This window comes from Ictalurus punctatus, chromosome 3 (assembly GCF_001660625.3).
Source record: "Ictalurus punctatus breed USDA103 chromosome 3, Coco_2.0, whole genome shotgun sequence".
In the NCBI taxonomy this organism is placed as follows: domain Eukaryota; kingdom Metazoa; phylum Chordata; class Actinopteri; order Siluriformes; family Ictaluridae; genus Ictalurus; species Ictalurus punctatus.
Genome location: NC_030418.2, coordinates 37,276,206 through 37,340,362, shown reverse-complemented (window position 1 = coordinate 37,340,362; position 64,157 = coordinate 37,276,206). Strand labels below are relative to the sequence as shown.

General features: G+C 39.8%; 3 protein-coding genes and 2 long non-coding RNA genes across 9 annotated transcripts; all 5 read right to left on the bottom strand.

Moving 5' to 3' along the window:
- Positions 1–1,516: 1,516 nt before the first annotated feature.
- LOC128632771 (uncharacterized) lies at positions 1,517–3,160 on the bottom strand. Its single transcript, XR_008396373.1, has 2 exons — positions 2,027–3,160; positions 1,517–1,899 (listed from the first exon to the last, which is right to left on the bottom strand). It is a non-coding gene; the product is annotated as an uncharacterized LOC128632771 (long non-coding RNA).
- A 12,509-nt stretch (positions 3,161–15,669) lies between these two features.
- LOC128632764 (uncharacterized) lies at positions 15,670–36,301 on the bottom strand. Of its 5 annotated transcripts, XM_053679970.1 has the most exons (12): positions 36,201–36,301; positions 34,861–35,962; positions 34,659–34,774; positions 34,276–34,353; positions 27,728–27,882; positions 27,507–27,628; positions 27,014–27,075; positions 26,813–26,908; positions 16,620–16,716; positions 16,393–16,514; positions 15,903–15,964; positions 15,670–15,797 (listed from the first exon to the last, which is right to left on the bottom strand). In XM_053679970.1, exons 4-10 carry the CDS (start codon positions 34,305–34,307, stop codon positions 16,476–16,478), a joined length of 603 nt encoding a protein of 200 aa, XP_053535945.1. In that variant the 5' UTR covers positions 34,308–34,353; positions 34,659–34,774; positions 34,861–35,962; positions 36,201–36,301; the 3' UTR covers positions 15,670–15,797; positions 15,903–15,964; positions 16,393–16,475. The 5 variants fall into 5 exon arrangements, 3 of the variants coding, with proteins under 3 accessions (XP_053535945.1, XP_053535946.1, XP_053535947.1); XM_053679971.1 differs by lacking the exons at positions 15,670–15,797; positions 15,903–15,964; positions 16,393–16,514; positions 16,620–16,716 and adding an exon at positions 20,624–22,245; XM_053679972.1 differs by lacking the exons at positions 15,670–15,797; positions 15,903–15,964; positions 16,393–16,514; positions 16,620–16,716 and adding an exon at positions 20,624–21,589.
- Positions 36,302–36,398: 97 nt separating this feature from the next.
- On the bottom strand, positions 36,399–41,554 carry LOC108263779 (uncharacterized). Its single transcript, XM_053679987.1, has 11 exons — positions 41,487–41,554; positions 41,122–41,276; positions 40,901–41,022; positions 40,407–40,468; positions 40,206–40,301; positions 39,788–39,966; positions 39,579–39,700; positions 39,412–39,473; positions 37,091–37,413; positions 36,870–36,991; positions 36,399–36,464 (listed from the first exon to the last, which is right to left on the bottom strand). Exons 1-11 carry the CDS (start codon positions 41,552–41,554, stop codon positions 36,399–36,401), a joined length of 1,377 nt encoding a protein of 458 aa, XP_053535962.1.
- Positions 41,555–44,284: 2,730 nt separating this feature from the next.
- LOC108261757 (uncharacterized) lies at positions 44,285–45,484 on the bottom strand. Its single transcript, XM_053679974.1, has 4 exons — positions 45,410–45,484; positions 45,020–45,174; positions 44,799–44,920; positions 44,285–44,366 (listed from the first exon to the last, which is right to left on the bottom strand). The coding sequence occupies exons 1-4, from the start codon at positions 45,475–45,477 to the stop codon at positions 44,301–44,303; spliced, it is 411 nt and encodes a 136-aa protein (XP_053535949.1). The 5' UTR covers positions 45,478–45,484; the 3' UTR covers positions 44,285–44,300.
- An 836-nt stretch (positions 45,485–46,320) lies between these two features.
- On the bottom strand, positions 46,321–49,287 carry LOC128632770 (uncharacterized). Its single transcript, XR_008396372.1, has 3 exons — positions 46,948–49,287; positions 46,700–46,854; positions 46,321–46,611 (listed from the first exon to the last, which is right to left on the bottom strand). It is a non-coding gene; the product is annotated as an uncharacterized LOC128632770 (long non-coding RNA).
- Positions 49,288–64,157: the final 14,870 nt, after the last annotated feature.

The following is a 64,157-nucleotide window of genomic DNA, read 5'->3' as shown; positions in this document are numbered from 1 at the left end:
TTTGGATCATAAACAAACGTGTGCGTCTGTGTAAGGAAGTTTATCACATCATGTTGTTGGATGCTAGTAAATGAATATAGGAGGGCGCACAGTGGCTTAATGGTTAGCATGTTTGCCTCTCACCTCCAGGGTTGGGGGTTTGATTCCCACCGTGGCCCTGTGTGTGCGGAGCTTGTGTGTTCTCCCCGTGCTGCGGGGTTTCCTCTGGGTACTCCGGCTTCCTCCCCCCAGTCCAAAGACATGCATGGTAGATTGATTGGCATGTCCAAAGTGTCCGTAATGTATGAATGGGTGTGTAAATGTGTATGTGAGTGTGCCCTGTGATGGATTGGCACCCTGTTCAGGGTCTACCCTGCCTTGTGCCTGATGCTCCCTGGGATAGGCTCCAGGTTTCTCCGTGACCCTGAAGAGGATAAGCTGTATAGAAGATGGATGGATGTTTCATTAGGTACTTTATTATATTTCTGTTTAAAAACACTACTCAGAGGTAAACTTCAGCTGAATCTTTTCTTAACATCAACAGTTTTATTGATCAATATTACAATTATTTTTGAGGAAGGACTGACTCAAATACACTTCCAGGAATTATTTGCTGCTATGTGAAATAATGTTGTCATATCACCGCAAATCAGCGACTCCATTTCCCAGAATACACCATCAACTACAAACATGGCTGTAGAGGACTACACAATCACACCACACATAAAAGATACTGTTTGAACACAATGTCTTTGAGAAGTATACGCTCAGTTGATATTGTCACTTTAACCAAGTGTTTTAAGTGTTGATATTCTGGTTTTGTACTTTTGTTTACTGGTTTTGTTTACTCTGTTGACTTTGATTCTCTACCTTGCCTAGTTTATACCTGTTTGCCTGATCATATGACCCTTGCCAGTTTAATGTTGTGGAGTTTGGAATTACCCTTTGGACTTGTTTTTGGATTAAACCTCATAACCTGCACTTGCTTCTGTCTTTGCCTCCTTTACATGAGAAATGTGTAATGTACATCTGCATAAATATGACTAAAACATCATCAGATTTTCACACAAGTCCTAAAAGTAGATAAAGAGAACCCAATTCAACAAACGAGATAAATATATAATACTTGGTCATTTATTTATTGAGGAAAATGATCAATATTACATATCTGTGCTGTCAGTATGTGGTGTGAGCCCCTTGTGCAGCAATAACTACAGATAAACGTTTGGGGTAACTGACGATCAGTCCTGCACATTGGCTTGGAGGAATTTTAGTCCATTCCTCAGTACAGAACAGCTTCAACTCTGGGATGTTGGTGGGTTTCCTCATATGAACTGCTTGCTTCAGGTCCTTCCACAACATTTCAACTGAATTAAGGTCAGGACTTTGACTTGGCCATTCCAAAACATTAACTTTATTCTTCTTAAACCCTTCTTTGGTAGAGCGACTCGTGTCTTTAGGATCGTTGTCTTGCTGCATGACCCACTTTCTCTTGAGATTCACTTCATGGACAGATGTCCTGACATCTTTCTTTTAGAGTTTGCTGGTATAATTCAGAGTTCATTGTTCCATCAATGATGGAAAGTCGTCCTGGTCCAGATGCAGCAAAACAGGCCCAAACCCCACACACCTATGTTTCACAGATGGGATAAGGTTCTTATGCTGGAATGCAGTGTTTTCCTTTCTCGAAAGATAACACACACTGGCCGATATTGGACTTCCTCCATTTCCCTGTATCTGTGTTGAGTGAGACTGCCTTCTTTATCAGGTCTTCCCCTGCAAACCATGTGACCTAGTCCAGAATGCAGCCAGATGAATTGTGTACATCTTCCCCAAGTTCTGCCTCATCACCCCTTTTGCTGTATTCCATCCACAGGTTTTGTGTAGCTGCTGAATCAGATATAAAGCACCGGCAAACACCTAAAAACTCACCGACAAAGCAAAAAAAAAATGACGATGTTAGAATGGCCCAGTCAATCACCTGACGTGAATCTAATTGAACAAGATTTAAAGACAATATGTTTAGAAGAATGGACCAAAATCACACCTGAATATTGCGGCCCATTAATTTCTTCATACAGCGTCTTGAAGCGTCATTACAAACAAAGGCTTCTCCACTAAGTATTAAATACATTCCAGTTAGTGTGTTCAATACTTTTTTCCCCGTGTCATTCATCTTTATTACAGAAAACTTCATTTATGGACTTTAATGTTGTCAATTCTTTATATTTGCGGATTTCCCGAGTTAATGCTGATATCTGGTGAAAATTTCATTACTTACTTCCTGCACTATATATATATTGCAGAAGTCCTTAGCGTCACTGCATGCCTTTACTATAGGCCTACTGACTCATTCACCCATTCTCACACACATACCAATAGCTGCAGAGCTGCCATGCAACTTGGGCATAATTGGGGAGTGTCTTGCCCAAGGACACTACAGCATGTGGAGGCATGTGGGCTGGGAATCAAACTGCCAACCCTACTATTAGTGGACAACTCGCTCTACCACCTGAGCCACAGCCGCAACAAGACAGAAGTACTTCTACTGGGACCACATGCAGCTAGAAGTAATCTTTCTGATCACACAGTAACTCTGGATGGGCTTTGTGCTTCATCATGTGTAGCAGTAAAAGACCTTGGAGTGATTACTGACTCCAGTCTTTCATTTGAAGCTCATGTAGATGTAGGTAAAAATACAAACAAGGGACTCATGAACAACTATCACAAATCATACAGTCGTTGTTTATCCAGGTAAAAACACACAGTATTAAGAATCAATGGTATGTAAACTTTTGAACTCTTTTATTTGTGTAAATTCAGTTATTATTTTGTCTGGTGGACTATATGTAAACATCTTTTATGTATAATAGCATCACATAAGCTAGCAGTACTTCATAAAAACCAAAATGCAATTCTTATGATCTCTATTTTTTTCATTATTAATAAGGGTCTAATAAGAAAGACCAGGTGTGTGTAGACCAGGTGTGTGTATAACTGATGACATAAAAAAAAGGGAAATTGCATGTAAAATGTTGGGGAAAACAACACCAACTTCTAAAAATATTTGCATCATGTTGATGTTGTTGTACTGAGTCACTGTTTAAACAAGATGTTTTCAAAACAAATTGAAAATGATTCACCCAGTGCAGGAATGCTGTTAATGTATTTCTTGACATAATGTATGTCAACATTGTTGATTCGTAGCTAAAGGTGTGTCTGAACGTCTCCATAGATCAGATACGTACAACTTTGTCAGATGTCCAAATTATATGTGTCAGTTTGGATCATAAACAAACGTGTGCGTCTGTGTAAGGAAGTTTATCACATCATGTTGTTGGATGCTAGTAAATGAATATAGGAGGGCGCACAGTGGCTTAATGGTTAGCATGTTTGCCTCTCACCTCCAGGGTTGGGGGTTTGATTCCCACCGTGGCCCTGTGTGTGCGGAGCTTGTGTGTTCTCCCCGTGCTGCGGGGTTTCCTCTGGGTACTCCGGCTTCCTCCCCCCAGTCCAAAGACATGCATGGTAGATTGATTGGCATGTCCAAAGTGTCCGTAATGTATGAATGGGTGTGTAAATGTGTATGTGAGTGTGCCCTGTGATGGATTGGCACCCTGTTCAGGGTCTACCCTGCCTTGTGCCTGATGCTCCCTGGGATAGGCTCCAGGTTTCTCCGTGACCCTGAAGAGGATAAGCTGTATAGAAGATGGATGGATGTTTCATTAGGTACTTTATTATATTTCTGTTTAAAAACACTACTCAGAGGTAAACTTCAGCTGAATCTTTTCTTAACATCAACAGTTTTATTGATCAATATTACAATTATTTTTGAGGAAGGACTGACTCAAATACACTTCCAGGAATTATTTGCTGCTATGTGAAATAATGTTGTCATATCACCGCAAATCAGCGACTCCATTTCCCAGAATACACCATCAACTACAAACATGGCTGTAGAGGACTACACAATCACACCACACATAAAAGATACTGTTTGAACACAATGTCTTTGAGAAGTATACGCTCAGTTGATATTGTCACTTTAACCAAGTGTTTTAAGTGTTGATATTCTGGTTTTGTACTTTTGTTTACTGGTTTTGTTTACTCTGTTGACTTTGATTCTCTACCTTGCCTAGTTTATACCTGTTTGCCTGATCATATGACCCTTGCCAGTTTAATGTTGTGGAGTTTGGAATTACCCTTTGGACTTGTTTTTGGATTAAACCTCATAACCTGCACTTGCTTCTGTCTTTGCCTCCTTTACATGAGAAATGTGTAATGTACATCTGCATAAATATGACTAAAACATCATCAGATTTTCACACAAGTCCTAAAAGTAGATAAAGAGAACCCAATTCAACAAACGAGATAAATATATAATACTTGGTCATTTATTTATTGAGGAAAATGATCAATATTACATATCTGTGCTGTCAGTATGTGGTGTGAGCCCCTTGTGCAGCAATAACTACAGATAAACGTTTGGGGTAACTGACGATCAGTCCTGCACATTGGCTTGGAGGAATTTTAGTCCATTCCTCAGTACAGAACAGCTTCAACTCTGGGATGTTGGTGGGTTTCCTCATATGAACTGCTTGCTTCAGGTCCTTCCACAACATTTCAACTGAATTAAGGTCAGGACTTTGACTTGGCCATTCCAAAACATTAACTTTATTCTTCTTAAACCCTTCTTTGGTAGAGCGACTCGTGTCTTTAGGATCGTTGTCTTGCTGCATGACCCACTTTCTCTTGAGATTCACTTCATGGACAGATGTCCTGACATCTTTCTTTTAGAGTTTGCTGGTATAATTCAGAGTTCATTGTTCCATCAATGATGGAAAGTCGTCCTGGTCCAGATGCAGCAAAACAGGCCCAAACCCCACACACCTATGTTTCACAGATGGGATAAGGTTCTTATGCTGGAATGCAGTGTTTTCCTTTCTCGAAAGATAACACACACTGGCCGATATTGGACTTCCTCCATTTCCCTGTATCTGTGTTGAGTGAGACTGCCTTCTTTATCAGGTCTTCCCCTGCAAACCATGTGACCTAGTCCAGAATGCAGCCAGATGAATTGTGTACATCTTCCCCAAGTTCTGCCTCATCACCCCTTTTGCTGTATTCCATCCACAGGTTTTGTGTAGCTGCTGAATCAGATATAAAGCACCGGCAAACACCTAAAAACTCACCGACAAAGCAAAAAAAAATGACGATGTTAGAATGGCCCAGTCAATCACCTGACGTGAATCTAATTGAACAAGATTTAAAGACAATATGTTTAGAAGAATGGACCAAAATCACACCTGAATATTGCGGCCCATTAATTTCTTCATACAGCGTCTTGAAGCGTCATTACAAACAAAGGCTTCTCCACTAAGTATTAAATACATTCCAGTTAGTGTGTTCAATACTTTTTTCCCCGTGTCATTCATCTTTATTACAGAAAACTTCATTTATGGACTTTAATGTTGTCAATTCTTTATATTTGCGGATTTCCCGAGTTAATGCTGATATCTGGTGAAAATTTCATTACTTACTTCCTGCACTATATATATATTGCAGAAGTCCTTAGCGTCACTGCATGCCTTTACTATAGGCCTACTGACTCATTCACCCATTCTCACACACATACCAATAGCTGCAGAGCTGCCATGCAACTTGGGCATAATTGGGGAGTGTCTTGCCCAAGGACACTACAGCATGTGGAGGCATGTGGGCTGGGAATCAAACTGCCAACCCTACTATTAGTGGACAACTCGCTCTACCACCTGAGCCACAGCCGCAACAAGACAGAAGTACTTCTACTGGGACCACATGCAGCTAGAAGTAATCTTTCTGATCACACAGTAACTCTGGATGGGCTTTGTGCTTCATCATGTGTAGCAGTAAAAGACCTTGGAGTGATTACTGACTCCAGTCTTTCATTTGAAGCTCATGTAGATGTAGGTAAAAATACCTGTTTAAATTCATTCATTGAATTCTCCACCATTGTATTTAAAGAAAATCCTTAAAGTAAACTTTAGTTACCTATATTTTCCACCAATACATATAGGACAGCCTTAGCTCCCTAGGAATCTTAATTTGATTTACGGAAATATTGCCAGACTCAAACAACAACAGCTAACCAATTTATTCGTCCAGTGAAACTTTTAGTTAGACTGGGTACGGATTCTGAAGGTTATTACTCTTGTGGCCTTTGATAATCCCTTCTTGTGATGACGCAATATTCCTGAGCAGGGTAACAAAATCGGCTCATGAGCAAATGAATCACAGGAAACTTCACTTTAATATAGACAAGACTTTATTACACTATTCTACTACATGTACACTAATCTAACTACTACACAAAGACTATTCTAACACAAATACACACACGCGCACACATGGACAAGACAGAAAGGAAGGAGCTTGTAACAGAGGTAAAGCAGAATGCTAGTTTTTTGGCAAATTTTTGTTTCAAAATAGACCTGAGCGAACCATCAATCCATTAAGAGTGACCCAAAACTAATTGTAAATGTTAGGGTTAGGGTTCTGCACCAACTTATTAAACATGGGAAAGACATGTACTTGCTTGCCATAGTTAGTGAGAGATGAGGCATGCGACGTTGTTGGAGGTCAGGAGGCGTGGTGGAGATGATGATCAGTGATTGGATGGAGTCGATCACGGTCACAGGTTTTCCGCTTAAAAGTTTCTTAGGTGAACATTATCAGTAAGGCTTAAGAAAGGAAAGAAGTGGAGGTCTAGAAAACAAATTATGAAATGTACGAGACTAACAAAATGAATCTTCCTCGCTGCCAACCAGCAGGTTCACCCTGGCATGATGTTTTAAACCTACCTAACTGTCTCAGCCCTCTAGGGGTCTTAACCAATTAGAAGTGGCCTTTTGGGCAGCAGGTGGAGAGTTTGGTCTTTCCTTCCAACTAATATGCATAATCTCTGTTGGGGTCCATGCTCATTCAACTTTATTGTTAATTTGTCTTTTACATTTAAAAGGGATTTTCGTCAGTTGTTGTTATAATTTGCCGTTCACTAGCATTCCAGAAATGTTATGACCGACATACAGATACCAAATACGAAGCATTTAGCTATACGGAATACTGTGCCAGGTATATTGGCAAAATACCCGACAATAAAAGCCTAATAGCTACTTTTAGGTTACATACAGGGTTACTATAGTTCACAATACTCGACAGTTAGTTCACTAGGGATACCAATAAGTATATCCATCCATCCATCCATCTTCTATACTGCTTATCCTTTCTTCAGGGTCACAGGGAAACCTGGAGCCTATCCCATTAAGCATCAGGCACAATGTGCAGTACACCCTGGACAGGGTGCCAATCCATCGCAGGGCACCAGTATGTATATATATGTTAACAAAACACAAGGATTGGAATTTTGGATTCTGGACATGGATACATGAGTGTATACGAAATGATAATAATCAATCAATTCTGAGATATTTTGTGTAATGTATTAAGGCAAGACAGTATGGCGATGACGAAGTCTACATTATACTTTGTAAGGAATCATAATATATTAAGTGAGTTCGATGAAGGAATTTATGTCTCGGTTCTCCTGTGCGAGTTAAAAGAAGACAAAGGAAGGTCTTTTGGATTTCACAGTCTCCATTTTATGACCTGAGGGTTAATCCAGGTCAGGATGAGCAGACCTCCCTTTTGTTTTTGCTTATCTGAGTGGAGCCAGCATTAAAGAAGTCTGGGCTGTTGATCTGAAGAGAGGACGGCATATATTCTAGTAGATGATCAGAGAAATGTTGCTTGTGTCAGTGTGTAAATTATACTGTTCCTTTCTTTTTCATTCATAATTTTGTGCTATCATTCTAATTTGTTGCAGTTTCACTTTCGCTTCTACCTTATTTGAAGAACGCTTTTGTTTTTTGACTAAAGACAGCAAGCGGGGTCTGTCAATGTCGGATCCATCTAAAAAATAATATCAGCTAATCTATGACTGAGGTGCGTTAAACACTCAATATGACAGACGTTCAGCTTGTTGAGTGTGTTGAGTGCAGGATGTTTAGTCATTCTTCCTCCATTGTTAGTAATAGCTTTATTTGTGCTAAGTGTATATTAGTTATATCTTTGATGGAGAAGATTGCAGCATTAGGTGTGAATCCAGACTCTAGAGAGGGTTAGTGAGAGTGAGAGCAGTGTAGTTTCTGTAGGGGAAAGTCAAGATGCCTCAGGAGGAGATAGTAATCACCCAACCCCGGCATTAGAGCCCTTACAGCAGGGCAAATGGGTGACGACTCGGCGGCATAATCGCAAAGCTAAATCTAAGCTTGCCCATGGGAGCACCACTCCTCTTCACATCACATGTCCAACCGGTTTGCTCTCCTCAGTGAAGCACCCATTGAGAAAAGTGAAAGAGCTGTGGTTATAGGAGACTATCTTAAGACATGTGAATTTAGCTAGGCCTTTAAGGGCTCCAGCAGATTTAGTTAGGTGCATCCCAAGAGCCATGGCACCAGACATAGCAGGTAATCTTAGGGTTTTAGGCAAGCACAATTTTTCGATGATAGTTATTCATGATCAGATAGTATTTTTGCATGCTTTTGTCTGCTGTCACATAATCCTTGTAATGGAGGTTAGGACGGATTCAAGTGTAATTAAAGACTTTTATTTGAGAGAGACATGCAAACAAATCCAAATCATGAGACAAGAGCCTGGTCAAATCAGGCACGGGGTCAAGCGATCTACAAACAGGCATAAACTGGGCAAGGCTAGAATCCAGAACGGCAAACGAGAAACAAAGTCAATAAACAGGAATCAAAAATAAGAAACAAGGAGCAACCGCTTGGTAAGGACAATACACGCAATACTACGCGATGTGCAATGATACACGAGGGCTTTAAATGACAAACATAATCGGGGTGAAACAGAGGACATTCATAGACATTTCAATTAAATTTTATTTGTATAGCGCTTTTTACAACGGTCTGTCTCAGCAGCTTTTCAGAAAAATATAAACACAGGATACAGATTTTAATTGTGTAGATTAATCTAATTTGAAATAATTAAATAGGTAAACAAATAAAAAATAAACTACATAATGAAAAAGATAAAAAAAAACAAAACTATTTGATAAAATAGAGTCAAATGGAGTTAGAGATTATTTTACACTAACTATTTTTAAAAGAGTCCATTTCGTGTTGTGTATTGGACATTGTAGGACCGTCTTCTGTTGTAGCGTCTCCTTAAACCAGCACAGCAACCACACAGCAGACACTGAATGAGACGGAGAGAAACAAGAGACACAAGGGGGAATAGAGGAGAGATTCTGATTAACTATTCAGTTGTTGCTGTAATTAAATAAATAAATAAAAATAACTCATTCAGTGCATGTAACTGATCATGGGATATACTCTGAATACAGAGTATATTTCATGCCAAATATTACCCTAAATTTAGGGTTTAGAAGAGATTTTGGTGACACTTACACAGAGTAGAATCCAGCAAGGTATTAGAATAATGACTATACTGCAGGGGATAATGATTCCCCGGATCCATGCAGAATTTCCTCCAGTGGTGGTGGTGTTGCTGTGTGCTTGCAATGTGGGCCTCAGGACTACATGGACAGGGGGATCGGTTTGAGCAGCAGAATGTGAGCAGCTGTGATTTCTGTCCAAATCACAGCTGTTTGTGGTTTTAAAGGCATGTGGTTTTTAAAAGGGATTGGCACCCTGTTCAGGGTGTACCCCTCCTTGTGCCCGATGCTCCGTGGGATAGGCTCCAGGATCCCTATGACCCTGAAAAGGATAAGTGGTATAGAAGATGGATGGATGGATCGATGGTTTTTAAATGGTTCCCCAGTTTTACTATTGGTTTCATTCCTGGCTTTGTTTTAGTATTAGATGCACCATTGCTTCCTAGCTTTATAGATTTAAATCCAATTCGTGCTGATTTGTGGAGGATCAGACTCTGATTCTTTAACAAAATGTGTGGTTGTACAATTGCATAGTTGAAAATCAAATCAAAGGGACACTAATCGTCAAATCACATCAAAGCAAGTTGAAAATATAGTCACTACAGTCATTATGTACAGTATCTCACAAAAGTGAGTACACCCCTCACATTTTTGTAAATATTTGATTAAATATTTTAATGTGACAATACTGAAGAAATGACACTGTGCTACAGTGTAAAGTAGTGAGTGTACAGCTTGTGTAACAGTGTAAATTTGCTGTCCCCTCAAAATAACTCAACACACAGCCATTAATGTCTAAACCACTGGCAACAAAAGTGAGTACACCCCTAAGTGAAAATGTCCAAATTGGGCCCAATTAGCCATTTTCCCTCCCCGGTGTCATGTGACTTGTTAGTGTTACAAGGTCTCAGGTGTGAATGGGGAGTAGGTGTGTTAAATTTGGTGTCATCACTCTCACACTCCCTCATACTGGTCACTGGAAGTTCAACATGGCACCTCATGAAGAAAGAACTCTCTGAGGATCTGAAAAAAAGAATTGTTGCTCTACATAAAGATGGCCTAGGCTATAAGAAGATTGCCAAGACCCTGACACTGAGATGCAGCACGGCGGCCAAGACCATACAGCGGCTTAACAGGACAGGTTCCACTCAGAACAGGCCTCGCCATGGTCGACCAAAGTTGAGTGTATGTGCTCAGCATCATATCCAAAGGTTGTGTTTGGGAAATAGACGCATGAGTGCTGCCAGCATTGCTGCAGAGGTTGAAGGGGTGGGGGGTCAGCCTGTCTGTGCTCAGACCATACGTCGTACACTGCATCAAATTGGTCTGCATGGCTGTCATCCCAGAAGGAAGCCTCTTCTAAAGATGATGCACAAGAAAGCCTGCAGTATGCTGAAGACAAGCAGACTAAGGACATGGATTACTGGAACCATGTCCTGTGGTCTGATGAACCCAAGATAAACTTATTTGGTTCAGATGGTGTCAACGTGTGGCGGCAACCAGGTGAGGAGTACAAAGACAAGTGTGTCTTGCCTACTGTCAAGCATGGTGGTGGGAGGGTCATGGTCTGGGGCTGCATGAGTGCTGCCAGCACTGGGGAGCTACAGTTCATTGAGGGAACCATGAATGCCAACATGTACTGTGACATACTGAATCAGAGCATGATCCCCTCACTTCAGAGACTGGGTTGCAGGGCAGTATTCCAGCATGATAACGACCCCAAGCACACCTCCAAGACGACCACTGCCTTGCTAAAGAAGCTGAGGGTAAAGGTAATGGACTGGCCAAGCATGTCTCCAGACCTAAACCCTATTGAGCATCTGTGGGGCATCCTCAAACAGAAGGTGGAGGAGAAAAAGATATCTAACATCCACCAGCTCCGTGATGTCGTCACGTCACGAAGAGGATTCCAGTGACAACCTGTGAAGCTCTGGTGAACTCCATGCAGAAGATGGTTAAGGCAGTGCTGGAAAATAATGGTGGCCACACAAAATATTGACACTTTGGGGCCAATTTGGACATTTTCACTTAGGGGTGTACTCACTTTTGTTGCCAGTGGTTTAGACAGTAATGGCTGTGTGCTGAGTTATTTTGAGGGGGACAGCAAATTTACACTGTTCACCAATCAGAAACATGTTCTGGTGCCACCCCTGCATGGTGTGGTGACAAAATGTAATGCAGGAGAAGGTTGCTGAGGTGAAGGTTGTTTAAGTGCTGTCCAGCAAATAGGGTCAGGTTCCTTAGAGCATTTTTTATTTTAAATCTGGCTAACATTGTTAGTGTATGCATCTTGCCAAGACGAAGGTAAACATGCTAAAGCAACCATGCATTAATTTCTACCCGAGAGATGCAGTTGAGTCTAAAGTTAAGGAACATGTTCTGATCAGTAAACCACAGCCTTAACCACTGAGTCATCACTGCACCTGGGTAGGTGGTATTATAAGTGGTGTACCTGTCGTAGTCAGGTACAAGTTTAAATGTCTGTGAAGGGGGATGTGATATATTGAGGTGATTTCAATATGCAGAAAGGTGCAATGATATTTAGTGGATGTCAGTAAAAATAAGGTGTATTCAGAGAAACTTGTGAAAAGAAGACACTTACGTGTAGTTTGCTTGTGGAAAGAAACAGGAGCACCTTTCACATTCAGAATAGTGTTCAGCTAATAAAAGGTTGTAAAAATAAGGTTTAAATGAACATGGTCAAGATAAATCTTATTTTAATGTGTAAAGTAATTTTGGGAAAGAGAACAATGGCTTACACTTACCAGGCTGTTGATGGTGTCTTGGATTAAATAATATGTTCCGTTCCTCAGCTGAAGGTCCTTGGAGATGGTCACATTGCTGATTTGAAATGCAAAGCTTATAATGTAGGAGTTGTTGCCAATTTCTGAAAGGAATATAACAAAATTATAAATGAGACCTTCAGAGAAAATACATTATATTTAAAACATTTTTCATTACAATTTCAAGTCTCACTTTCATAGATGACATTCTGTATGCTCACAGGATCACTCAGTGTTTGTGTATAGAGCATTAGCAGCATTGAGAACATGAGCCTCACTAGGTACTCTGGTCAAGTTCTTAAAAACTAGACAAACTTTTAACAATGAAGCTGCTTTTTGTCCCAAAGCAGCTTCACAGAAATATATAAATTCAGGATATAGATTTTAAATGTATGAATTTATGCCTAGATGTCTGCCATTGCAACATCTTGCCACTATTTATGTTCTGCAGTACTGACCCATTTTAATACCTCCATTGCAGGTCCATGGATTACTGATTTATGATTCTGCCCTCCATCTGCCTTCTAGGGTTTTGGATCTTTACCTGATTCCTCTTTATGAGAGTATCGTGTCACAGAGAGCCCTGTGTTCACTGTGAATTTCTGGAGTAAGTCATAACTCTGGAATTGAATCCAACCATCTCTATAGATATTTGTTAGAATGTTGATATGGTCATATACTCTCATATCACAGCAAACCAGTGACTTCATTTCCAAGGATGAACCGCAAACTACAAACATGGCCGAAGAGGATTACACTTCCCACACACACACAACACACACACACCTTCTCCGGAATTCTAATCACACACACACCTGTTGCCAATCTCACACTCATGCACTCAACGCTATTCAAGAGACTTTATGAACACTCTGATTTTGCGAAGTGTTACGCTCAGTTGCCATAGTTTCTGGTGCATACCAAGCCTTTCATAGCTTTATGTTTTCTGGTTTTGATAACTTTCTTGTCCTCATTATTTGAGTCTTGTCTTAGTCTAGTTTATCCTGTTTGCTGATCGACTGACCATTTGCCCGTTTTGACCACCCCATTGTTTCATAATTTGGATTTGTCTGCCTATATGTCCTATAATAGAACTCTTATCTGCATTTAAATCCGTCCTCAACCTCTTTACATGACAGAATACTTCGCCTCACTATGGATGCAGCAGGAAAGCGAGGAGAGCATTGTGCCAGTGTACATAGGAATGTCTGGCCACCATTTATGTCAGTCCAGTTTCCCCAGTGGATGGACATAGAACTCCTGAACCTGAATTATGGGTTGGGCGGCAACCCAAGGCAGTTCATGTTCCACTGCCAAATGTACTTTTTGAGCCTGCTAAACCCCAAACCGGACAAGAGACGGTGGCTCGGTTTCATTGTGTCCCGGCCAGTGATTGGGCGGAGCATCTGGCCAGTACAGGGTCAAGTGCCCTCAACAATGTAACTCAGTTTGCAGAACTATTTATGAATTATTTTGGGCATCCAGGGCAAAGCTACAACCTGGATCAACTTTTGAGGGGAGTCAGTGTGATGAGAAAGTCTGATTTGCCATTCCACACCTTTTATTAGTGAATCAACAGGGCAGGCTCCACAGATCAGCTCCCACACCAGGCCGCCAGGGCAGCAGTAGAGGTGATACAGGAATGCAAGACCGAGGGCTGCCATAAAGAAGCCATCCTACATTGTCCTACATGCAGTAATCTTGGGATACCTGGATCATGTTTCAGCTCTCAGGAATGTTTCAAGGGCAGCTGGCGTGCCCATAAACGGCTCCACAAGAGAGCAAGAGCAGAGCTCCCGCCTGAGACCCACAAGGTGATCTCACCTGTCGAGCTCCAGCCAGAGGTCAACGTGGTGGCCTCCTCCCCAGAGCCCCAGCACAAGCCCCATGAGGTTGTCTCATCTCCAGAGCTCCAGCATAAAGTCAGCTTCCAGTCTGAGGTTGAAGAGACGGCCTCTCAAGCCAAGTTCCTGTCAGAGGTCGAAGAGATGGCCTTTCAAGCCAAGTTCCTGTCCGAGGTCGAAGAGACGGCCTCACAAGCCACGTTCCTGTCCCAGGTTGGCAAGGCAGCCTCCCACGCCACATTCCTGACGCAGGTTGATGAGGCGGCCTTACACGCCACGTTCCAGTCCAGGGCTCACACGGACAACCAAGTTCTCCTCAAGCCCAAGTCTGCTGACATGGACAACCAAGTTTTGCTCATGCCCGAGTCTGCTGACAGACACATGTCTGCTCCTTGGCTGCTCGAGAAACATGCTACTTGTCGGACAATGTGTGCATTGGAACCTGACGGGCTGTGAAGAGATTTGGCCCAGAGGGCCAGGACCACAGCGGGAGGGAGTGTATTTTGGCGCTTCTCCTGAATCGCTATGGGGTGGGGGTTTCTGTCATATCACAGCAAACCAATGACTCCATTTCCCAGGTTGCACCAAACTTTACAAATATGGCTGAAGAGGACTACAGTTCCCTCCCACACACACCCACAGGATCACCTTCTTCGGAATTCTAATCACACACACCTGTTGCCAATCTCACTCACTCAACACTATATAAGAGACTTTATGAACACTATGACCTTGTGAAGTATTACGCTCAGTTGCCATAGTCTGTCATGTACGAAGCCTTTATTTATAGCTTTAAGTTTCATGGTTTTGATCTGGTTCTCGTCCTCGTTATTTGAGTCTTGTCTTAGTCTAGTTTATCCTGTTTGCTGATCGCCTGAATATTTGCCTGTTTTGACCACACTATTGTTTCATGATATGGATTTGTCTGCCTATATGTCCGATAATTAAACTCTTATCTGCATTTGCATCTGTCCTCAACCTCTTTACGTGACATGTACACTCACAGCATTATTGAAGATGGTCTCCACTTGGTCGTAAGTGTCCTTCCTGAGGTCAGGGTTCTCTGGAATGCTGATGTTACTGGCATGCTAAATGTGAAGATGACTGCATAGGAGGTGTCTGAAATTTCAAATGTCCATAATAATGTTTTAGCTCTCATATGGATAGGACAATGATGTGAAGAGTTGTAGCTGTAATATGTATTAGTAAAGAAAACATACTCTCAGAGGTAAAGTTCAGCACTTTTACAGAGTCAGAGAGGTTCGTGAGGCGACCACTGAGAAGAGTCTGGATCGCACTGAGGACCAAACTCTCACTGGGAAAAGAAGAGGAGGAATCGAAGACCATCCTGGTCTGAACCACAGCTGAACCAGATCTGGAGAGATAAAAGATTATGGTGATTATTGTTCAGAATCAAGATTAAAAGTGAATTCTCCATTACATACATGTTTGAAATGAACATGCACTATTGATGGAGTTGCTACTGATGTCAAAGCGACATGGCTTGTAGTTGCTGGAGAAGCCGTTGTAGGTGAGACTGTAAGAGAGAACTTTGTAACACTTTCAGCCCATAAAATGTGCTGTGATTCCCAACTGAAAGTACAATAACAGGTGTGATACAAGATGTTTTATTGCATACCATTCTGTATCATCATCCTATAGAGGAAGGCTGCTGGTGTTTTCATGTCTCCATCTTGGAAGTAGTACTCCTTGTCAGCAGTAACCTGATTTCCTGAGCTTCTGTTACAAGTAGAAGAAAGCACAAATGTCATAGAACTGTTATCTTTACAATAAGAATTAGAGAATGTATTTTGAGAGGAAAAATTAATACTGCTGTGATCCTACAGGAAGAAAGAGCTCTGGGGTTCAAATGGTTCTGCACCAGCATCATTTAGAAGTGTGTTTAGCTGGAGAAGGAAAGATAAATAATCAGTTTTTCTGTGAGACATAAGAACATTCCATTGTACTGGTTGTGTAACCATTTTTTCTTTTACAAATAAAAACCATTTCATAGGTTTTCAATTGAATACAGACATCGTGTTTTATTTGTAGGATGGATATTCCTGATCCTTTAAGTCCCCCATTAGTGTCCTATATTTGATTACTGATTTATGATCTTGATCTGCTTCTTTGTCTGCATCTGCTTCCTAGTGTTTTGAGTTTGATGATTACCCCACTGTGAGTCTACCCTGCCTCATACTGCCCAGGGGTTACTGTGTTGACTTTTATACTATTTGATTCTTGCTACGGTTTTTATTAAATGCTGCAATGGGATCCAATGCTATCTCTGGATATTTGTTAGAAAGTTGATCTGCACATGGTGATGTACACTCACAGCGTTATTGATGATGGTCTCCACTTGGGTGTAGGTGTCGTTCCTGAGGTCAGGGTTCTTAGACATGCTGATGTTACTGATGCTCAATGTGAAGTTAACTGCATAGGAGGTGTCTGAAATTTCTGTGGAACAAATCAAATGTCCATAATAATGTTTTAGCTCAAATATGGATAGGACAATGATGTGAAGAGTTGTAACGGTCATATTTATTAGTAAAGAAAACGTACTCTCATAGTGTTGAGGACCAAACTCTCACTGGGAACAGGAGAGGAGGAATTGAAGACCATCCTGCTCTGAACCACAGCTGAACCAGCTGAACTATATCTAAAATATATAAAGTGTTATACATTTATTTTGAATCAGAATTCAGTATGAATATATAATTCTTCTACTCATTATTGGTTGTGACATGCTGGGTGATGTAGGTGGACTTTGCTCTGCATATGTTGATGCTTCAACTTTAGTTTAAAAAAAAAAAAAAAAAAAAAAAAAAAAAAAAAAAAAAAAAAAAAAAGCTGTACTTTTTGTAGGAGTAGTTGTTTATTCATTTGTTGGTTTTGTGATCACTGTTGATGCCTGTGGTAATATTATAGTGCTAACTTCTGTTGCAGTTATTGGTACAGTTGAATATGTGGTTGATGTTTGCTCTGAAATGGTTGACATGTCAACTGAAGTATTTAGAGCTGTACTAGTCATAGATGCAGTTAATTATGCTGTTATTTTGGGTGTTTGTTGTAGTCTGTGTAGTTGTGATTATTTCCTTTGTTGTGGACATAGTGGGAGTGGTCAGTTCCATTGCTTGTATTTTAGTTAAAGGTACAGTTGTAGCTGTGGTTGCTTGCTTAATAGTTGTTTGTTCTTCAGATGTACAGGTTGAAGTAGATGCGGTTGTATTAGTGTTTGTTGCAGACTGTAGTTGATACTGGGGAGATGGTGAGTTCTGTTATTGTAGTCAGTACAGTTGTAGCTATGGTAGATTTCTCAGTTGTAGTGGTTGGAGCTGGATTAGTCGTAGACGCAGCAGTTGTTTCTACTGTTGTTGGTCCTGTGCTTGTTATAGCCTTTGTAGTTGATTCTGTGGTAGTAGTCAGTTCTGTTGTTGGTGCCGTAGTTAAAATTGTAGTTGTATCTGTGGTTGTTTCCTCTGTAGTTGTTGCTTTCTCAGTTGGAGTAGTTGTAGGTGCAGGTGTTACTGTTGTTGGTCCTGTGCTTGTTGTAGCCTGTCTAGTTGATAGTTCTGTTGTTGGTGCTGTAGTCAGTACTGTTGTAGCTGTGGTTGTTTCCTCTGTAGTACTTGGTTCCTGGGTTGTTGTCATTGGGGCTGCAGTTGTTTCATGTGTTGTTGCAGCCTGTGTTGTGGACACTATAGTACTCTTCAGTTCTGTTGTAGGTGTTGTATTTAATGGTATACTTGTAGCTGGGGTTGTTTCCACTGTTGTTGTTTGTTCCTGAGTTGGAGTCATTGGGGCTACATTTGTTGTAGATGCAGTTGTTTCTTCTGTTGTTGGCAGTGTGCTTGTTGTACCCTCTGTTGTGGATATAGTGCTAGTGGTCAATTCTGTTGTTGGTGCTGTAGGTAGTGTTGTAATTGTAGCTTCCTGAATTGTACTGGTTGGAGCTGAAGTAGCTGTAGATGCAGTTCTTTCTACTGTCGTTGGTCCTGTGCTTGTTGTAGTCTGTGTTGTTGATACTGTGGTAGTGGTTAGTTCTGTTGTTTATGCTGTTGTCAGTACAGTTGTAGCTGTCGTTGTTTCCTCTGTACTACTAGGTTCCTGGGTTGTAGTGCTTGGGACTACAGTTGTTGATATAGTTGTTTCATCTGTTGTTGTAGCCTGTGTTGTGGTCACAGAACTACTGGTCAGTTCTGTTGCTTGTGTCGTTGTTGGGTCTTCACTTGTAGTGGTTGGGGTTGGAGTAGTTAGTCAGTTCTGTTGTTGCTCCTGTAGTTAATGTTATAGTTGTAGCTGTGGTTGTGTCCTCTGTACTTGATGGTTCCTCAGTTTTAGTGATTGGAGCTGCAGTAGTTGTAGATGCAGTTTATTCTGCTGTTGTTAGCTGTTTGTTTGTTAAAGCCTGTGTTGTGGACTCAGTAGTACTGGTCAGTTCTGTTACTTTTATTGTTGTTGGTATTACTGTAGCTGTCGTAGTTTCCTCTGTTGCTGTTGGTTCCTCAGTTGTGTTTGTCCCTTCTGTTGTTTTTTGTTGTAAATGGTATTGTACTTAATGGTATTGGCTGCAATCACACTAAGCAGCAGCCATAGACATATTGTCACAAGTATAGGTAATTTCACTTTTTTTTCCCCATTTATTTCCAAACCATTGATTTTCTTAGCTCACTATAACGGTCATTAAATCATGCATTATATGTTTATGAAATTGATAATGCTTCTTTATTGGTCACATATACATTAGAATACAGTGAAATTCTTTTCTCTGCATAGCCCAGCATGTTAGGAAGCTGGGGTCAGAGCGCAGGGTCAGCCATGATGCAGTGTCCATTGAGCAGAGAGAGTTAAGGACCTTGCTGAAGGGCCCAGCTTGGCAGTGCTGGGGCTTGAACCACCGACCTTCCGATCAGTAACCCAGAGCCTTAACCATTAAACCACCACTTAAATTTGGCACTTACAAATACGTACATATTAACAAAAATACTATTCTTCTTCTTCTTCTTTTTCATAATAATAATAATAATAATAATAATAATAATAATAATAATAATAATAATAATAGCTGCAATCAGCAATTAAGGGGCCAAGCACTTAAGAGGCTAAACAAGGAGCTAAACAAGCATGGAAGTGAGCATCAAAACCAACTGTAAAAAGAAAAAGAAAAAAGAGAGAGCAATTTTAGATGTTTGTATATGATTTTAGGCAAAATGGAGGCAAAATGAGGCAAAATTCAGGCTGGAATCACAATGAGACACTCAAAGATTGGTGTCAATATGTCAAAGCCTTGCAAAGATGCAGCCTCAGAATCATGCCATCAAATTTGTTGATGCGTTAAATGATAACAGTTTGGATTATCAACACGAACTCCATAATATTTTGCCACCATGGTTTGTAAATTATCTAAATCAAATTTGGTGAAAATCGGCCCAATGGTCTAGGAGGGGTTTCAAAATTCAAAATGGTGGACAGGAAGTTTAATTGACTATGGCATAATTTATATCACTGTTCTCAACATGACTCATGGAATCTAACAAGACCAGTTTCATTACAATAGGCAAAATTATCCAAATGATATTGGCATTTAAAAAAAAATTTAATTACAATTTTTGACCACAAGGTATTGTGGTCAAATTATACACAATTATACCAATCTCGATCCTCAACTGCCCCAAGAGGAATATTATATTGGATGTCTCTTATTGATAACATTCAGTGGAGGAATTTGGGGTGTGTATATATATATATATATATATATATATATATATATATATATATATATATATATATATATATATATATATATATATATATATATATAAAAAGTATTGCACACAAAGAAGTTCATTTTCGAATCCTGCACAAAATTTATCTATGCAAAGCACTATCAAGATATTGTGATGTAACTGAAACATGTAACTCTTGTAATGGTGAGAGTGAAAAGTGGTGGCTCAGTGGTTAGGCTCTGGGTTACTGATCAGAAGGTCAGGAGCCCCAGCACTGCCAAGTTACCACTGTTGGGCACTTGGGCAAGACCCTTAACCCTCAAGTGATCAGTTGAATAAATTAAATAAATGCAAGTTGCTCTGAATAAGGGTGTCTTCCAAATGCCTTAAAATGTCAAAAAAAAAAAAAATGTAAATGAAAACCTCAGACATTTGTTCTTTTTTGGAGCGAATAGAGTAACTACTCTTTGTATAAAGTTAATGAAAGTTATGATTTAAGCATAAAGGACCTTATTTGTCATTTTGAAAATAAAAACAAGTTTCTAGAAGCTACGGTGAATTTATTTATTCATTTATTATTTATTTATTTATTTCTTGGTTACCAGTTTTACCTGTTTAAATTTTCTCTCTCATGTGTTGCATTTTAATTAATTTAAAATAACTCACCATTTCAATTTTATTTCCAATATTATCTTAATATTCACATAAAAACATTATCTTAATATCATTTTACCTATTTGTGGAAAATATAAATAAATAAATAAATAAATAAATAAATATATATATATATATATATATATATATATATATATATATATATATATATATATATATACACACACACACACACACACACCTCTCCACCTACTCAAAAGGGATTGACTATTCCAAGCTGCTATTGAGTGCATACCCACAAACAACAGTCAGAGATTTGCTTCCTGTGAATCAAAATCTCACAAAGGCAAATCTCTTGTCCACTGTCAAAGAAAAAAAATCCTAGAGTGAAGATCTGCAACTGGTGAGTATCCCTACAACCATGCTGCAGAAGGAGCAAGAGCAACCTGAACAAGACTGGAGCCCTTTACTGTGTGTGAATGCAAGGCCTTTCTCTGCCACTGAAATGACATTCCACATCCCCAAAGCCAGTAACATTTGCAAGGGTCTAGTCCATTTAGAAGACTGGTCAGCCTTCATCAGATGCATCTCAAAAAATTTGAACATAGTGGAAACTTTTTTTTTTTTTTTTCCCCCATAAGTGGAACTTTCATATATTCTAGATTCACTACAAATAAAGTGAAAAATTTCAAGCTTTTTTTTTTTTTTGCTTTAATCTTGATGATTACAGCTTACAGCTCAAGGACATCAAAAATCCAGCATCTCAAAATATTAGAATAAAGAATTTATAATACAGAAATATTGACCTGAGAACAGCTCTAATCAGCTGATTAACTCAAAACACCTGCAAAGGTTTCCTGAGCCTTTAAAAAGAACTGGACCATTGCTCAGTGGTCCAAAGTCCTGTTTTCAGATGAAAGTAAATGTTGCATTTCATTTGGAAATCAAGCTCCCAGAGTCTGAAGGAAGAGTGGAGAGGAACAGAATCCAAGTTGCTTGAAGTCCAGTGTGAAGTTTCCACAGTCAGTGATGATTTGAGGTGCCATGTCATCTGCTGGTGTTGGTCCACTGTGTTTTCTCAAGTTGAGAGTCAATGCAGCATCTACCCGGAGATATTAGAGCACTTCATGCTTCCATCTGCTGACGAGCTTTATGGAGATGCTGATTTTCTTTTCCAGCAGGACTCGTCACCTGCCCACAGTGGCAAAACTATTAGTAACTGGTTTGCTGACCATGGTATTACTGTGTTAGATTGGCCAGCCGTCTCGCCTGACCCGGACCCCATAGAGAATTTATGAGAGACACCAGATCCAACAATACAGACGAGCTGAAGACCACTTTCAAAGCAACCTGGATCTCCAGAACACCTCAGCAGTGCCACAGGCTGATTGACTCCATACCACATCATTTAATCATCAAGATTAAAACAAAAAAAGGCTCTAAATATCTCTCTTTATGTGTAATAAATTTAGAATAAATGAAAGTTCCACTTTTTGAATCAAATTACAGAAAAAAAAAAAAAAGTAGTCCATGATATTTAATATTTTGAGATGCATCTGTATAGGCGATGAACTCACAAGATGGCTCCAAGTCACCAATACAGGATAGATGGATGACCCGGTCACCCCAGTAATTGCCTGCAGACATCCCCATCAGGCCTGGCTCATGGGGTTAGTTTTAGTAACCCTAATCCTGTAAGTCCCCTAGCCCCTCCCATGTGTGCTGCTGTCAGAATCTGTCATCTTACCTCCACCTAGAACTTTAGCCAGAAGTGTCTTTATATCTCCTACAGCAAGCAGTCTGCTGATTGTTTCTTCTTCAAACACTGTGATCCACTTCCCAGCCCCCTTGTGGATATCAGAAAGGTGAGAGATCAGCCCATCGAGATCCTGTGTAGCCCATGGCACATATTGGGCCTGTGCGCCCATAATCCAAATTGGAAACACTCTCGCCACTCTATTTGGGTCTGTCTGACTTCGAGCTCTAAGTCTCCCTCCCTCTCTCTGTGACCAGGGCAGAAGGGGAGTTAAATCGCTTGGTCTGAGCAGTGTCCCTGATGGAGTATTTTCTTCAACATTCCCAAAATATAAGTCTCTGCCTACAATTCCCTGTGTTCTACTTCTTGTGATCTACATTGTTCTAGTGAGGGTTTTCCTACCATACTGTGGTGTCTCTGTGAATCTTCCGTTCCCCCCTCGGCCCTATCTAGACTGATTTCCTCTCTCACCTTTTCAGAATCTGTTTCATCATCCCCGGCATAATCTGACTCCTCTACTCTTCCACAGGTTTTTTAAAATTATCACAGCTTTTTTCGGATAGTCTTCCCGTGCTCTGCAATACCTGTTGATTCTCCAACGGCGGTGTTTATCTGAGAATAAGCATCTATATATTTCTTCTTGTTTTCCCTACCCTGTCTTTCATTCCTTCAGTCTGAGCTCCTTCTCCTTTTCCCAGACATGCTTCTCTCTTTCTCAACCATCTCTACACCCCCAGCTACCTGCATTGTCCCTTTTATCATTGGGTACTGATCTTCAGGATGCAAAAAAGGATTATGGGACACAACTGAGTTAGGAGGCGCAGACGGGTTAGAGGATGCAAATTGATTTGATGGCCCGAATAACGCATAAGGAGGTGGCCTAACCACCACCTCTGCTTTTTCATCTGATTTGTTACCCTCTTTTCTCATCAACTGCCTCGCCTGTTTCATGCTTTTCCACGAGTCTTCTTCTTTTTTGAACAGCCTCAGAACCTTGCTCTTTTTCCTGCTTTGGTTCTCTCAGCTTACTTTTGTCTTTGCCCTTATAATTTTTTTTTTTTTATCAATGTTTCCATCTCTTCCCACAATGCCACGTCAAATGTCCCTTCTTTTTGGCCACTTTGTTTTCAAGAACTTAGTACTTTTGTGCCATTTTTGAGATTTTGGCAAATGTACTCATTACACAGTGTGTACTTGGACCCCAAAAATTTTACAAGAGTAGATATCATTTGTTCTACAGAGGTAGATGCCATTTTCAACACTTCCGAAATACCAAAACTACTTAAGCCTAGATAATCAGTCACCCTTTTTAATGCCACAGAAACTCCAACTTATAATTTATCTGCCCCAACTCTTAACGCTTCAGTTCGTAGATGTAAATGGTGATTTCTCCATGCGTACTGAGGTTACTTTTGGAGTTCCACAGGGTTCTGTTTTAAGCCCACTGCTCTTTAATTTATATATGCTACCCCTAGGTCAAATTATTCGTAAACATGGAATTAGCTTCCACTGTTATGCTGATGATACACTATTGTATGTTTCAGCGAAGCCAGAGGACAGACAGAAGCTTAGTAAAGTTGAGGATTGTGTAAAGGACATTAGACATTGGATGTTAATTAACTTCCTTCTACTTAATTCTGATAAAACAGAAATACTTTTATTAGGCCCACGTGTAGCTAGAAGTAATCTTTCTAAATCACATGGTTACTCTGGATGGTCTTTCTGTTTCATCATGTACAGCAGTTAAAGACCTTGGAGTGATTATTGACTCCAGCCTATCATTTGATGCTCATGTAGATAATATTACTAGGATAGCCTTCTTTCATCTCAGAAATATTTCTAAAATAAGAAACATATTGTCACTACATGATGCGGAAATACTAGTTCATGCATTCGTCACCTCTAGATTAGATTACTGTAATGCCTTACTGTCTGGATGTTCCAGTAGGAATATAAATAAGCTCCAGTTAGTCCAGAATGCAGCTGCTAGAGTCCTAACTAGAACTAGAAGATACGACCATATCACACCGATATTATCAATACTGCATTGGCTCCCAGTAAAATCTCGCATTAACTATAAAATACTTTTATTAACCTATAAAGCACTAAATGGTCTCGCGCCACAATATCTAAGCGAACTTTTGGTTTTATATGATCCGCCACGCCTACTTAGATCAAAAGATGCAGGCTATTTGACGGTACCTCGAATAGTGAATGCTACAGCAGGGGGGAGAGCTTTCGCTTATAGAGCCCCACAGTTATGGAACAGTCTTCCTATTAGTGTTTGGGACTCAGACACAGTCTCAGTGTTTAAGTCTAGGCTTAAAACGTATTTGTTTACTCAAGCCTACCCTGACTAGATTCTGTTCTACTACTTCGCAGTCATAATAATCTTTTTTTCTCCCTCTCTCCTTTCGCCGAGCCCCACACGAATGGAGATCTAGTATCTTTATGGAGATACTAGAGATCCAGATACTTTCTGCTTCTGAAGAGCTCAAATCTTCTCTAATTCCAGACTGCTGGGACAACGGCTGCTCCTAGGGCCATACAGACTTCATATAAATCCATAATGAAATTTTTCACATTATCTGTTGTTACCCAGATGAGGATGGGTTCCCTTCTGAGTCGGGTTCCTCTCAAGGTTTCTTCCTCTTAAAACATCTTAGGGAGTTTTTCCTTGCCACCATCGCCACTCAGTGGCTTGCTCAGTTGGGATAAATTCTCACCTTTAATATCTGTATACCATGTTGATATTTCTGTAAAACTGCTTTGAGACAATGTCTATTGTAAAAAGCGCTATACAAATAAAATTGAATTGAATTGAATTGAACGCTTCCTTGAGCCAGTCTGAGTGACAGATGATGCTCATATCTGTTTGGTATAATTTTTACTACAATTCCCCACAGTTTACCACAAATCATGTGTTTATCTAATGACTCGATTCCACCCTCTGCTGTTTGTTTTACCAATAAACTTGTCTCAATAGTGGGGATGCCTCTATTACGGGATCACTGATAATCTGTCCAGTTCCCCCTCTTCCTCTTTCAAAACCTCTTTCTTCCCCTAATCTGAGGTATGGCTCAACCTGGGGAGCTATGGATGCCTAGGCAAAATACCACAGAGAATCAGGTTGGAAAAACTCGTCTAGCAGTTTTTCCAAATTATCAACTCTCCAGCTATTTTCCATCAGCCTCCGCCAATTAACATAGGGAAATTCTTCTTGTTCTTCTGTTTTAATATGATTTAATATATTAGTTATTTGCAACAAAAGTGTTTTTTCTTTGCTCTGTTAAAGGCTGCCTCGACCCTCTGAGATCAAAATAAAATCGCCTCTTCTAGAAATGATTACTGACGCCCTCTGTTACTTGGAGCAATGTAACTAACTCTGCTTCCCTAAAACACTTTAATTCTTAATTTAATGTGCTTCTGTAGTTGAATGAGTATGTACGCTCATGAACATGCTTTCTTTTATACTCGTTAATGCTCAGCTCTCCAAAATGATCCTTAGCCTGATGTCCACAAAAATTAAACTTCAGACGGCAGATATAAATCTTTCCGCCTTTCTGTATAGCTTTTCTTAATATTTGGGTGGTGGACGGAGAACATTCTGGTACATGGGGACTATCCGTGGCATACACTAATTGGATTTGATTAAAGCCAAGTGATATTAGTGAATTACAATTCCAATAATGTGGAACTGAAAAGTTTAATATATAAGGCTGGTATCTAGGCATTAAAGCATGGGCGTAACCACGCATTCTTTGGGGGGGGGGGGGGGGGGGGGGTCATGTCCCTCCCAATGTTGAGGAAATGCCAATCTGTCCCCCGAATATACAGTACAAAATATTTTCTATATGTCCCCATTTAATGAACCCTGCCAACGGATCTGTCTTTTCTTAATCTATTCTATTTATTTATGTCTATTCCTTTTTAATATATTTCTGTTTGTTAAGGAAAATAGGTGTGTGCCCCCCCCTCCAATTGTACACTTGGTTGCACCCATACTCAACGCAAGTTGGTTGATATATTTTAGCAGCTCAGTTTGTAAAAAATGGAGACAGCAGCCAAGTGTAGAAAAGTTCAGCAGAGCATACGAGCTTTTTTCCAGACACTAAGTAACTAGTTACCTAAATAGTAGGTAACTTTAGCTTAGTATAGAAGGCATCATACCATGGCTTCGTTTGTTCTTAAGAGCGTCAGTTAACTTTTGATACTTGTACACCCACGAAGTAGGCTAGGCTAACGTCAGTTCCAGTTTTGACCATTAATATTACATTCACTTGCATATCCTCCCGCCGAGTTCGTTGGACACCCCCCAATGTCCATACCACGGTTACGCCCTTGCATTAAAGTAACCCCTTCTCTATTGCTGCTGCCCAACTCCAGCCCTAAAACCTAACAAGGGATAACAGGCAATTAATTTAGGGGATAAAAATGTTGACTTCTCACTTTTGTTATTTTCTTTCCTGATATTAATTTCCTTTGTGTCACCCACATCCAGCCATACTCACTATCTGTATGTCTAACTGGCCTAATATCTACAACCAGACACTATGGCAAATAGTCAAAAACCACTCTCACGGAATTATTATTAAACGCAGCGTGTGAGAACACAATGATTAAATAGAAACTTGTGAAATTGATATCAGGACACTTACACAGGTGTTAGCTCATTCAGGAAGGCTGCTGGTGTTTTGTTGTCTCCATCTTGGAAGTAGTAATCCATGTCACCATTAACCTGGTTTCCTGAACTCCTGTTAACAGTAGAAGAAATCACAATCACCACAATACAATTCACTTTACAATAAGAATTACCAAAAGGTATTTTGAGAGGGGAAAGAATACTGCTGTGAACTTACATGAAGAAAGAGCCCTGGGGTTCAAATGGTTCTGCACCAGCATCATTTAGAAGTGTGTTTAGCTGGAGACAGAAAGATTAATAATCAGATTTTCTGTGAGATAAGAACATTCCATTGTACTGTTTGTGTAAACATTTTTTCTTTTACAAGTAAAAACAGTTTCATAGATTTTCAGTTGAAGAATATAGACATCATGTTTTATATGTAGGGTGGACATTCCTGACCCTTTAAGTCCCCCATTATAGTCCTATATTTGATTACTGATTTATGATCTTGATCTGCTTCTTTGTCTGCATCTGCTTGCTAGTGTTTTGACCTTTGATGATTACCCCACTGTGAGTCTGCCCTGCCTCATACAACCCAGGGGTTACTGTGTTGACTTTTACACTTTTTGATTTTTGCAACTGTTTTTTATTAAAAGCTGCAACGGGATCCAATGCTATCTCTGAATATTTGTTAGAATGTTCACATGTGCCTTGTCATGTACACTCACAGCGTTATTGATGATGTTCTCCACTTGGGTGTAGGTGTCGTTCCTGACGTCAGGGTTCTTAGACATGCTGATGTTACTGATTCTCAATGTGAAGTTGACTGCATAGGAGGTGTCTGAAATTTCTGTGGAACAAATCAAATGTCCATAATAATCCTTTAGCTCAAATATGGATACGACAATGATGTGAAAAGTTGTAGTATGTATTAGTAAAGAAAACATACTCTCATAGGTGAAGTTCAGCACTTTTACAGAGTGAATGAGGTTTGTGAGTCGAGCACTGAGAAGAGTCTGGATCGCACTGAGGACCAAACGCTCACTGGGAACTGGAGAGGAGGAATTGAAGACCATCCTGGTCTGAACCACAGCTGAATCAGACCTGAAAAGACAAAGCATCATTATTATTTGCAGATACAAAGCTTTATGCTGATTATTAGTAGTTTGTTCTTCAGGTGTACAGGTTGAAGTTGGAGTAGATGCAGTTGTATTAGTGTTTGTTGCAGACTGTGTAGTTGAGGTGGTGAGTTCTGTTATAGTCAGTACAGTTGTAGCTATAGTAGATTTCTCAGTTGTAGTGATTGGAGCTGGAGTAGACGCAGCAGTTGTTTCTACTGTTCATGGTCCTGTGCTTGTTGTAGCCTGTGTAGTTGATTCTGTGGTAGTGGTCAGATCTGTTGGTGCTGTAGTCAGTTCAGTTGTAGCTGTGGTTGGGGCTACAGTTGTTGATGCAGTTGTTTCTTCTGTTGTTGCAGCCCGTGTTGCGGACACAATCGTACTGGTCAGTTCTGCTGTCGGTGTTGTAGTTAATGGTATACTTGTAGCTCTGGTGGTTTCCACTGTAGATATTTGTTTCCGAGTTGTAGTGGTTGTGGCTACAGCAGTTGTTTCTTCTGTTGTTTCCTGTGTGCTTGTTGTAGCCTCTGTTGTGGATATAGTGTTAGTGGTCAGTTCTATTGTTGGTGCAGTAGGTAGTGTTGTAGTTTTAGGTTCCTGAATTGTACTGGTTGGAGCTGAAGTAGTTGTGGATGCAGTTATTTCTACTGTTGTTGGTCCTGTACTTGTTCTAGTCTGTGTAGTTGGTAGTTCTGTTTGTGCTGTTGTCAGTACAGTTGTAGCTGTGGTTGTTTCCTCTGTAGTACTTGGATCCTGGGTTGTAGTGCTTGGAGCTACAGTTGTTGATACAGATGTTTCATCTGTTGTTGTAGCCTGTGTTGTGGACACAGAACTACTGGTCAGTTCTGTTGCTTGTGTTGTTGTTGGGTCTTCACTTGGTGGTTGGGGTTAGAGTAGTTAGTCAGTTATGTTGTTGCTGCTGTAATTAATGCAATAATTGTAGCTGTGGTTGTGTCCTCTGTACGTGTTGGTTCCTCAGTTGTAGTGATTGGAGCTGCAGTAGTTGTAGATGCAGTTGATTCTGCTGTTGTTAGCGGTTTGTTAGCTGGGGTCAGAGCGCAGGGTCAGCCATGATACAGCACCCATTGAGCAGAGAGGGTTAAGGGCCTTGCTGAAGGGCCCAGCTTGGCAGCGCTGGGGCTTGAACCACTGACCTCCTGACAGTAACCCAGAGCCTTCACCGCTAAGCCACCACTGTCCCCCTCCCCCAAATCAAATGATCCTCTTATATTAGACATAATTTATAATCTATTACAACTAACAATTATAAATTTTAGCCATTTAACTATCTCACAAAATAAATGTATACATATAAGCATTCATTTATCTAATATAAAAGCAAAATAGACTAAATTTGGCAAAGGTACTTACAAATACACACATATTAATAATAATAATAATAATAATAATAATAATAATATGAAGATTAGTATTTTTCATTTATATGCTGATGATAAATGCACTTTACAACCACTGGTGGCCTGTTTAAATGAACTCAAGCTATGGCTTTCTACCTAAATGACCTAAATGATAACAAAACTGAATTAATCTTATTTGGACTGAAGGAAAATTGTGTTGTTGACCTTGGTTTGCTTTACTACGGTGTCTACAGCTTTTTTTATTGTGTTCACAGCTGGTGCAAAATGCAGCTGCCAGACTTCTCACAGGGACTCGCAAATACGAGCCCGTCACACCTATTTGTTTACAAAGCCCTCAATAACGTGGCCCCTCAGTATCTGACTGATTTGCTCCACCCGTACACTCTCTCTAGAACACCGCAATCTTGTGGCTTACTCACTGTGCCCAGATCTAGACAACAAAAGACAAGGCGACCGTTCCTTCCTGATTGTCGGTCCGAAGCTTTGGATACCATATCTATCTCAACTTTTAAATCTTCCCTTAAGACATACTTATTTTCCCTGGCTTTCAATATTCTGTGATCATTGTGATTTATTTTCTTTTTACTATAGTACTTGCCTTCACCCTGCTGTATGTTTATGTGGTTATTTTTAATATTGTACAGCACTTGAAACTTGGTTGTTTTTAAATGTGCTCTATAAAAATATGATTGCTTGATGATCTCTTTTGAATTTCGTGACAGATTAATGGTCTAGGCGGAGTTCAAAAAAGTAGTTAATTCGAATCGGCATAAGCCAAGGAATCAGGGGGAAAATTAATTTTGTTTCTAGCACTCAAAAGGTATTAGTATAAATGGTATCAAAAGGTATTAGTATAAACGTGAGTCCAATTTTTGACAGTTGGTGGCACTAGAAGGTTTGAGTTAGAGACTCCAAATTTGTTGTAGTAACACATCACACTGTCCTCTATCTGTGTGCCAAATGTCATAACTTTACCGCATGTGGTTTGATGGGCTGCCATGAGAAGAAGGAATAATAATAATAATAATAATAATAATAATAATAACAATAATAACAACAACAACAACAACAACAGGAACCTTTGGTGCTTGGCCCCTAATAATAAGATATGGATATGGGATAAACATACATTTCATTTTAAAGTGAAAAATTAGCTTTACTTACAAAGTGTGAAGGCTGTAGTGTTACTGGTGTCATTTTTTTTTAAAAAGGCAAACCTGTCAATCAATTAAATCAAATTGGATTTTTAATTATTATGAATGTTCAATATAGCAATTTGAAAATGTCAATAATTCAACAACTCTACAATATCACAATAGCATCCCCAATAATAATAATAAAAAAATTATGCAATTTTACAAACAAAATCAGAATATATGAATTTGCAGTTTAACTGTTACTTTATTGCACTAAATGTGAGGGGAAAAGGTGCAAATTGATGATTAGAAGCCAAAATGAGAGTACAAAAAACCATAATGAGATATTACCTTATTTTAGTCATAACCATCTGATCTAAAACAATAATCTGTTCCCTGTAACTCCCTCAGCAATATCCTTAATGACAACTCTGTCTCTCTGGAAGATGATTTACCCAAAAGCTAAGCTTATAAAGGTGCAACAAGGAGTGGACTCAGGAATCATATTCCCATGTTCATGACAGAAGCTATTTTTATGCAACTTGACAATAGTGGGTGTTGCTTCATACAGAGATGATCAGAAATAGAATTATGTAACATGTAGCAGCATCTCTATTCTGAGGCTCTCCCAGATTGTTTAACTCCTCACCTTATCTCAAAGATTAAGTCTGCAGAGAAAATGTCAGTTGTGCTGCCTGTACTTGGGACCTAATTCATTTGCTCAATACTCACAGCTAGTGACCACAGGTAAAGTGAAAATTCTTTGGGGAGACTCAAATTGTCTGTCTTTCGAAACTTCTCTCAAGCTAGACTTTTTGCTTCTTGAAATGTTTTCATGAATATTCCATTCTGGCTCTCCTATACCTCTTAACTGAATAATGTATTATTTCAAGCTTTTTTTGTTTTAATCTTGATGATTACGGCTTACAGCTCAAGGACATCAAAAATCCAGCATCTCAAAATATTAGAATAAAGAATTTATAATACAGAAATAGCAACCTGAGAAGAGCTCTAATCAGCTATTTAACTCAAAACACCTGCAAAGGTTTCCTGAGCCTTTAAAAAGAACTGGACCATTGCTCAGTGGTCCAAAGTCCTCTTTTCAGATGAAAGTAAATTTTGCATTTCATTTGGAAATCAAGGTCCCAGAGTCTGGAGGAAGAGTGGAGAGGAACAGAATCCAAGTTGCTTGAAGTCCAGTGTGAAGTTTCTACAGTCAGTGATGATTTGAGGTGCCATGTCATCAGCTGGTGTTGGTCCACTGTGTTTTCTCAAGTTGAGAGTCAATGCAGCATCTACCAGGAGATTTTAGAGCACTTCATGCTTCCATCTGCTGACGAGCTTTATGGAGATGCTGATTTCCTTTTCCAGCACTTGGACTTGGCACCTGCCAACAGTGGCAAAACTATTAGTAACTGGTTTGCTGACCATGGTATTACTGTGTTTGATTGAACAGCCGACTCGCCTGACCCGAACCCCATAGAGAATCTATGAGAGACACCAGACCGAACAATACAGACGAGCTGAAGACCACTATCAAAGCAACCTGGTCTTTCAGAACACCTCAGCAGTGCCACATGCTGATTGACCCCATGCCACGCCGCACTGATGCAGTAATTCCTGCAACCGGATTAAAGCCCCGACCGAGTATAAGCACATAAATTATCATACTTTTCAGAAGGTCAACATTTCTGTATTATAAATTCTTTATTCTAATATTTTGAGATATTGGATTTATTTCCATGAGCTGTAAGCCGTAATCAAGATAAAAAAAAGGCTTGAAATATTTCTTTATGTGTAATAAATTTATAATACATGGAAGTTCCACTTTTAGAATCAAATTACGAAAAAAAATTTGTCCATGATATTTATTTTTTTGAGATGCACCTGTATAGGCGATGAGCTCACAAGATGGCTCCAAGTCACCATTTCAGGATAGATGTATGACCCGGTCACCCCAGTACTCGCCTGCAGACACCACCAATAGGCCTAGCTCATGGGGTGGGTCTTAGTAACCCTAATCCAGGCAGATTATACTTAGTCTTTATTTTATTTCATGGGGGATCACATTTGTCTGACATCTTCATACCTGTTCAACAAGGTAGCCCTGTTAAGCTCTAAGCTCCTGGTGACCTAACCCTGAAGTTCAGGCAAGTACAGAACCCCTTTACCTCAAAAAGGGTTTGTCCCAATCCATGAGGGAAATCTAATTGTAAAAAAAAAAAAAAGACATTTGGATTGTTGGTCCATCAAATATTGCATGTTAACAGACTGTATTTTATATCCAGTGTAACTACTGTGATGCATTCAATAATTCATGACTAGTCAAATATGAAGATAAGTACACATTGGTATATTTTGTTTAGAGATCTTTTTTTTTCCTTCAGCAGCTAAGATATTTACATGTTTCCCAGAAAAAAAATGTTAATAATTTACACTGATCATCCTGTTCAAAAGTTTACATCCCCCGTAACAAGTCACATGACACAGGGGAGGGGAAAATGGCTAATTGGGCCCAATTTGGACATTTTCACTTAGGGGTGTACTCACTTTTGTTGCCAGCGGTTTAGACATTAATGGCTGTGTGTTGAGTTATTTTGAGGGGACGGCATATTTACCCTGTTACACAAGCTGTACACTCACTACTTTACATTGTAGCAAAGTGTTATTTCTTTAGCGTTGTCACATGAAAAGAAAATATTGACAAAAATGTGAGGGGTGTACCCACTTTTGAGACATACTGTATGTAATATATATAAAAAAAATATATACATAATATAACAATTTGATGATGACCTGCCAACATAATTTTATTTTATGATGACCTTTGACCTAGACCTGTCAAAACCAATTAGTGATTTTTGGTAGCATACCAAAAACCTGAAAACAATCTCTCTCTCCAGTTTTACTCTTGGTTTCATTCCTGGCTTTGTTTCAGTATTAGACCCAACATTGCTTCCTAGCTTTATAGATTTTAATCCAATTTGTGCTGATTAGTGGAGGATCAGACTCTGATTCTTTAACAAAATGTGTGGTGTTCAATTGCATAGTTGAAAACCAAATCAAAGGAACACCAATCGTCAAATCACATCAAAGCAAGTTGAAAGTATAGTCGTAATTAAAATAATTAGGCATGTTGTTAGTGATGTGTGGGTTCACCAATCCAGTATCACCAATAAGTAATTTTATCTCAGTAAGAAATATGCTCTGGTGCCACCCCTGCATGGTGTGGTGACAAAATGTATTGCAGGAGAATGTTGCTGAGGTGAAGGTTGTGTAAGTGCTGTCCAGCAAATAGGGACAGGTTCCTTAGAGCATTTTTTCAGTAGACCTGGTCTGTTAAAGAGGTGCTGCTCTCCTGTCTAGAAATCTGTCTTACAATGTTAGCGCATGTATCTTTCCAATATGAAGGTAAACATGCTAAAGCAACAAATGCATTCCTTTCTACCCGAGAGTTGAGTATAAAGCATTGGAGTATAGTATAAAGCAGTTGAGTATAAAGTTAAGGAACATGTTCTGATCAGTAAACACAGCCTTAACCACTGAGCAATCACTGCCCCTGGGTAGGTGGTATTGTAAGTGGTGTACCTGTTGTAGTCAGGTACAAGTTTATGTCTGTGAAGGGGATGTGATATATGGAGATTTCAATATGCAAAGTAAAGTGTTTCAGAGAAACTCGTGAAAAGAAGGCACTTATGTGCAGTTTGCTTGTGGAAAGACAAACGCAGGAGCATCTTTCACATTCAGAATAGTGTTCAGCTAATAAAAGGGGGTAAAAATAAGGTTTCAATGAACATAGTCAAAATAAATGTTATTTTACTGTGTAAAGTAATTCTGGGACAGAGAACAATGGCTTACACTTACCAGGCTGTTGACGGTGTTTTGTATAAAATCATATGTTCCTGTCACGGAACGAGACTGGAGGCGGATGCAGGTCACCGTCTTTATTACATAAACAAGAAACAAATAAACAGGTAAACAAACACAGGGAGCGCGGTCTCTACGGACTATACTCACTCTGGTCCCCTAGCTACGACCGCTAGCATGCTACACATTAGCACATACCCGTATACTTCCCTCACTTGACGAACTAAACCAACTTTAATACTGCGGTATGTGCGCAGTCACACGGGGGGTTTAAATAACAAACCTAATTAAACTAAGACATTAACACCTGGGGCAAATCAGAGACTTTAGTCAGTGTCCAAGCGGAAAGTGAACGAAAACAAAAGAGTCAGCGGCCGTACCGCAGTGCCCTCTGCTGGCCGTGGCGTAACAGTTCCGTTCCTCAACTGAAGGTCCTTGGAGATGGTCACATTGCTGATTTGAAATGCAAAGCTTATAATGTAGTTGTTGCCAATTTCTGAAAAGAATATAACAAAATTATAAATGAGACCTTCAGAGAAAATACATTATATTGAAAATATTTTTAATAATTTAAAGACTCACTTTCATAAGTGTGTTACAAAACGGTAGCAGAAGCAGGTGCAGATCAACGTCTTTATTTTCATGCAGCAGACAAAACACAGGAAATGTGGTCTATACTGAACAAGATTAACTAGGTTAAACATGGAACCAAAGTCTAGGCATGGAATGAGAGCAGGACGTGGAAATAAGACTTAGCATAGCATATTTAACGCATTCACTATCACTTTCAACTATACGGGTAATACTGCGTGAAGTGCACAGCAACACCAGGAGTTTAAATAACCAACATAATCACCCTTAAGTACAGACAGCTGGAACCAATAATGAGACACCCTTGAACATAAACCAACACCGGAACAGGAAGACACGTGTCCGTATACTAGAGTTCAGTCCCGTGCACGTGCGCTCTCTGAAGCCGCGCCGCAGTGCCATCTACCGCGAGTGCGTAACAAAGTGACATTCTGTATGTTCACAGGATCACTCAGTTTTGTGTTAGAAGAGCTCGTGTGTCATGAAATGGAGATGTAGACAGTGCAGGATTGGTAATTTAATCAAAAAACAACAAGTCCAAAGGGTAAGACAGGTCAACAACCATAGACAGGCAGAGGTCAGGCAATCATGCGAACAGTCCAAACAAGACTAGGGGTAGTGACAAGGTCATTAATGAGAACAAAGTCAAAACCAGATTAAACAAACACAACAATAAGACTTTGAATAGACAGAGACACTAGGGAACTGAGCGTACACTTCACAAATACAAAGTGTCCAAATAGTCTCTCATATAGTATGGCGTGAGTGTGCGTGAGATTGGCAACAGGTGTGTGTGATTAGAACTCTGGGGAAGGTGAAGCGTGTTTGGGTGTGTGTGGGTGTGTGTGTGTGTGTGTGGGTGCGTGCATGCATGCATGCGTGTGTGCGTGGGAAGTGTAGTCATCTTCGACCATGTTTCTAGTTGGCGGTGCATTCCTGGAAATGGAGTTGCTGGTTTGCTGTGATAAGACATTGTGCTCTTCTGATCTTTGAGTCCAGCAGAGCATTAGCAGCATTGAGAACATCAGCCTCACTAGGTACTCTAGTCAAGTTCTTAAAAACTAGACGAAAACGTATCAGGACATTCCCCAATCTGAAGTAGGAGGAAAAAATACAAAATAATTAATAAAAGAAATCAAGAATAAGAGGGAGATAAAGAAGAACAGTTAGCCACTCATTAAATAAATAAAGTAAATAAGGGATAATGAACATTGAGTAAAAACAAAATAACAAAATCTATCATGAATTTTAACTACATGACATTCATCACACGGTGTGAGAACACACAGATTAAAAATGCAGACTTATGAATTTAATATCAGGACACTTACACAGGTGTTAGCTCATCCAGGAAGGCTGCTGGTGTTTTGGTGTCTCCATCTTGGAAGTAGTACTTCATATCACCATTAACCTGGTTTCCTGAACTCCTGTTACCAGTAGAAGAAATCACAAACATCATAATACAATTCACTTTACAATAAGAATTACCAAAAGGTATTTTCAGAGGAAAAATGAACACTGCTGTGAACTTACGTGAAGAAAGAGCTCTGGGGTTCAAATGGTGCTGCACCAGCGTCATTTAGAAGTGTGTTTAGCTGGAGAAGGAAAGATAAATAATCAGATTTTCTGTGAGATATAAGATCATTCATACACTGTGTAAATATTTTGTCTTTTACAAATAAAAACAGTTTCATAGATTTTCAATTGAAGAATGTAGACATCATGTTTTATATGTAGGATAGATATTCCTGACCCTTTAAATCCCCCATTATAGTCCTATATTTGATTACTGATTTATGATTCTGCCCTGTTGTTATGTCTGCACCTGCCTTCTAGGGTTTGGGATCTTTAGCTGATTCCCTGCTATTAGTCTGTCGTGTCTTAGATAGCCCTGTGTTCACTGTGAATTTTTGGACTAATTCATAACTCTGAAATTGAATCCCACCCTATCTATAGACATTTGTTAGAATATTCATATGTGCCTGGTCATGAACACTCACAGCGTTATTGATGATGTTCTCCACTTGGGTGTAGGTGTCGTTCCTGAGTTCAGCGTTCTTAGACATGCTGATGTTACTGATGCTCAATGTGAAGAAGACTGCATAGGAGGTCTCTGAAATTTCTGTGGAATAAATCAAATGTCCATAATAATGTTTTAGCTCAAATATGGATAGGACAATGATGTGAAAGGTTGTAATATGTATTAGTAAAGAAAACATACTCTCATAGGTGAAGTTCAGCCTGTTTACAGAGTCAGTGAGGTTTGTGAGTTGAGCACTGAGAAGAGTCTGGATTGCTCTGAGGACCAAACTCTCACTGGGAACAGGACAGGAGGAATTGAAGAGCATCCTGGTCTGAACCACAACAAGAGTGGTGGGCCTCAGGACTACATGGACAGTGGATTCGGTTTGAGCAGCAGGAGTGGTGAAGGTCGACAACTCACTAATGTTGAGAATTGCAGAAAGAAATCCACTTGGTGTCCACTTGGTTTCACCTTCCACAAAGATGTATTCGAAATTAGCCTCAATTGCTGTACCATTAAACCTGGAGGAAAAGAAAACATGATTTTAAGAGTCTGTATTCAGTTCTAATTTATGTTATGTATGGTGTCCTTTGTCCCATGGCTTTGACAAAGAACTATTTACACTGAACTGTCTCCCACTGAAAAAGCTCCTCTAGCCAGTGATGGAATCTTCCAGAAAAAAAACTGTACAAATCCTACTCTACATTGTTGTGGGGGTTCATGCCTCTATAGACATAGCTGTTCTGATGGTCTTTGTAGTCTCTTCTATAAAAATCACAGCTGTTTCTTGTGGTTTTAGAGGCATGTGGTTTTAAAAAAAGTTCCCCAGTTTTAATCTTGGTTTCATTCCTGGCTTTGTTTTAGTATTAGACCTAACATTGCTTCCTAGCTTTATAGATTTTAATCCAATTCATGCTGATTAGTGGAGGATCAGACTCTGACTCTTCAACAACATGGGTGGTGTTCAATTGCATAGTTGAAAACCAAACCAAAGGGACACTAATCATCAAATCACATTGCCAAAAGGTTATTCTATTGTACTTGTTGTATAAACACTGGAAATTCTACTTTACAAAATATGATTTATAGAGACAGGGAAAACCATAGACCATATTCCAAGTGCCATGGTGACAACATCAAAGCAAGTTGAAAGTATAGTTGAAATTAAAATCATTATGCATCTTGTTAATGATGTGTGGATTCACCAATCAGGTATCACCATTAAGTAATTTTATCTCAGTCAGAAGTATACTCTGGTGCCACCCCTGCATGGTGTGGTGACAAAATGTATTGCAGGAGAATGTTGCTGAATTGAAGGTTGTGTAAGTGCTGTCCAGCAAATAGGGTCAGGTTCCTTAGAGCACTTTTTCAGTAGACCTGGTCTGTTAAGGAGGTGCTGCTCTCCTGTCTAGAAATCTGTCTAACAATGTTAGTTTATGCATGTTGCCAAGACCGAGGTAAACATGCTAAAGCAACCATGCATTCCTTTCTACACAAGAGATGCAGTCAAAGCTAAAATTAAGGAACTTTTAGAGCTTGGTATTATTGAACCTGTTAATGGTGCAACTCCATGGGTGTGATAGTCCCCAAGGCAGGCAAATATATCAGATTATGTCTCAATATGAGACAACCAAATACAACCATTATGCATTGGTGATACACAATTCCTACTGTGGATGAATTGCTCCCAGCTTGTTAGGAAGCTGAGGCCAGACTACAGACTCAGCCATGATACAGCACCCCTGTGTATTGTAAGTAGTGTACCTGTTATAGTCACACAAGTTTATATGACTGTGAAGGGGGGATGTGATATACGGAGGACAGAAAAGGTGTAATGATATATTGTGGATGTCAGAAGAAGTAAGGTGTGTTCAGAGCAACTCATGTCCCAACCCCCACCCCACAACCAGCCACCCTCTCACATTCTAAAAATACTTAAATTAAACCAGACTTTCACCAGATAATTGTACAGTCTTGCTCCTGCAGTTTGAGGGTTATGTTACTTAGCCTTGTTTGTATTGTGCTTTACTTTCCTGGTTTCGTGTGCCTTGTTATTGAGTTTGAGTTAGCCTAGCCCAGTCTTAACCAGATCGCCTGACTTATTGCGTTCTACATCTTTGTGAATTGCTCTGTGCTTTAATTTGTTTGCTCATGATTTACACCAAAAATCTATACTTCCACACATCTGTTTGTAAGAAAACCTCTAAATCCTTTAAGCCAGTCCATATTCAGTCCTTTACCTCTATTACTAAATATCCCTGTGAAAGTTAATTGCATCCTAATGGTACCATTTCTGAAATTCTTGACCATCTGTTCATTCTAAGACTAGACTCGTTCCAACAGTTCTCTCCAATGCTGAAAGAGCTGCTCATTTTACTCAGTTTAGTGTAACGGCACCAGAGAGAGTTCGTAAATCAGTATCTCACAGATTACTCTTCAATTTTATTCTTAAAAGATGATGTTGAAAATTATTATTTTTTATCTATTTTGTAAAGGGCTTGAGAAAAGAAGGCACTTACGTGTAGTTTGCTTGTGGAAAGACAAATGCAGGAGCATCTTTCACATTCAGAATAGTGTTCAGCTAATAAAAGGGGGTAAAAATAAGTTTTAAATGAACATAGTCAAAATAAATCTTATTTTACTGTGTAAAGAAATTTTGGGACAGAAAACAATGGCTTACACTTACCAGGCTGTTGATGGTGTTTTGAATTAAATCATATGTTCCGTTCCTCAGCTGAAGGTCCTTGGAGATGGTCACATTGGTGATTTGAAATGCAAAGCTTATAATGTAGGAGTTGTTGCCAATTTCTGAAAATAATATAATTAAATTATAAATGAGACCTTCAGAGAAAATACATTATATTTGACATTTTTAATTACAATTTCAAGACTCACTTTCATAGATGACATCCTGTATGCTCACAGGATCACTCAGTGTTTGTATTACAAGTGATCGTCTTCTTCTAATCTTTGAGTCCAGCAGAGCATTAGCAGCATTGAGAAGATCAGCCTCACTAGGTACTCTGGTCAAGTTCTTAAAAACTAGACGAATACGTATCAGGACATTCCCCAATCTGAAGTAGGAGGAAAAAATACAAAATATTTAATTAAAGAAATCAAGAAAAAGAGGGAGATAAAGAAGAATAGTTAGCCACTCATTAAATAAATAAAGTAAATAAGGGATAATGAACATTGAGTAAAAATCAAAATAACAAAATCTATCATGAATTTTAATTAGATGACATTCATAACACGTTCTGAGAACACACAGATTAAAAATACATACTTGTGAATTTAATATCAGGACACTTACACAGGTTTAAGCTCATTCAGGAAGGCTGCTGGTGTTTTGGTGTCTCCATCTTGGAAGTAGTAATCCATATCACCATTTTCCTGGTTTCCTGAACTCCTGTTAACAGTAGAAGAAATCACAAACATCACAATACAATTCACTTTACAATAATAATTACCAAACAGTATTTTGAGAGAGGAAAGAATACTGCTGTGAGCTTACGTGAAGAAAGAGCTCTGGGATTCAAATGGTTCTGCACCAGGTTCATTTAGAAGTGTGTTTAGCTGGAAACAGAAAGATAAATAATCAGATTTTCTGTGAGATAAAAGAACATTCCATTGTACTGTTTGTGTAAATATTTTGTCTTTTACATATAAAAACAGTTTCATAGATTTTCAGTTGAAGAATATAGACATCATGTTTTATATGTAGGATAGATATTCCTGACCCTTTAAGTCCCCCATTATAGTCCTATATTTGATTACTGATTCATGATCTTGATCTGCTTCTTTGTCTGCATCTGCTTCCTAGTGTTTTGACCTTTGATGATTACCCCACTGTGAGTCTGCCCAGCCTCATACAACCCAGGGGTTACTGTGTTGACATTAACACTGTTTGATTTTTACAAATGTTTTTATTAAACGCTGCAATAGGATCCATCGCCATCTCTGAATATTTGTTAGAATGTAAATAGGCAAATGGTCATGTACACTCACAACGTTATTGTTGATGTTCTCCACTTGGGTGTAGGTGTCGTTCCTGAAGTCAGGGTTCTTAGACATGCTGATGTTACTGATGCTCAATGTGAAGTTGACTGCATAGGAGGTGTCTGAAATTTCTGTGGAACAAATCAAATGTCCATAATAATGTTTTAGCTCAAATATGGATAGGACAATGATGTGAAAAGTTGTAGTATGTATTAGTAAAGAAAACATACTCTCGTAGGTGAAGTTCAGCACTTTTACAGAGTCAGAGAGGTTTGTCAGTCGAGCACTGAGAAGAGTCTGGATCGCACTGAGGACCAAACTCTCACTGGGAACAGGAGAGGAGGAATTGAAGATCATCCTGGTCTGAACCACAGCTGAACCAGATCTGAAAAGACAGAGAGTCATTGTTATTTGCAGATACAAAGCTTTATGCTGATTATTCTTCACAATCCGGATGATAATTCCATTGTCCATTACATACACATGGTTGAAATGATCTGTTATTAAATATACATTCATAATCAGATATTAAACACAGAGTGTGAGAACACATTGATTAAATAGAAACTTTTGAAATTGATATCAGGACACTTACACAGGTGTTAGCTCATTCTGGAAGGCTGCTGGTGTTTTGGTGGTTCCATCTTGGAAGTAGTAATCCATATCACCATTAACCTGGTTTCCTGAACTCCTGTTACCAGAAGAAGAAATCACAAACATCACAACACAATTCACTTTACAATAATAATTACCAAACAGTATTTTGAGAGAGGAAAGAATACTGCTGTGAGCTTACGTGAAGAAAGAGCTCTGGGATTCAAATGGTTCTGCACCAGGTTCATTTAGAAGTGTGTTTAGCTGGAAACAGAAAGATAAATAATCAGATTTTCTGTGAGATAAAAGAACATTCCATTGTACTGTTTGTGTAAATATTTTGTCTTTTACATATAAAAACAGTTTCATAGATTTTCAGTTGAAGAATATAGACATCATGTTTTATATGTAGGATAGATATTCCTGACCCTTTAAGTCCCCCATTATAGTCCTATATTTGATTACTGATTCATGATCTTGATCTGCTTCTTTGTCTGCATCTGCTTCCTAGTGTTTTGACCTTTGATGATTACCCCACTGTGAGTCTGCCCAGCCTCATACAACCCAGGGGTTACTGTGTTGACATTAACACTGTTTGATTTTTACAAATGTTTTTATTAAACGCTGCAATAGGATCCATCGCCATCTCTGAATATTTGTTAGAATGTAGATAGGCAAATGGTCATGTACACTCACAACGTTATTGTTGATGTTCTCCACTTGGGTGTAGGTGTCGTTCCTGAAGTCAGGGTTCTTAGACATGCTGATGTTACTGATGCTCAATGTGAAGTTGACTGCATAGGAGGTGTCTGAAATTTCTGTGGAACAAATCAAATGTCCATAATAATGTTTTAGCTCAAATATGGATAGGACAATGATGTGAAAAGTTGTAATATGTATTAGTAAAGAAAACATACTCTCAGAGGTGAAGTTCAGCACTTTTACAAAGTCAGAGAGGTTTGTGAGTCGAGCACTGAGAAGAGTCTGGATTGCACTGAGGACCAATCTCTCACTGGGAACAGGAGAGGAGGTATTGAAGACCATCCTGGTCTGAACCACAGCTGAACCAGACCTGAAAAGACAAAGCATCATTATTATTTGCAGATACAAAGCTTTATGCTGATTATTTTTCACAATCGGATGAAAATTTAATTCTCCATTACATACACATGGTTGAAATGATCTGTTATTAAATATATATATATATATATATATATATATATATATATATATATATATATATATATATATATATATAAATACTCAGATATTAAACACAGAGTGTGAGAACACACTGATTAAATAGAAACTTGTGAAATTGATATCAGGACACTTACACAGGTGTTAGCTCATTCTGGAAGGCTGCTGGTGTTTTGGTGGTTCCATCTTGGAAGTAGTAATCCATATCACCATTAACCTGGTTTCCTGAACTCCTGTTACCAGAAGAAGAAATCACAAACATCACAACACAATTCACTTTACAATAATAATTACCAAACAGTATTTTGAGAGAGGAAAGAATACTGCTGTGAGCTTACGTGAAGAAAGAGCTCTGGGATTCAAATGGTTCTGCACCAGGTTCATTTAGAAGTGTGTTTAGCTGGAAACAGAAAGATAAATAATCAGATTTTCTGTGAGATAAAAGAACATTCCATTGTACTGTTTGTGTAAATATTTTGTCTTTTACATATAAAAACAGTTTCATAGATTTTCAGTTGAAGAATATAGACATCATGTTTTATATGTAGGATAGATATTCCTGACCCTTTAAGTCCCCCATTATAGTCCTATATTTGATTACTGATTCATGATCTTGATCTGCTTCTTTGTCTGCATCTGCTTCCTAGTGTTTTGACCTTTGATGATTACCCCACTGTGAGTCTGCCCAGCCTCATACAACCCAGGGGTTACTGTGTTGACATTAACACTGTTTGATTTTTACAAATGTTTTTATTAAACGCTGCAATAGGATCCATCGCCATCTCTGAATATTTGTTAGAATGTAGATAGGCAAATGGTCATGTACACTCACAACGTTATTGTTGATGTTCTCCACTTGGGTGTAGGTGTCGTTCCTGAAGTCAGGGTTCTTAGACATGCTGATGTTACTGATGCTCAATGTGAAGTTGACTGCATAGGAGGTGTCTGAAATTTCTGTGGAACAAATCAAATGTCCATAATAATGTTTTAGCTCAAATATGGATAGGACAATGATGTGAAAAGTTGTAGTATGTATTAGTAAAGAAAACATACTCTCGTAGGTGAAGTTCTGCACTTTTACAGAGTCAGAGAGGTTTGTCAGTCGAGCACTGAGAAGAGTCTGGATCGCACTGAGGACCAAACTCTCACTGGGAACAGGAGAGGAGGAATTGAAGATCATCCTGGTCTGAACCACAGCTGAACCAGATCTGAAAAGACAGAGAGTCATTGTTATTTGCAGATACAAAGCTTTATGCTGATTATTCTTCACAATCCGGATGATAATTCCATTGTCCATTACATACACATGGTTGAAATGATCTGTTATTAAATATACATTCATAATCAGATATTAAACACAGAGTGTGAGAACACATTGATTAAATAGAAACTTGTGAAATTGATATCAGGACACTTACACAGGTGTTAGCTCATTCTGGAAGGCTGCTGGTGTTTTGGTGGTTCCATCTTGGAAGTAGTAATCCATATCACCATTAACCTGGTTTCCTGAACTCCTGTTACCAGAAGAAGAAATCACAAACATCACAACACAATTCACTTTACAATAATAATTACCAAACAGTATTTTGAGAGAGGAAAGAATACTGCTGTGAGCTTACGTGAAGAAAGAGCTCTGGGATTCAAATGGTTCTGCACCAGGTTCATTTAGAAGTGTGTTTAGCTGGAAACAGAAAGATAAATAATCAGATTTTCTGTGAGATAAAAGAACATTCCATTGTACTGTTTGTGTAAATATTTTGTCTTTTACATATAAAAACAGTTTCATAGATTTTCAGTTGAAGAATATAGACATCATGTTTTATATGTAGGATAGATATTCCTGACCCTTTAAGTCCCCCATTATAGTCCTATATTTGATTACTGATTCATGATCTTGATCTGCTTCTTTGTCTGCATCTGCTTCCTAGTGTTTTGACCTTTGATGATTACCCCACTGTGAGTCTGCCCAGCCTCATACAACCCAGGGGTTACTGTGTTGACATTAACACTGTTTGATTTTTACAAATGTTTTTATTAAACGCTGCAATAGGATCCATCGCCATCTCTGAATATTTGTTAGAATGTAGATAGGCAAATGGTCATGTACACTCACAACGTTATTGTTGATGTTCTCCACTTGGGTGTAGGTGTCGTTCCTGAAGTCAGGGTTCTTAGACATGCTGATGTTACTGATGCTCAATGTGAAGTTGACTGCATAGGAGGTGTCTGAAATTTCTGTGGAACAAATCAAATGTCCATAATAATGTTTTAGCTCAAATATGGATAGGACAATGATGTGAAAAGTTGTAATATGTATTAGTAAAGAAAACATACTCTCAGAGGTGAAGTTCAGCACTTTTACAAAGTCAGAGAGGTTTGTGAGTCGAGCACTGAGAAGAGTCTGGATCGCACTGAGGACCAATCTCTCACTGGGAACAGGAGAGGAGGTATTGAAGACCATCCTGGTCTGAACCACAGCTGAACCAGACCTGAAAAGACAAAGCATCATTGTTATTTGCAGATACAAAGCTTTATGCTGATTATTTTTCACAATCGGATGAAAATTTAATTCTCCATTACATACACATGGTTGAAATGATCTGTTATTAAATATATATATATATATATATATATATATATATATCAATACTCAGATATTAAACACAGAGTGTGAGAACACACTGATTAAATAGAAACTTGTGAAATTGATATCAGGACACTTACACAGGTGTTAGCTCATTCAGGAAGGCTGCTGGTATTTTGGTGTCTCCATCTTGGAAGTAGTACTCCATGTCACCATTAACCTGGTTTCCTGAACTCCTGTTACCAGTAGAAGAAATCACAAACATCACAATACAATTCACTTTACAATAATAATTACCAAACAGTATTTTGAGAGAGGAAAGAATACTACTGTGAACTTACTTGAAGAAAGAGCTCTGGGGTTTGATTGGTTCTGCACCAGGTTCATTTAGAAGCGTGTTTAGCTGGAGACAGACAGATAAATAATGAGATTTAATCTACGCTAATATAAGAACATTCCATTTTACAATTTTTGGAGCCATTTTTCTACCTACAATTAAAAGAAAATGTTGTAAAGGTTTTCAAAAGATGAATATAGACATCACTTTATATTTGAATTTGATTTTCAGAAACAATTTAGGTGTCAATGTTAAATTGATGTTGGGTTTTATAAGTGCACCATGTGTAACTGTATGTTGTACTAGAACAAATTCTGAAGACAAGGACTCATTGGTAACAACCACTACCTGGACCTCTCCCACCGACCACAGGAGGTCAGCCTAATCCTCAATTCTGAACTACTTTGCACACCTGACAGTAATTTGCACTCATGTATATTACTACATATTTATATAGCATGTTGGATTCAATTTAATTCACTTTTATTGATATAGCACTTTTAACAATGGACTTTGTCCCAAAGCAGCTTCACAGAAATATATATATATTCAGAATATAGATTTTAAATGTATGAATTTATACCTAGATGTCTGCCATTGCAACTTCTTGCCACTACTTATGTTCTGCAGTACTGACCCGTTTTAATACCTCCACTGCAGGTCCATGTATTAATGATTTATGATTCTGCCCTGCTGTTATATATGCACCTGCCTTCTAGGGTTTGGGATCTTTAGCAGATTCCCTGCTATGAGTCTGTCGTGTCTCAGATAGCCCTGTGTTCACTGTGAATTTTTGGACTAATTCATAACTCTGAATTTGAATCCCACCCTATCTATAGACATTTGTTAGAATGTTCATATGTGCCTGATCATGTACACTCACAGCGTTATTGATGATGTTCTCCACTTGGGTGTAGGTGTCGTTCCTGAGGTCAGGGTTCTTAGACATGCTGATGTTACTGATGCTCAATGTGAAGATGACTGCATAGGAGGTTTCTGAAATTTCTGTGGAACAAATCAAATGTCCATAATAATGTTTTAGCTCAAATATGGATAGGACAAGAAAGAAAAAGAAAAGTAAAAGAAAACATACTATCATAGGTGAAGTTCAGCACTTTTACAGAGTCAGAGAGGTTTGTGAGTCGAGCACTGAGAAGAGTCTGAATCGCACTGAGGACCAAACTCTCACTGGGAATGGGAGAGGAGGAACTGAAGACCATCCTGGTCTGGACCACAGCTGAATCAGGTCTAAAAAAAATTAAAGCATTATACATACATTTAGTATCAGATTTCAGTATGAATATATAATTCTTTACTCATTTATGTGCCAGAAAGTAGTACATTAATGAAGGTGTTGCTGTAGAAGTTGGAGATTGTGTTGTAGACCCAGTAGTAGTTCTTATTGGTTGTGCAGTTCTGGGTGATGTAGTTGGACGTTCCTCTGTAGATATTGAAGTTTCAACTGTAGTAATTAAAGCTGTACTACTTGCAGGAGTAATTGTGTCTGTACTTGTTGGTCTTGTGCTTGTTGTAGACTGTGTAGTTGACAGTTCTGTTGTTGGTGCTATAGTCACTACCATTGTAGATGTGGTTGTTTCCTCTGTTGTAGTTGCTTCCTCTGTTGTTGTTGTGGGAGCTGGAGTAGTTGTAGATACAGTTGTTTCTACTGTTGTTGGTGCTGTGCTTGTTGTAAACTGTGTAGTTGATTCTGTGGTAGTGGTTAGTTCTGTTGTTGCTGCTGTAGTTAATGTTGTAGTTGTAGCTGTGGTTGTTTCCTCTGTTGTTGTTGCTTCCTCAGTTGTAGTTGTTGGAACTGGAGTAGTTGTAGATACAGTTGTTTCTACTGTTGTTGGTTCTGTGCTTGTTGTAAACTGTATAGTTGGAGCTGTGGTAGTGGTTAGTTCTGTTGCTGCTGCAGTAGTTAATGTTGTAGTTGGAGTTGTAGTTGTTTCCTCTGTAGTTGTTGCTTCCTCAGTTGGAGTGGTTGGAGCTAGAGTAGTTGTAGATGCAGTTGTTTCAACTGTTGTTGGTTCTGTGCTTGTTGTAGCCTGTGTAGTTGATTCTGTACTATTGGTTCGTTCTGTTGTTTGTACTGTTGTCAATGCAGTTGTATCTGTAGTTGTTTCCTCTGTAGTACTTGGTTCCTGAGTTCTATTGGTTGGGGCTACAGTTGTTGTAGATGCAGTTGTTTCTTCTGTTGTTGGCTGTGTGGTTGTTATAGCCTCTGTTGTGTATAGACTGCTACCAGTCAGTTCTGTTGTTGGTACTGTTGTCAGTACAGTTGTAGCTGTGGTTGTTTCCTCTGTTGTTGTTGCTTCCTCAGTTGTTGTTGTTGGAACTGGAGTAGTTGTAGATACAGTTGTTTCTACTATTGTTGGTCCTGTGCTTGTTCTAAACTGTGTAGTTGATTCTGTGGTAGTGGCTAGTTCTGTTGTTGGTACTGTTGTCAGTACAGTTGTAGCTGTGGTTCTTTCCTCTGTTCTTGTTGCTTCCTCAGTTGTAGTTGTTGGAGCTGGAGTAGTTGTAGATGCAGTTGTTTCAACTGTTGTTGGTTCAGTGCTTGTTGTAGCTTGTGTAGTTGATTCTGTATGAGTGGTTAGTTCTGTTGTTTGTGCTGTTGTCAGTGCAGTTGTATCTGTAGTTATTTCCTCTGTAGTACTTGGTTCCTGAGTAGTACTGGTTGGGGCTACAGTTGTTGTAGATACAGTTGTTTCTTCTGTTGTTGGCTGTGTGGTTGTTATAGCCTCTGTTGTGTATAGAGTGCTACCGGTCAATTCTGTTGTTGGTACTGTTGTCAGTACAGTTGTAGCTGTGGTTGTTTCCTCTGTTGTTGTTGCTTCCTCAGTTGTTGTTGTTTTAACTGGAGTAGTTGTAGATACAGTTGTTTCTACTATTGTTGGTCCTGTGCTTGTTCTAAACTGTGTAGTTGATTCTCTGGTAGTGATTAGTGCTGATGTTGCTGCTGTAGTTAATGTTGTAGTTGGAGCTGTAGTTGTTTCCTCTGTAGTTGTTGCTTCCTCAGTTGGAGTGGTTGGAGCTGGAGTAGTTGTAGATGCAGTTGTTTCAACTGTTGTTGGTTCTGTGCTTGTTGTAGCCTGTGTAGTTGATTCTGTACTAGTGGTTCGTTCTGTTGTTTGTACTGTTGTCAATGCAGTTGTATCTGTAGTTGTTTTCTCTGTAGTACTTGGTTCCTGAGTTCTATTGGTTGGGGCTACAGTTGTTGTAGATGCAGTTGTTTCTTCTGTTGTTGGCTGTGTGGTTGTTATAGCCTCTGTTGTGTATAGACTGCTACCAGTCAGTTCTGTTGTTGGTACTGTTGTCAGTACAGTTCTAGCTGTGGTTGTTTCCTCTGTTGTTGTTGCTTCCTCAGTTGTTGTTGTTGGAACTGGAGTAGTTGTAGATAGAGTTGTTTCTACTATTGTTGGTCCTGTGCTTGTTCTAAACTGTGTAGTTGATTCTGTGGTAGTGGCTAGTTCTGTTGTTGGTACTGTTGTCAGTACAGTTGTAGCTGTGGTTCTTTCCTCTGTTGTTGTTGCTTCCTCAGTTGTAGTTGTTGGAGCTGGAGTAGTTGTAGATACAGTTGTTTCTTCTGTTGTTGGCTGTGTGGTTGTTATAGCCTCTGTTGTGTATAGAGTGCTACCGGTCAATTCTGTTGTTGGTACTGTTGTCAGTACAGTTGTAGCTGTGGTTGTTTCCTCTGTTGTTGTTGCTTCCTCAGTTGTTGTTGTTTTAACTGGAGTAGTTGTAGATACAGTTGTTTCTACTATTGTTGGTCCTGTGCTTGTTCTAAACTGTGTAGTTGATTCTCTGGTAGTGATTAGTGCTGATGTTGCTGCTGTAGTTAATGTTGTAGTTGGAGCTGTAGTTGTTTCCTCTGTAGTTATTGCTTCCTCAGTTGGAGTGGTTGGAGCTGGAGTAGTTGTAGATGCAGTTGTTTCAACTGTTGTTGGTTCAGTGCTTGTTGTAGCTTGTGTAGTTGATTCTGTATGAGTGGTTAGTTCTGTTGTTTGTGCTGTTGTCAGTGCAGTTGTATCTGTAGATGTTTCCTCTGTAGTACTTGGTTCCTGAGTATTACTGGTTGGGGCTACAGTTGTTGTAGATGCAGTTGTTTCTTCTGTTGTTGGCTGTGTGGTTGTTATAGCCTCTGTTGTGGATAGTGTGCTAACAGTCAGTTCTGTTGTTGGTACTTTTGTCAGTACAGTTCTAGCTGTGGTTGTTTCCTCTGTTGTAGTTGCTTCCTCAGTTGTAGTTGTTGGAACTGGAGTAGTTGTAGATACAGTTGTTTGTACTGTTGTTGTAGCCTGTGTAGTTGATTCTGTACTAGTGGTTAGTTCTGTTGTTCGTGCTGTTGTCAGTGCAGTTGTATCTGTAGTTGTTTCCTCTGTAGTACTTGGTTCCTGAGTTGTACTGGTTGGGACTACAGTTGTTGTAGATACAGTTGTTTCTTCTGTTGTTGGCTGTGTGGTTGTTATAGCCTGTGTTGTGTATAGAGTGCTACCGGTCAGTTCTGTTGTTGGTACTGTTGTCAGTACAGTTGTAGCTGTGGTTGTTTCCTCTCTTGTTGTTGCTTCCTCTGTTGTAGCTGTTTGAGCTGGAGTAGTTGTAGATGCAGTTGTTTCTACTGTTGTTTGTCCTGTGCTTGTTGTAAACTGTGTAGTTGATTCTGTGGTAGTGGCTAGTTCTGTTGTTGGTACTGTTGTCAGTACAGTTGTAGCTGTGGTTGTTTCCTCTGTTGTTTTTGCTTCCTCAGTTGTAGTTGTTGGAACTGGAGTAGTTGTAGATACAGTTGTTTCTACTGTTGTTGGTTCTGTGCTTGTTGTAAACTGTATAGTTGGAGCTGTGGTAGTGGTTAGTTCTGTTGCTGCTGCAGTAGTTAATGTTGTAGTTGGAGTTGTAGTTGTTTCCTCTGTAGTTGTTGCTTCCTCAGTTGGAGTGGTTGGAGCTAGAGTAGTTGTAGATGCAGTTGTTTCAACTGTTGTTGGTTCTGTGCTTGTTGTAACCTGTGTAGTTGATTCTGTACTAGTGGTTCGTTCTGTTGTTTGTACTGTTGTCAATGCACTTGTATCTGTAGTTATTTCCTCTGTAGTACTTGGTTCCTGAGTTCTATTGGTTGGGGCTACAGTTGTTGTAGATGCAGTTGTTTCTTCTGTTGTTGGCTGTGTGGTTGTTATAGCCTCTGTTGTGTATAGACTGCTACCAGTCAGTTCTGTTGTTGGTACTGTTGTCAGTACAGTTGTAGCTGTGGTTGTTTCCTCTGTTGTTGTTGCTTCCTCAGTTGTTGTTGTTGGAACTGGAGTAGTTGTAGATAGAGTTCTTTCTACTATTGTTGGTCCTGTGCTTGTTCTAAACTGTGTAGTTGATTCTGTGGTAGTGGCTAGTTCTGTTGCTGCTGTAGTTAATGTTGTAGTTGTATCTGTAGTTGTTTCCTCTGTAGTACTTGGTTCCTGTGTAGTACTGGTTGGGGCTACAGTTGTTGTAGATGCAGTTGTTTCTTCTGTTATTGGCTGTGTGCTTGTTGTAATCTGTGTAGTTGATTCTGAGTTAGTGGCTAGTTCTGTTGTTGGTACTGTTGTCAGTACAGTTCTAGCTGTGGATGTTTCCTCTGTTGTAGTTGCTTCCTCTGTTGTTGAGGGAGCTGGAGTAGTTGTAGATGCACTTGTTTCTACTGTTGTTGGTCCTGTGCTTGTTGTAAACTGTGTAGTTGATTCTGTGGTAGTGGTTAGTTCTGTTGTTGCTGCTGTAGCTAATGTTGTAGTTGGAGCTGTAGTTGTTTCCTCTGTTGTTGTTGCTTCTCCTGTTGTAGTTGTTTGAGCTGGAGTAGTTGTAGATACATTTGTTTCTACTGTTGTTGGTCCTGTGCTTGTTGTAAACTGTGTAGTTGATTCTATGGTAGTGGCTAGTTCTGTTGTTGGTACTGTTGTCAGTACAGTTGTAGCTGTGGTTGTTTCCTCTGTTGTTGTTGCTTCCTCTGTTGTAGTTGTTGGAGCTGGAGTAGTTGTAGATACATTTGTTTCTACTGTTGTTAGTCCTGTGCTTGTTGTAAACTGTGTAGTTGATTCTGTGGTAGTGGCTAGTTCTGTTGTTGGTACTGTTGTCAGTACAGTTGTAGCTGTGGTTGTTTCCTCTGTTGTTTTTGCTTCCTCTGTTGTAGTTGTTGGAGCTGGAGTAGTTGTAGACACAGTTGTTTCTACTGTTGTTGGTCCTGTGCTTGTTGTAAACTGTGTAGTTGATTCTGTGGTAGTGGTTAGTTCTGTTGTTGATGCTGTAGCTAATGTTGTAGTTGGAGCTGTAGTTGTTTCCTCTGTTGTTGTTGCTTCTCCTGTTGTAGTTGTTTGAGCTGGAGTAGTTGTAGATACATTTGTTTCTACTATTGTTGGTCCTGTGCTTGTTGTAAACTGTGTAGTTGATTCTGTGGTAGTGGCTAGTTCTGTTGTTGGTACTGTTGTCAGTACAGTTCTAGCTGTGGTTGTTTCCTCTGTTGTAGTTGCTTCCTCAGTTGTAGTTGTTGGAACTGGAGTAGTTGTAGATACAGTTGTTTGTACTGTTCTTGGTTCTGTGCTTGTTGTAAACTGTATAGTTGGAGCTGTGGTAGTGGTTAGTTCTGTTGCTGCTGCAGTAGTTAATGTTGTAGTTGGAGTTGTAGTTGTTTCCTCTGTAGTTGTTGCTTCCTCAGTTGGAGTGTTTGGAGCTAGAGTAGTTGTAGATGCAGTTGTTTCAACTGTTGTTGGTTCAGTGCTTGTTGTAAACTGTGTAGTTGATTCTGTGGTAGTGGTTAGTTCTGTTGTTGGTACTGTCGTCAGTACAGTTGTAGCTGTGGTTGTTTCCTCTGTTGTAGTTGCTTCCTCTGTTGTTGTGGGAGCTGGAGTAGTTGTAGATACACTTGTTTCTACTGTTGTTGGTCCTGTGCTTGTTGTAGCTTGTGTAGTTGATTCTGTATGAGTGGTTAGTTCTGTTGTTTGTGCTGTTGTCAGTGCAGTTGTATCTGTAGTTATTTCCTCTGTAGTACTTGGTTCCTGAGTAGTACTGGTTGGGGCTACAGTTGTTGTAGATACAGTTGTTTCTTCTGTTGTTGGCTGTGTGGTTGTTATAGCCTCTGTTGTGTATAGAGTGCTACCGGTCAATTCTGTTGTTGGTACTGTTGTCAGTACAGTTGTAGCTGTGGTTGTTTCCTCTGTTGTTGTTGCTTCCTCAGTTGTTGTTGTTTTAACTGGAGTAGTTGTAGATACAGTTGTTTCTACTATTGTTGGTCCTGTGCTTGTTCTAAACTGTGTAGTTGATTCTCTGGTAGTGATTAGTGCTGATGTTGCTGCTGTAGTTAATGTTGTAGTTGGAGCTGTAGTTGTTTCCTCTGTAGTTGTTGCTTCCTCAGTTGGAGTGGTTGGAGCTGGAGTAGTTGTAGATGCAGTTGTTTCAACTGTTGTTGGTTCAGTGCTTGTTGTAGCTTGTGTAGTTGATTCTGTATGAGTGGTTAGTTCTGTTGTTTGTGCTGTTGTCAGTGCAGTTGTATCTGTAGATGTTTCCTCTGTAGTACTTTGTTCCTGAGCAGTACTGGTTGGGGCTACAGTTGTTGTAGATGCAGTTGCTTCTTCTGTTTTTGGTTGTGCGGTTGTTATAGCCTGTGTAGTTGATTCTGTACTAGTGGTTAGTTCTTTTGTTCGTGCTGTTGTCAGTGCAGTTGTATCTGTAGTTGTTTCCTCTGTAGTACTTGGTTCCTGAGTTGTACTGGTTGGGACTACAGTGGTTGAAGATACAGTTGTTTCTTCTGTTGTTAGCTGTGTGGTTGTTATAGCCTGTGTTGTGTATAGAGTGCTACCGGTCAGTTCTGTTCTTGGTACTGTTGTCAGTACAGTTGTAGCTGTGGTTGTTTCCTCTGTTGTTGTTGCTTCCTCAGTTGTAGTTGTTGGAGCTGGAGTAGTTGTAGATGCAGTTGTTTCTACTGTTGTTGGTTCTGTGGTTGTTGTAGCCTGTGTAGTTGATTCTGTTCTAGTGGTTAGTTCTGTTGTTTGTGCTGTTATCAGTGCAGTTGTATCTGTAGTTGTTTCCTCTGTAGTACTTGGTTCCTGAGTTCTACTCATTGGGGCTACAGTGGTTGTAGATACAGTTGTTTCTTCTGTTGTTGGCTGTGTGGTTGTTATAGCCTGTGTTGTGTATAGAGTGCTACCGGTCAGTTCTGTTGTTGGTACTGTTGGTACTACAGTTGTAGCTGTGGTTGTTTCCTCTGTTGTTGTTGTTGCTTCCTCAGTTGTTGTTGTTTGAACTGGAGTAGTTGTAGATACAGTTGTTTCTACTGTTGTTGGTTCTGTGCTTGTTGTAAACTGGGTCGTTGGAGCTGTGGTAGTGGTTAGTTCTGTTGCTGCTGCAGTAGATAATGTTGTGGTTGGAGCTGTAGTTGTTTCCTCTGTAGTTGTTGCTTCCTCAGTTGGAGTGGTTGGAGTTGGAGTAGTTGTAGATGCAGTTGTTTCAACTGTTGTTGGTTTAGTGCTTGTTGTAGCGTGTGTAGTTGATTCTGTATGAGTGGTTAGTTTTGTTGTTTGTGCTGTTGTCAGTGCAGCTGTATCTGTAGTTATTTCCTCTGTAGTACTTGGTTCCTGTGTAGTACTGGTTCGGGCTACAGTTGTTGTAGATGCAGTTGTTTCTTCTGTTGTTGGCTGTGTGGTTGTTATAGCCTCTGTGCTGTATAGAATGTTACCGGTCAGGTCTGTTGTTGGTACTGTTGTCAGTACAGTTGTAGCTGTGGTTGTTTCTTCTGTTGTTGTTGCTTCCTCTGTTGTAGTTGTTGGAGCTGGAGTAGTTGTAGATACAGTTGTTTCTACTATTGTTGGTCCTGTGTTTGTTGTAAACTGTGTAGTTGATTCTGTGGTAGTGGTTAGTTCTGTTGTTGGTACTGTTGTCAGTACAGTTGTAGCTGTGGTTCTTTCCTCTGTTCTTGTTGCTTCCTCAGTTGTAGTTGTTGGAGCTGGAGTAGTTGTAGACGCAGTTGTTTCAACTGTTGTTGGTTCAGTGCTTGTTGTAGCTTGTGTAGTTGATTCTGTATGAGTGGTTAGTTCTGTTGTTTGTGCTGTTGTCAGTGCAGTTGTATCTGTAGTTATTTCCTCTGTAGTACTTGGTTCCTGAGTAGTACTGGTTGGGGCTACAGTTGTTGTAGATACAGTTGTTTCTTCTGTTGTTGGCTGTGTGGTTGTTATAGCCTGTGTTGTGTATAGAGTGCTATCGGTCAGTTCTGTTGTTGGTACTGTTGTCAGTACAGTTGTAGCTGTGGTTGTTTCCTCTGTTGTTGTTGCTTCCTCAGTTGTAGTTGTTGGAGCTGGAGTAGTTGTAGATGCAGTTGTTTCTACTGTTGTTGGTCCTGTGCTTGTTCTAAACTGTGTAGTTGATTCTCTACTAGTGATTAGTGCTGATGTTGCTGCTGTAGTTAATGTTGTAGTTGGAGCTGTAGTTGTTTCCTCTGTAGTTGTTGCTTCCTCAGTTGGAGTGGTTGGAGCCAGAGTAGTTGTAGATGGAGTTGTTTCAACTGTTGTTGGTTCTGTGCTTGTTGTAACCTGTGTAGTTGATTCTGTACTAGTGGTTCGTTCTGTTGTTTGTACTGTTGTCAATGCAGTTGTATCTGTAGTTGTTTCCTCTGTAGTACTTGGTTCCTGAGTTCTATTGGTTGGGGCTACAGTTGTTGTAGATACAGTTGTTTCTTCTGTTGTTGGCTGTGTGGTTGTTATAGCCTCTGTTGTGGATAGAGTGCTAACAGTCAGTTCTGTTGTTGGTACTGTTGTCAGTACAGTTGTAGCTGTGGTTCTTTCCTCTGTTGTAGTTGCTTCCTCAGTTGTAGTTGTTGGAACTGGAGTAGTTGTAGATGCAGTTGTTTCTTCTGTTGTTGGTTCTGTGCTTGTTGTAGCCTGTGTAGTTGATACTGTGGAAGTGGTAAATTCTGTTGTTGCATCCTGTGTTGTGGACACTATAGTACTGGTCAGATCTGTTGTAGGTATTCTAGTCGATGGTAGACTTGTAGCTGTTGTTGTTTCCACTGATGTTGTTTGTTCCTTAGTTGTAGTGCTTGCGACTACAGTAGTTGTAGATGCAGTTGTTTCTTCTGTTGTTGGCTGTGTGGTTGTTGTAGCCTCTGTTGTGGATAGAGTGCTAGTGGTCAGTTCTATTGTTGGTAATTTGGATTCAGTTGTCCTTTCTGTGGTTTCTGTTGTAAATGGTGTTGTACTTTGGACTCCATTCCCACTAAACAGCACCCATAGACATACTGTAAGCAAAGATAATTTCCTTTATTTTGTTTTTTATTTTTTCATTTCATTCAAACTATTGATTGTCTTAGCACCATATTACAGTCATTACATTGTGCAGCATATGTTGCAAATGATCCTGTTATATTAGCCATCATTTACATTAGATCATAGACCTCACAACCCACAATTCAAAATTCCACAATAATAATTTAAATAAATCATGAGCATTAATTTATCTAATGTCAAAGCAAAATAGACTAAATTTGTGCAATCCTTTCATATATGTACATGATAATAATAATAATAATAATAATAATAATAATAATAATAATAATAATAATGATGATGATGTTGATGATGATAATCACCATTGTTATCATCTTTTTAATCAGCTATGGATATGGGATAAACATACATACAATTTTAAAGTGATAAATAAGGTTTACTTACATATTGTGAAGGCAGTAGTGTTACTGGTGCCATTATTTTTTAAAAAGGCAAATCTGTCAATAATAAATGAGATCAAGTTGCATTTAGTATAATTTTTAATGTTCAATATTGCAGTTTGAATATTTCAGTATTACAACAACCCTACAATATCACAATTGCAGCAGCAATAGCAAAAACAACAATAATTAAAGCTGCAAGCAGCAATGAACAGGCCATCGAACCCAATTGCACATTAGGGCTGCCTTGCCAGGGGAATGCCATTCCATTTTTGTTTTAGCACTTTTTAGCACTTACATGTTGTTAGGAGTGTATCAGGATGTAAAAGGCATCTTTTCCTGTTGATACATTATGGCGATATGACTATTACTGAATCTTGGCATGTAGATGTCTTCAGATAGAACTTTTATCAAACATGTGAAGTTTGAAGCACATGTGAAGCACATCATTGAAATTTTGTATGTGGCAATATCAAGCCATTTTGCCAGAGTCAATTCTGGAACCCCTATCAGATGTAAATGTTCACTGGTTCTGATGCATCTGCAAAGTTTCGTGAGTTTTCTGGCATGTTTAGGCCCTCTAAAATGTGATTTATTTCAGAAAAGAATAATAATAATAATTATAATTAAAGCTGCAATGAACGTGCATCGTACCCGGATGCACGTTGGGTCTGCTCTGCCAGGGGCACTCTGTTCCATTTTTTTTAGCACTTTTTAGCATTTACATGTTGTTAGGAGTGTATCATGAAGTAAAACATGTAATTTACTGTTGCCAGCTGGTAGCACTATGACTATAACTGAATTTTGGCATGTAGATGTCTTCAGGCCAGAATTAATATAAAATATATGAAGTTTGGTGCAAAGTAAACATTGTATGTTTGAGTTATGAAAACATCCTGTTTAATAGCAGTAATAGCACATTTTATCACTTAACTATGTGTTGCTAGCATGTTGCTAGCATGTTTAGAATTTGTTGGCACATTTTTATATGTTGTTAGGAATACATTAGTGTTTAACATGTCACTTCCTGTTGCCAGCAGGTGGCGGTATAATGATGAATGAATATTGATATGTAGATGTCTTCAGGGCAGGATTTGTATCAAATATGTGAAGTTTTGTGAAGATTGCAAATAATGTTTGAGTTAGTGTAAAACATGTCACTTCCTGTTGGCAGTAGGTGGCGCAATGACTATAACTGAATATTGGCATGTATGTAGCCTCAGGCCAGCTTTTGTACAAAGCATGTTACGTTTGGTGCAGATTGAACATTGACTGTCTGAGTAAGTGTAAATCATGTCACTTCCTGTTGGCAGTAGGTGGCGCTATGACTATAATTGAATATTGGCCACAGGCCACAGGCCAGGTTGAATTTTGGCCACAGTCCAGCTTTTGTACAAAACATGTGATGTTTGGTGCAGATTGAACATTGTATGTTTGAGTTAGTGTAAATCATGACAGTTCATGTTGCCAGCAGGTGGCACTTTGACTATAACTTAACATTGGCATGTAGATGTCTTCAGGACTGTTATCAAACACGTGAAGTTTGGAACAGATTGGACATTCTATGTTTGAGTTATAACAACTTCCTTTTTCATGGCGAAACATCGGAATTTGTAAGACCTCCACGCCCACACCGTGCAGCGAAAACTCAAAAGCTTAGCAAATTAACATCATCAATGCCTTTAGATGAGACTGGCCAAATATGATGCCGATCTGAGGAAAGCTCTAGGAGGAGTACGTTAAAGTACGAGGCCTGGAAATGGCAAAAAAACGGAGCAAGAGAAAAATCAAAATGGCTGACTTCCTGTTGAGTTTAAGGTATGGGTTAAAGAAAAGTTTTTGTACGTATTGGCATCTTAGAAATGTTTCCTGAATTTCATACATGTAGGTGAAACATAGTGCGTGAACTTCTCAAAATCTCAGAACTTTTCTATCCCTTTAAAAAAAGAGAAGGAAAAAAATGAACGAGAGAGAAAAATATGAGTGAGAGAATTCAGGAAGTGCGTTACAGCCTGCTCTTATTTCTGCACGGGAAGTAGTGCACACTTTCTATGTGAAGTGTCTAGGATGGAGCATGTGTAAATCCCTCACACTGCAGAAAACTCCCCTTTCTTCCAGAAGTGCATGAAAACATATCAGGCTTCTGGAGGAAAACCATGCATAAGCCGTATTTATAACCCTTCGATGTTGGATTATTCGGCCATTGTGGGGAATGAACGGCATGGCTATTTAGCTATGCTGAAGGTGGAGGAGGCACTTATGAGCTACCTCTCTCCATGGACGGCAGGTAATTTAGGGGGGCCGGCTTTGCATTCCAAGCCACCACAGTGGCACTGGTGGGCAAGGCCTATGCAGTAGTGGTCTTGCTTGTGGGTCACTGCAGACAATGACAGTGTTGCATGCCTACCAAGCAGACCTGCTGAGTGAGCTCGACATATGGCAGCATTCAGCCAGTTCCTTCCCTGTTGTCTTGAGTTCACCCGGGCATCCACGAGTGGAGCCCAGGCCAGCACAAGTGCGAGGGAGACACAGAAGGCGATTATGGTGGGCTGCCAACCCCCTGCAGACAGCCAGGGGAACCGGGCCTGCTACTAGGCCTGATCTGAGAAAGGTCATAAAGGCCAAGCAGACAAAGAAGAGCGGTTCTGGAGGGGTGTGGAGGGACGTATCAGGGGACATGAGGTTGTTAGGGCAGTTAGCCCCCAGTGCTACTCTAGGGCCTCCCCTAGCCAAGACTGTCCCAAGTTTTCAGTGTTCTCTGGACAGCTGTCACAGGACAATGAAAATCTGATGCTATCCCTCCAATACAATGTAGAATAATTAACATCACTAAAAGACCATCTGGCAGCATGGAAACTACTGCCAAATGTGTCTCCATGGGTTCTGTCTACTGTAGAAAATGGTTACCGGGTCCAGTTTAGAGCTTGACCCTCCCCGGTTCAGAGGTCTGCTCACCACAGTAGTCAGCACAGACCAGAGCCTGATGCTAGCGTATGAAGTAAGATCCCTCTTGGACAAAGGGGCCATAGAACATGTACCCCGTTCCCTGAGGGAGGGAGGTTTTTACACCCGTTATTTCCCAGTCCACAAAAATTGGAGCATGCGGCCAATTTTAGATCTGCGTCATCTGAACTGTACTCTTCAGACATACAGATTCAAGATGCTGACGCCCAAACTTATCGTTCCACAGATTTAGTTTGAGGACTGGTTTGTGACGATAGATCTAAAAGGTGCATATTTCCACATAGAACTATCACTAGCTTTATCCCCTCGCACCTTCACAAAGTGCATGGATGGCATTCTGGCTCCATTGTGACTCCAGGGCATCCGTGTACTAAACTACCTGGACAACTGGTTATTTCTAGCAAGATCCAGGGAACTGGCAGTTCAACATCGAGATGTTGTTCTCGCCCACATGAGGAGCTTGGGGCTCAGGCTGAACCTCAGAAAAGTATGCTTTCTCCAGTGCAGTGGACAACTTTTCTAGGGCTTAATAAGGATTCTACTACGATGAGGGCATTTCTATCCTCAACATGTGTAGGGTTGATCCTATCAACATTGAGCACGATAAAGATGGACATTGCCATCCCCTCTAGTCTCTATGGGAGACTATTGGAGCTTATGGGCAGCCAACCTCATACCATCGGGCCTATTGCAGGAGACCGTTTCAGTGGTGGCTGAGAAGTTGGGGGTTTCGTCCAAGGATGAAACCTCTGAGAGTAATCCTTGTCATGCGGCCCAGTGAACTGCGCAATAGCTACAGTCCTGGAGTTCTTACAAGGATGTTTCTCAGTGGGGTGGGGTCCTTCTACAATCAGGGTTTACATGGCCGCCATTTCGGCCAGCCATGCCCCTGTTAATGGAGCCTCTGTCAGGCGGCTGAGGCCCATCTGCAGGCCACACGTACCTTCCTGGGACCTTTCTGTGGTCCTGGAAGGTCTGTCAGGGGCCCATTTGAGCCCTTAGAGTCAGCCTCTGAGAAGCTTCTGACTCTAAAGGTAGCTCTTCTGCTGGCCCTCACATCTTTCAAGTGAGTAGGAGATCTACAAGCTCTCTCTGTTACCCCTTCCTTCCCTGACTTTGCCCCTGGATTAGCCAAGGCCTTCCTGTATCCTAGGCTGGATTATATCCCTAAAGTGCCTACCTTGGCTGCCCACCTTGTGGTGTTGCAGGCTTACTGCTCTCCTCCATTCCTCACATCGGAACAGAGGATGCACCTGCTGTGTCCAGTAAGGGCTCTCTGTACTTAGGTCCGCCGCTCCGGCCAGAGGCATAAGTCAGAGCAGCTGCTGGTCTGTTTTGGCGGTGATAGTAGAGGTGATGCTATGTCAAAGCAGCGCATCTCTAATTGGATAGTGGAAGCAATCTCTATTGCTTATGAGGCACGTGGTCTCACTACATTTCTGGGCATAAGGGCTCATTCCACTAGGGCAGTCGCCTCCTCAAAGGCTTTGTCCAAAGGGGTATCCTTACAGGATGTGTGCTGCTGCAGGGTGGTCTACGCCACACACATTCATTCGTTATTACAGCCTGGATATTCATTTCACCCCGGGCTCGAGTGTCTTGCAGTGAGCCTCGGGCTTGGGTGTTTTTGAACAGGTCGTACCCTCGGTATGAGTATTCTCGTTCCCATACTGTTATGCTGGACGCAATGTCGGGTTCCCTTCGAAAAGGAACGTTTGGGTTATGCATGTAACCCTGTTCCCTGAGAAGGGAACGAGACATTGCGTGGCTTTGTCATACCAGTGCAGGCCTGTGAATTGCATCTTCGCTTCAGATAATAGAGGCTGATATTTATATGATGCGACATGCTTAATTGCCACGTCACCTGATCATGGCAGGCCTATAAATAGAGGCATGATTTTACACAAGCTTCAGAAACCGGTCACACGTGCAAGGGCACTCCCATACTGTTATGCTAAACACAATTTTCGTGCAAATCGGACAAATGGTCTCGGAGAAGTTCATAAAAGTAGGTTTTCCAAACATTTAAAAATGGCGGACAGGAAGTTTGCTCAACCATGACATACTTAATATCATTGTTCTTGGCATGAATCATGGAATCTAATAAGATCAATCTCATGACAGAAGGCAAAAGGAGTCAATAGCTATTAGCATTTTTAGAAATAGCATTATAATTTTTCACCACAAGGTTTCGAAACTTTTTGATTCCCTTCAGAGCATTTCTCAATTTTTTAGTTCTGTATTATTGGGATTATCACTTGTTAGCACAGATGGGATATTAACATGTTAGGTTAGTGTACATCACAAATAGTCCTAGACTAAAGGTTTTTTTTTTTCTTTTTTTCATTCACCAGAAGCATATTAAGAACGGAATTGAGGAAGGGATAAGAATGAACTTTGCCACTTGGGGTTGTATTTTTTAAGTACACAGACTAGAACTCTTTGACAGATTAACTGAACATGAGAGTAGAAGACACCTTCATGAGAGCTGTTATTCCTTTTATTAGAGATTTAGAGATTACTTCAATATTTTTTAAATGATTTGATAGACCAACATTATTTAATCTTTGCAGCAATATTTCATGATTCACTGTGTCGAAAGTCTTCGATAAATCGATAAAAAGGGAAGTGCAGTAATTACCTTTATCTAGAGATTACACAATATTGTTTAAGACTTTCAAAATGGCTGTTGTGGTGCTATGTTTTTATGAAACTTTAATTACTAGAAAAGTTTTTTTGCAATCTGATAACATGTCAACGGTTCATTGATAAGGCTTTCTAAAATTTTTGATAGGACACAAAGCTTTGGGATTGGACTATAATGATCTAGTATAGTGGGATTTCCCTCTTTTAATAAAGGAACAACAAAAGCTGATTTCCAAATTTCTAGTATAACACCAGTGTCTAATGAAATATTAAAAAGATAAGTTAAAGGAGATGAAATAATATCAGCTGATAATTTCAAAAACATAGATTCCACACAATCAGGGCCTTATGATTTGTTTATATCGAGCAATTTGAGTGCTCTGTAAACATCAGAACTCTTAATGTGTTAAAAATTGAACTCCTCATTTGGAATGACTTTCTGCATTATTAAAATCAATGTACAGTAAATCACTTGATAATTATTAACCTTTTTTAATAGGCCATGATCTGATGCATAAATTGAACATTTAATGATGGGTTTTGCAGTTATGTGTTCCCAGTTGTCTGTCTCCAGTTTCCAAATCGGACAGTAATGGTGGCATCCCTCATCCTGAACTCGCTAACATACCTGGTACATTATGGGCTACATGAAGTCGAAGCACGATAAGTAACATGTACACTGTATTAAGCTAAAGTGAAGCATAGTCATCCTGTGTCCTGTAAACAATACCTTCTGTCCTCAGAAAAGGATGAAGGGACATGTCCAATTATTCTAGCATTATTACAGCAAGCTCTGATAACAACTGTGATAAGTTCTGCAATACAACACACCCAGTAATCAATGTTTAAGGCTGGAAGAGGATGGCATTTTACACAAAATTTGCAAAATCAATGAACTAGGCATCCCAGTAACTCCATTACTGCCTGATGTCCCTAATGTGTCCTCTTCCATTCCACATGACAATCATTATTTTTCTGTTGTTGAACTGTGTTCAGCTCTTTTTCCAGTGTGTCTGCATGTGAGAGCTCAAGGCTGTTACGCCCCTTAACATTCCAAGATCAGTAATACACCTGAGTGCGTCTCCCTCGGGGGCTGTGGACTCCAACGCGGTCTGCTCTCTGTGGTCAGAGACTCCCTGGCAAGCTCCCAAGGCCGACAGGACATGATTGCGGTCATCCTCCGCCCCATACCACACAACAAATGTTAAGCTTCCTGGACGTTATCAAGTATGGTCTTCGGTGGATCACTGTTTGCTCTCTTCATGACAAAATCCTGAGATCTGGCTGTTCTAAGGAAAAACCTGACATTGAATGGACTTTTGCTCTGCACCTGTACTATGGCTGGCAAACTACAACAAAGACTTTTTCTTATATGTGACTGAGAGAGGGGGCGCCACTGAGGGGGTCCCGGCTCAGGAGTATGGGGCGCTTGCAGGTCTTTAGTTTATTTATCGAAAACATTGGATTTGGTGGCACAAGGATTGCCAGCACGTTTGAGTGCCATGGCTGGAGCTGCTCTCTTAGTGCAGATCACTGGGAAACTGGCTCTCTCACACATTGATCTTACTTTCATCACACCAGGTCATTTCTATTTTAATTATATCCGCATGCAACACATGACAGCTCAACAAAGAACAGGATATGAGGTTATTCTATGTGCCGCCCAAAATTTAAATACTAAACCTATTAGTGTGCCTAATACACCAACTGTAGTGTTGTATTGCTTAATTAATTCTGAGGAGCCAATCACTGAGAACACTCACGATTGCCTAGCCGAAGTTTATATTTCTTCGAGCCTAAGTTTGAACTTTTTAGACGTTCAATTTGGCAAGCTCTTCGTAAAATTTGTTCACCCATTTTTCGAGAACGGTTGGGTTTATCAAAAAGCGTTAATACCTTTTTGCCAGCATGGTCTGAAGATGATGTGTGCCAGTTTTGGTGAAAATCAGAAGTTCAAAGAAGTAGGTTATTAAAAAATTCAAAAAAAGATTTTTGTGATGGAAAATGACCTCATAGGGTGCAATCAAATTGTTTTGAGCCAGGGAATCAGGAATTTCTTTCTAAGACTCATGATTCAAAAGTTATTAACATAAATGTAAGTGCAAACTTGGACAATTGGTGGCACTAGAGGGCTTGAGGTAGAGACACCAAAAAGGCTCTATTTAATGATCAGACTCTCCTCGATCAGTGTGCCAAGTTTCACAACTTTTTACCACACGGTGCTATGGGCTGCCATAGACTTACAGAGCAGAAGAATAATAAGAAGAGA

What these genes read in the sequence shown, in the direction of transcription:
- LOC108263779 (XM_053679987.1), bottom strand. Translation starts at nt 41,554, where the DNA reads ATGGATTACTACTTCCAAGATGGAACCACCAAAACACCAGCAGCCTTC. An exon ending in AGAACATCAACAATAACGTT is followed by an intron (nt 40,469 to 40,900) that starts GTGAGTGTACAT and finishes TTCTGTTTCCAG; the next exon opens with CTAAACACACTTCTAAATGA. An exon ending in AGAACATCATCAATAACGCT is followed by an intron (nt 36,465 to 36,869) that starts GTGAGTGTTCAT and finishes TTCCTTCTCCAG; the next exon opens with CTAAACACACTTCTAAATGA.
- LOC108261757 (XM_053679974.1), bottom strand. Translation starts at nt 45,477, where the DNA reads ATGGAGTACTACTTCCAAGATGGAGACACCAAAATACCAGCAGCCTTC. An exon ending in GCTGAACTTCACCTCTGAGA is followed by an intron (nt 44,921 to 45,019) that starts GTATGTTTTCTT and finishes TTTGTTCCACAG; the next exon opens with AAATTTCAGACACCTCCTAT. An exon ending in AGAACATCAACAATAACGTT is followed by an intron (nt 44,367 to 44,798) that starts GTGAGTGTACAT and finishes TTCTGTTTCCAG; the next exon opens with CTAAACACACTTCTAAATGA.
- LOC128632764 (XM_053679970.1), bottom strand. Translation starts at nt 34,307, where the DNA reads ATGATTTTATACAAAACACCGTCAACAGCCTG. An exon ending in CTGAATGAGCTAACACCTGT is followed by an intron (nt 16,717 to 26,812) that starts GTAAGTGTCCTG and finishes TATATATTTTAG; the next exon opens with ATATAGTTCAGCTGGTTCAG. An exon ending in TGGTCCTCAACACTATGAGA is followed by an intron (nt 16,515 to 16,619) that starts GTACGTTTTCTT and finishes TTTGTTCCACAG; the next exon opens with AAATTTCAGACACCTCCTAT.